The sequence below is a fragment of the Canis lupus genome, chromosome 11 (genome assembly GCF_003254725.2).
Source record: "Canis lupus dingo isolate Sandy chromosome 11, ASM325472v2, whole genome shotgun sequence".
In the NCBI taxonomy this organism is placed as follows: Eukaryota; Metazoa; Chordata; class Mammalia; order Carnivora; family Canidae; genus Canis; species Canis lupus.
In genome coordinates this window covers 54,010,378-54,074,274 of record NC_064253.1, presented here as the reverse complement: position 1 = coordinate 54,074,274, position 63,897 = coordinate 54,010,378, and the positions used below count along the sequence as shown (strand labels likewise).

The window sequence follows — 63,897 nt, the reverse complement described above, 5'->3', positions numbered from 1 at the left end:
AAGATCTCTGTGAGTCAAAACCAGGATGTCCACTTCATCCGACTGTCCATCATGGTAACTGCACCCTGCCATGCCTTTGGCAGTTAAGTGCTACCACTTGGCCTCTGCTCTCCTGCAATCTCACCATCCCCAGAGGACTCAGGGAGCCCCTTTCAATGGTGGCATCTCTCATCATCAAATATGGCCAACAGAGGAGAGCACCCAAAGAGTTTTTCAAAGATAACAGTGCTTCCCTTGCTAATGAATTTCTCAGTGTCACAGGGAATTGGTGGTCCTCTGGATCCCCTTGGGGAATGTAGTAGGTGGTTGTGCGGTTGTCCATAATAAATCTATTTCAACATCTCCCCTAAGCCTTTTAATTTTCTCCTTTGCAACACCCTAAGGAAGTATTGGCATCTCAATTTAATTCAGTGCAGATCATCATTAAGCCTCAGTTTCACTTAAACAAGCTAAGTAAACTATAGAGTCACTACCAGCTACACAAACTGACACATTGAATCCACTGCACCTGTATCAACGCTATAAAAAGTTATATTCTGTTTTCTTTGGTCCCTCACCCTTAAAATCCATTCTTGCACATACTCCTCAAGTTACTGCAATGTAATTTAGCAAAATCTTGGCATTCTTGTATATCTTCTCAGATTTTGTACTTGCCCTGCTCAAGCATATGGAACTCTAATGCCACTTGTGAGTCAGGGGCCACAGGAGGCAAGTGGAGTAGGTCTCGAAGAGAAAAGGTATGCCTGGGCAGCCCGGGTGGCTCAGGGGTTTAGCTCTGCCTTCAGCCCAGGGCGTGATCCCGGAGACCCTGGATCGAGTCCCACGTCAGGCTCCCTGCATGGAGCCTGCTTCTCCCTCTGCCTGTGTCTCTGCCTCTCTCTCTCTCTCTCTCTCTCTCTCTCTGTGTGTGTGTGTGTGTGTGTGTGTGTCTCATGAATGAACAAATAAAATATTTAAATATATATATATATACATATACATAAAATTTAAAAAAGGAAAAAAGAAAAGGTATGCCTTGCAAGGTAACAGCCTTAAATAAGGGAAAGTGAATCTTCTCAGACATAATCTGCAAACTGCTTCCACTGGGGAGGGAGGAGGCAGGGAAGGCTCTGAATAACTCAGAGGCTCAAGATTCTTAACTTCATCTGAGTCCACCCAGATATCCCCATTCCGGGTCCAGCACCTACACTATGTCTGGGTTTTATAGTTATCTACAACAGGAGGGCAAACCCTCTATCATATCTTGGCTGCTTAGCATCTAAGTGTCCATCTTTGCAGAGCTCCACATCTTGCTATGTTCCCTCTGACACAGTATTGAATTGGAATCACAGTATTGAATTGAAATCTGTCCCTCCACAACTCCCACCCTTCATGCATGAAAACCCACCCCTCTCTTTGCTCTGAAACATCCCACCAGAAAACTGGAGACAGAGATTTTGTTTTCCCTCAGCCTTCTATGATTGGCCTGTTAAGCTTGAGATTCAAGACTATGGCCCATTTATGATCCCTGGGTGGCTCAGCGGTTTGGTGCCTGCCTTCCGCCCAAGGCGCAATTCTGGAGTCCCGGGATCGAGTCCCGCGTCGGGCTCCCTGCATGGAGCCTGCTTCTCTCTCTGCCCATGTCTCTGCCTCTCTCTCTCTGTGTGTGTGTCTCTCATGAATGAATAAATAAATAAAATCTTAAAAAAAAAAAAGACTATGGAGAAACTTCTCCTCACCTTAGGTCCTCAGACTGGGACAGTCACACCCACTTCAACAGCTGCTGAGTGTGCATGTATCCATCCTAACCGCAGTATGAGCTAGTCTCCTATGTGTGCCAACTGTGAGCAGAGGAGGTAGAAATTCACACCATGGGAGCTCACTACCTGGCAGACAACAGAGGTACCTCAACCCTCTTCCCTGCCAGGAGAACTCATCTTTTCTTTTACCCATAATCTTATGGGGCCCACAGATGTCACCCTCTGTGTTAACTGGCACTCTGGGAACCAGAGTTCACTGGGCTATGGGCTTGCAGGCAGTTTTAAAGGAAATGGACACCAATCCAAAAGGCTTCTCCATCTCTAAGAGTTCAGAAAAGAAAGAAAACTGCACACGGCAAATCAGGATTAAGGGGTGAGCAGGAAAAGCCACCCACACAGCTGAGTCAACAAGCCTCTCCCTCCACCCCATGTCTTCACTTCACCATACATCCAACTCCAGCAATCGGGACTCCCTAGGGTTTACTGTGCGGGTCCCCTGCCAGGACCGGGCCAGGGAGAGGATCCACAGCCTGGCTGCCAGCAGGGGCCACGTGAATAAATAACTGACCACATGCTACCGTGTCTTTCCAACATGCACTCCCCACTAACCACAGATATACTGACACCTGCGCGCCAGGACATTCATCACAGCATTATTTGTAGTAACAAAGGACTCAAAACTGGCTAAATAATTGCAGTTTTCATGCAATTAAACACTATGCAAAGTTTAAAAGCCTGAGGCTAATCCAAAATAGATCATCAGATCTCATCACAACCAAAGTCACTTTTGACTGTGAAATATATCAGGGTTTTAGTAGCATTCAGGGGGAGAAAACCAAACAACGCTCCATTGTTTGTACGAGCCCCCTTTCAGAGACAATCAGAGGCAGGGACACTACGGGAACTACTATGGCTGGAAAACTCAAGTGCAGAGTAACATGCAGGCCACGCCACTGTGTGTGCGCCCGTGTGTGTTCAGATGGAGGGGCTTTACGACCATACGTGCTTTAACGGGCATACGAAATTTCTGCAAACACGCAAGAACCTGATAACGAGTGGCCTCTCGAGGCTGGGCTGGGACACTGGGTCACAGGGTGGAAGGGAAACTCTTTTCACCATTACGCCCATTCGTAAAAACTCTGACGTGTTACACCGTATAGTCCCTTTTTAAAGACACAAAACTTGAAAACTCCTAAATGCAAACTAAAATTACGAAGCGCATCCTGTTGGGAGCGTCGACGGACCTGCAGCCCGCACGCCCGGTCCTGGCGCTCCCGCGGCGACCTCGGGCCACCTCGGGCCGCCTCGGGCGAGCTCCCGCCGCAGGGCCCGCGGGTCCAGGGGCGCGGGCCTCGGGTCGCCGCTCCGGCCGAGCCCACCCCGCCGCGCGGGTCCCGGCCCGGGAGGCCGGCGGCGGCGCCCCGCGGTGCAGGCCCGGCCAATCAGCGGCCGCGAGGCGGGCGGGGTGGCGGCGCGGCGCGCGCCGAGCGCAGCGCGAGGCAGAGGCGCGGCGGCCGTCCCGGAGCCGACCATGGCTCGCCGCCCCGCGCTCGGCCCGCTGCTGCTCCTGCTGCTGCCGCCGCTGGCCCGGGGCCTGGGGCTCCGCGCGGCCGGCCGGCTCCCCGCGTGCGGCCCGTGCCGGCCGGAGCGCTGCCCCGCGCCCGCCAGCTGCCCGGCGCCCGGGATCGCGGCGCGCGACGAGTGCGGCTGCTGCGCGCGCTGCCTGGGCGCCGAGGGCGCGCGCTGCGGAGGGCGGGCGGGCGCGCGCTGCGGCCCCGGCCTGGTGTGCGCCAGCCGCGCCGCGGGGGCGGCGCCCGAGGGCACCGGGCTCTGCGTGTGCGCGCAGCGCGGCGCCGTCTGCGGCTCCGACGGCCGCTCCTACCCCAGCATCTGCGCGCTGCGCCTGCGCGCCCGGCACGCGCCCCGCCCGCACCCCGGCCACCTGCACAAGGCGCGCGACGGCCCCTGCGAATTCGGTGAGTCCTGCGTCCGTACCGCGGTGCCGGGGCAGGGGGAGAAATAGGGACCCCAGCCCCCCCGCCCCCCCCCCCCGGAATGTGGAACAGAGGAGCCCTGCCCGCACCGTGATCGGTAGAGCCTCGGTTTTCCCTTCAGAAGCAGTGTTTCTTACCTGGCCAGGTGCTCCAGGAGACTTGGGACAGGAATCCACATCCTGCCCCCTTCCCTGCCAGGCCCATGGAGACACAAGCCCCTGCGCTGGTCAGAATTTTGGTGAGCCTGCTGTCCCTTTTGGTACTTGCCTACCGGAAGGCCTGCAGTTAGCGCAGCCTGCCTTGGATGCCTCCAGCTGACTGGGAGTGGGGGGAGGAGGTGTCCTACTGGGTGGAAGTTCCCAGAACTGGCACTGGGCCCATCTGCGCAGGGTGGGGTTGATGAATGAAGAGGGAGGGAAGGTGAAGATGCTGGAGGAGGAGGCACTCCAGACAGGGGACTTGGGAATCACTGGGCCAGAACCCCAGGGTTGGGACCCTGGTAGGAGGACCTGAGGGATCTCCCACCCAGGACAGTTAAGACCTTTGAGGACCTAAGCTCTGAAAAGATGATGGTGCCATCAGGGCCAGATCTGGATTTCGCAGGTCCAAGGCTCATATGATTTGAAGGGTAAAGGAATGGAAATGTATATTCATTGCTGGGTACCTAGAAACTTAAGGTTTATTAACATCCCAGTAAAGTCATCTATGGGTGCCGTTGTTGCCCAACTCTATATGGAATTTTTAAAACTCAAACAAAAATAGATCGAAAAACATCAGTATAGGGATGCCCAGTGAAGCACCCTGATGGCCCATTAGGTTTTGGAGAACTGCCCCCATCTACACTGCCTGGAGGGGGCAGTGGAGAGTTGGTGAGTGAGCTGGTAGCCAGGAAGTTCCAAGGAGTCTGGTTGGGGGTTCTGGCCTGGGCCTCCAGACCCAAGTCTAGACCTAAATGCCTAAATCAGTGTAATGACTTTAGCTCCAACAGGAAAGCCTTGGGGGTGGGGGTCCAACTTTTCCAGGCCCTGGGTAATTTTTAGTATTATTTCCCACCCCCTAAGCATTCCAGGTACGTGCACTCAAGTACAGGAGACCCAGAGGGTTGCTGGGGATGGGGCGGGAAGGTTCCTATCTCTGAAACACAAAAACAATGTGCTGCCCATTGAGGGGGCTGCAGCAGCCCCGGAGCACAGGAGAGTCACCGTTGGCTATTCCTGGCCGGGGCTTCCAGGAAAAAGAAGGGAGGAAAGAGCTGGCAGGTGCTTCCCGAGTTGCTGCTGGTTTCCCTGAGCGACCTTGGGCTGGTCCCTGACCCTCTCTGGGCCCCGACAGCCCGGTGGAGCCACTGTTGAGGTCCCTTCCACTTTGAACCTTTGTCTCTGCCCCGTGGCATTTAAACAGTCCTGCCTCCTTCCTTCTTCTAGCTCCCATCACTCCTTTTTACAATCTGCTTTCCTTAGCAGTTAATTCACAGGCAGTTCTCTTTGTCTCCAGACAGGCCACACTTTCACTCCACATGCTGGAGACACAAGAAATGCTGACCAAGTCCCCAGAATCTAGCTGGTGCTGATGGTCTCAGATTATATCTCCCTGGAGTGATATTCTGTTCCTAAGACAGAGCCACCCTGAAGACACATAGACCAAATCTGCTATTGTGCAGAGGAGACTAAGACCTGGGGTGGGGGTGGGGGCGCAGGGGACACAGCCAGGATGACCAGTAAAGCCTGACGGGCATCCGGGACCCCGACACCCTGTGTAGTGCTCTTTCGGGACAGGACTTGATAGTGTTAAGTCAGGCAGGTGGTGGTTGCCATGGTTACCAGAGTGCGGCCAGATGGCAGATGGAAACCCCATACCCCTAATTCACTGAAAATTACCAAATGACAAGTAAATGTGACAGCCCCTCCACTCTGATCTATGGGCTCTGAGGCCCACCCCGGGCACAGGCCCCGAGAGTAAAGATGTTCAAGGGACTAAAAGGAAGGAAAGTCAGAAACTGCTTTTAATGATCTCGTTAGTGACAGGCATCAGGCCTCCCCAGAATTTAGCTCTCCTTCCCCACCAGCAACGATGTCATCTGCCACAGACTCAGGCACTCTTGTTCCATCTCTTTTCGTCCCGAAATGTGCTTGTGGCCCCTGCCTTCGCGTCCTGGTGAAGCATGAAGGTGTGGATAGGGACCTCTTTCCCAGCCAGTGAAGGGGGCATCTCCTTGTGTGCCTCCCTAAAGCCATCCTTTATTCAGACGACACAGCAGGGGTACTTTTTAACAATGCCCCTAGGGACCCGGGTGGAAGGGAAACAGGCTGAGTCATAGTGGCAGCTGTTCTGCTTCAATATTGTTAATAAAAATCACCCCTCCTCGGCGCTCACCTATCGTTCTACAAGCGAGCACCATGAGACCCCCGTAAATATTTATCAGGTTCCGAAAGGTGCGGGAAGGGTTCTTACACATGCCTCTGTGGGGCATCTGGAAACCATTTGCAGGCTTAAATTCTGACCTTTTCCTTTTTCAGTTTCTCTGAAACTCCCCCTGAACACCTAACAATAAGAGCGATCCTTTGATTAACACATTTAAGGAAGACTCACCCTGTTGCTTAGATGAGGAATTCTTGACTGTTGAAAATCGCTCTTGCATCTCTTCTTACGCAGTTTTCAGAACACCAGTCCCTGGGCCAGATCTTACTCCTCTTTTCTTTTTTTAAGGATTTTATTTATTTATTCATGAGAGATACACAGAGAGAGAGAGAGAGGCAGAGACACAGGCAGAGGGAGAAGCAGGCTCCATGCAGGGAGCCCGATGTGGGACTCGATCCCAGGACCCCGGGATCACGACCTGAACCGAAGGCGGATGCTCAACCACTGAGCCACCCAGGTGCCCTCAGTCCTCTTTAATAGAAAGGAGAACGGAGGCACACAGAAGGGAGTTCCATGGAGCTCCTTGGCTAGCTCCTAGCTGAGGTGGGGCCTCAGCCCGGCTTTGCGGCTCTCTTCACACGGAGCCAGGCACGTCTAGCCTACTGGCCTCCTGATCAGGATGGGGCTGCAAACTGGCTACCCTTGAATCTTGAGAGTTTCTGGGTCTGGATCCACCTTCTGCTTTTCCCTCAAGGCTTGTTGCTGGCTCCTCTCTTCAGGGATAGCTTCACGAGGGGAAAATATCTGAGAGGAACCTTGAAGGACTTTTAGAAAATTCTTGGGGGGAGAGGGGGCTGGGGAGGTCCTTAGGTGGGTGCAAACCTTGGCTGCTGGGCAGGTACAGGGGAGGGGGTGTGCCTGGGGCTGGGGGTGAGGCCCAGAGAGGTTTGGGGCAGGGGCATTGCCGGCCTTGAGCACCAGGCTGAGGGATGAAGCTTCGTTCTGTACTGAGTTAGTGGTTTTGTTCCGAGCTGTAAAGTGGCATGGTGTCGTTGCTGCTGTCATTACTTTAAAAGGCTGTGTCGTTCCCTGCGTGCTCCCTGGCCATTTGCTGACACGGGGAGGGGACTGGGATCCTGTGGGCAGCAGGTTGCTAGCCAGTTCTGAATGTTAAATCAGATAGGATCAGGGTCCTGGGCCCCTGAAGCTTCACTGAGCTCTTGAGATCCTGAATCTTAGAAAATCCACCTCCGTTGACATTCCAGCTCCACTTAGAAATCGCAGCCTGAGCGAGACGCGTGTTACCAGGTAACCGGGAGAGGCTGCAAGCGCCACTTTGTGAGAGGGACAAAGACGGGGGCCTCGTGCTCAACTGCCTTTCATGCCGAGGGAGGGGGTGTGCGGCACGGGCTGCGGGGAGCCGGATTAAGCTGTTTCTCCTTCCACATCCTAACATGACTATTAGCATAAATTATCAGGGCTGTTCAATGCGTTGATGATTAAACTCTTTGGTTGTGCACTTCTTTGTACAAGCAGATGGGGTCCTGGAGGACGACTTTTGATATTCTTTCTTTCCTCGGCACCATTGACTTGAAAGGAACCTCAGAGGCTTTTGGGAAGATCTTTCATTCTAGCCATCAAGGACAGATCTAGTTGACCGTGTGGGGGGACAGATCACCACACACTAGAAAAATACTGTCGACCCCTCTCACTCGTATAGACCCACATGGTTAGTAATTCAGTCACATCCATCCTCTCCCTTTACCCCAGAGCAGACTCGAGTAGCAGTGACTGTCTTCATTTGCAGACAAGGAGGAAATGGTTGATGACTTGCCCAAGCTGCCATGGTTGGCACCGGGACCCTGGGGCATTTGAGTTTCCCTCTATGCATGCCCAGCGCTACCTCTGTGGGTGCACATGTGGGTGACTATTCTATTACCTGATGGGTGGATCTGTGCCATCCCAGCTTTTCTAGAGCTGTTGCTGGCATGGACAGAAGGAAGCAAGTATTTAGCCAGAAAGAGCTAGAGAGACAAAGCTGGCACATTCACAGACTGGGCCCACCGGGCACCATCCTTCCTCCTGAAATCCACATCACTTTCGTCAAACGCAGGTAGAAAGGAAAGCGCCGGCTCTTCCAGGAGTGTGGCAGCCCTGGCAATCTCGAGGTGAGAGGCTGTGCCCCAGGCTGGCCAGAAAGAAAGCTGTGGGCGTGGGGTCTGGAACCTCTGGGCAGGGCCCACCTAGAGGCCTGCTCTCCCGGAGGCCAGGAGGCTGTCTGGAGCAGGCTAGACGCTTCTGAGGAAGAGATTCCCCATGGGGCAGCACAGCCTGCCACGTCCAGTTGCCTTTTATGGTTTGCAAGGGTTCTTGGAGCTCTTCCTCCCAATAGCCTAGGGGGAGGGAAGGAGAGGAGAGAGGAAGGAGAGTAGACACCACAGAAGAAATTGAGACCACATCACAGCATTGCAGGTGTAGCAGAGGCAGGATTTGAACCTGGGTCTATCCTGCCTGTAGGAGTCATGATGTTAGGAGCACCCCAGCACCACACTCGAATGAGCCCTTGGCGACAGCAGGATTGGGAATGTCCTGCTAGTGTAAAAGACATATCACCCATTTAATAGTGTCTTCACAAGAGCTATTCTCTGGGGGTGATTTGGAGGGATTTCCCCCCTTCCACCACCACCACCACCATGCAGAAGAGAGTAAACAGAGCAGGCCTGGGACTTATCCTTACCTTAGAAAGGCCTCTGGTCAGGTTGACCATGGCTGGTGTCCGGGAACTTGGATTTCAGGAAGGTTCCTGCCATTTTCACACTGATGCCTAAACCGTACAAACAACCGCTTTATGCTGCACGCCTGCTCTTCTTCTGGGGCCCTGGAATTTTGGTCAAGCAGAGGGTGCCCAGGTGACCTGCCCCCAACAAAATTCCCGGGCATGGAGTCTCTAGGGAGCCTCCCTGGCAGATGGCATTTCACACGTGCTGTCACCATTCACTTTTGGGGGATTAGTTGTGTCCTGTATGATCCACCAGGAGAGGCTCTGGGAAGCTCATGCCGGGTTTTCCCTCTTGACCCTATGAGCTCCTTTTCCCTTTGCTCTTTGCTTTGTCTCCTTTCGCTGTAACAAATCATAGCCGTGTGTAAAACTGCTGAGGCCTGTAAGTCGTCCTAGCAAATCACTGAACCTGGGGATTGTCTTAGGGATCCTCAATGCATCCCTAAGGAGCTCTTTCATATTCTGGAATGGAGTCCATACAGACCACATATGTTTCACTTTAAAACTCAGTGGACAGTTGATGGGATCAGGGTGCCTGGGTTTGAGTCCCTGTTCCTCCAGGCCCTTCACCTTGCTGAGCCTTGGTTTATCTCATCTGTAGAATGGGGATAGAAGCACCTGCTTAGAAGAGTAGGTTTAAGGATGAAAGGAGTAGTGTAGAGGGAAGTGTCATCCAAGTAGAGGACAAGACTCTGTGGGGCAAAGCTCAGAACCAGAGCCCTGGGCTCAAAGTCTCACCCAACCATTTAAGCCTGGGTAGCCCTAGCTAGCTCCACAGCTGATGAAATTTCTGCAAAGATGGAATGAGTTAATCCCTGGGAGCAGACTAGAGTGCCTAGCACGCAGCAAGCTCTCTGAGTTAGATGGTGGCATTATTACCATTATTACTATGATGATGGTGGTGGCTGATTATGAGAAGCTATGATGGATAAAAATATTTTAAATTAAAAATCAGATAGGTTAATATTAAAACCAGATTCCGTGACAAAGAGCAACATGAGGGAATTTTTTGCAGTAACTGGACTCTTCTAAATCTTGGTTGTGGTGGTGGTTACACTACCATAGGCATTTGTCAAAACTCGAGAGTTGCACTTCACAAGGATTAAATGTGCTGTATGTAAATTTTAAAATAAATAAAAATGTGAACCTTACTTTATCATCAAAAGCCGGGGACTCCTTTGTCAAGGAAGTGATATTTTCTGCCACAAGATCAGTAGCAAAGACACTGTTTCCACGACAGTCTTCAAAAGAGGGAGAGGGAAAATTTGAGGCAAGAGAACGTTGAAATGTGATTTACTGGTTTATTCATTTAGGCATGAGAGAGATTGATGAAATCTCATTTAAAATTTATGACTTTACATGAATGAAAGTGAAACATGTTGATTGAGTGTCCCTTTGGAATCCATTGAGGGCTTTGGAATAAGATACGGTTCTGATTGTTCCCCCAGCGAGCTATTTGAGGAGTGTTGGGCTCCAGGGGAGGGGATGTTGGTGGGAGGGTGCGGATAAATTAGACTCTCTTTGTCATGTTGCAGATGGGGCCCCTGCTGGAGAGGAGGGGTGTTGTGGTTCTTTGTGGCAGTTTGCAGGTGGCTGAGATGCTTCTGACAATGTTAGAAGCCTAGGACCTTGGTTCAACAAGGGCACTTTGGCTGCACTCAGCGTTGTGGGTAGAGCCATGGTGCTTGGAAAGCAATCAAATGGGCACAACTGAGGAAGCGGGCTGATGAGGCTGAGGGAGGAGAAAGCAGTGGGGGAGGGGGTAGGGATGTTAGTGTCTGTATTCCACAGAGGCCCATGGGGCACCCAGGAAGCTATAGGGCTCCAGTGAAGCAGCCCTACGATCAACATGTGGGATTTACAAGCAGGTGAGTTTTAGCTCCAGGTGAAGACAAACTTTCTTACCAGCAGGGCTCTCCTAGGATGATGGAAAGGCCTGGCTCTATAGGTAGTGAGCTCTCTGTCACTGGAGGCATGCAAGTGGATGCTAAACTGAACACATCATAGATGGTTAGGCACAGGATCTTGGGGGAGTTGGGGCCCTCCGGTTTGAAACTCTGGTTCTAAGACAATTTTCCGGAGGTTTTTTTTTTTTTTTTTGGTACCAGCTTGACAAGTCTGTGTGCAGGGGCCAGACCAGTCTTATTTCTGTGCCCTTTCACTTCTGGCCCTCCCCCTCCTCCTGCGGCCTTCTTCCCTCCCCTGGCTCTCCTTTTTTATTGCAGCTGCACCCAGACAGGCGAGGGCCCCGTCCCTCTCCAGGAGAACACATGAGTCACAAGGCAAAGCCCCGGGAGCATAAACCCTGCAGTTTGTTTGCTCCTTCTTTGCCATGTGTTTCTTCATCCAGTCCTCTGTTTACCAGACCTGCTCCTGATGCCCACTTATATGTCCTGGTAACTTAAACCACTACTCTCACACTCATCCCAGGGTAAGATCAGCTCAACAGCCCTAGCAGGGAGCATTGTCCTCACTGGGCCTCTGCACTGCATCTTGTCCGAGACGCTGCTGGGCCGGATGCAGGGGTGAGTCCTGCTGCTGTCAAGGCCAGGTGAGGCCAGGGGAAGCACCTGGACTGCCTGCCGGCTGTCATCCAGCAGGTCAGAGGGGTGCAGACACCCTGGTCCTGGACTCAGACACACACCCTCCAGGTCCTGCGGGATGGGGAGCTGTCCCCTATGGACTTGGCGGGTCATGCATGCCAAGCAAAGGGGAGGCAGGCAGTGCGGGCAGGTCCGTCGAGGGCCTGGGTGCAGGGCCTGGAAGCTGAGGTGGCCGGACTTGATTCTTTTAGCGCCATTGCGAGCAGAGCACGTGGAGGGCCCTGAGAGGAGGGCAGTGTGGAGTGCCAGCTAAGTACTTCCGACTCGGATACCCCATGGCCTCGGGCCCAGCCAGCCAGCACTCCCCCCGCCTTTCCTGTAATGTTCTGGCAGCCTAGAGTGGCACTGCCTGGGTAGGGTGGTCCCGGGAGGTCGCCCCTCTCGGGGTGTCCTCAGACCCTGTGCAGGGGCTTCGGTGCCTGAGCTCTGCCCCAGGAGGCCAGGAGGCTGTGGGGAGGGGAGGCCCATGGAGTCTGGAGTCTGTGATATGCAAACGAGCGTCTGGAAGGGCCCGCAGGGGGTCTCAGCTCGGGAGTGCAGCTGTTCCCTCGGCCTAGTCTTTGAACCGCCCTCCACGTGCAAGGAGAGAAGCCCATCTGTTAGAAGGCTTGGCGTCGGTGAGGTGACAGCAGCCCCTCCGTGAGCAGATGGCAGCCGGGTCCCGGAAGGGGCCCTGGGCACGGGGGTGGCGAGCCCCAAGCTCTGGTGGCGGATTTGGAAAGTCGCCTTTCCTCTCCAGATCCCTGTGTTGCTGTTGGTAGAACAAAGGCGATGGGCGAGGAAGCACGGAGGCGGCCCTCCAGGTCTGAGGGAACCGGGATTCGCCTGCGAGCGAGCTCTTGGTGGCAGCTCCTTGCTGCCGCTCCCCTTGCGTGGGGCTGCGGGCAGGGTAAAGGTCGTGACCCCTTGTCATCCCTTGTCTTCTTCCTCCAGCTCCTGTGGTCATCATTCCACCCCGGAGTGTTCACAACGTCACCGGGGCACAGGTGTACCTGTCCTGTGAGGTGAGGGCTGTGCCCACCCCTGTCATCACGTGGAGGAAGGTATTTATGTCCAAGAATTCTGTGTGTGTGTGTGTGTGTGTGTGTGCATGTGTGTGTGTGTGTGTATGAGAGAGAGAGAGAGAGAGATCTGTGTACTTGTATGTCTGAATCTGTGGAATGGATGGTTTAAAAAAAGATACCGTACATGTCACTCTTCTACCTCCAAGTGTATATGCCTCAGAACTTTTACCCCGGAGCTCTCCCCAGAGAGGGGGAGTAGCCAGCTTTTCCTTGTGCCATTTGCTCCCTCGGCCCCTCAGCTATCCAGAAAGTTCGCCTTTTATCTAGCCTAGATGCACTGGAATGAAGTTAGAGCCTACTTCACGGGATCTGGGTTTTAGAAAGACTCTCCAAATCCTATTCCAAAACTAGATCTTCCTGCAGATCAATTTTTGAGAGACTGGCGTGGGTCATAGCATAGCTTGTGCACCCAGCTCAACAGCCCCGGAAGGGTCACGAAACTCGGAACCACTTCTGTGGGGTAACGGTGGTGTCGGCGTCGTTACTGTCCAGCAGGGGGCGCTGTCTGCACAGGCACTTAGGTTTATAAAGCCACTGACGTATTTTTACTAGGAATAAGAGGTGCTAGGATATGGCCTTTGAGTCAGACAGTAAGGATGCTTTTTCTAAACCACCCGTGGTTTTTCTGTCCTCTGCAGGTCACACAGTCTCCTGAGGGTACCCGGGTGCTGGAGGACCTGCCTGGGGACCATGTCAATATAGCTGTGCAGGTGCGAGGGGGCCCTTCTGACCACGAGGCCACAGCCTGGATTTTGGTGAGTATCTCATTTGTTTAGGATTACTGGCTATTATTGACTGGCCCTTATAAAGTACTGCTTATATTTCTATAGCACATTACACATTTCAAAGCTGTTTTTTTTTAAAGATTTTTATTCATTTATTCATGAGAGATACAGAAACATAGGCAGAGAGATAGCAGGGAGCCGGTTGTGGAACCCGATCCCAGGACCCCAGGATCATGACCTGAGCCAAAGGCAGATGTTCAACCACTGAGCCACCCAGGCGTCCCCTCAGAGCTGTTCTTATCATTTTCTCGTTGGAACTTGCGATAACTGTGAGGGAAGTTTAACCCCTGAGAACATAAGTGACCTTCAGTGGTATTCAGAATTATGGCCCCGGAAAGCTGTCCACGTCCCAGTCCCCAGAATCTGAGGATCTGTTATATGCAAGAGGGGCTTAAGGTTGCAGATGGAATTAAGGGTGTTCATGACCCAACTTTAATAAGGGAGTTATCCTGGATGATCTGGGTGGGCCCAGTATAATCACAAGAGCCCTTTAAATGCTGAAGAGGGGGATGCCTGGGCAGCTCAGTGGTTGAACGTCTGCCTTTGGCTTAGAGCGTGATCCCAGAATGCTGGGATCGAGTCCCACATCAGGCTCCCAGCATGGAGGCTGCTTCTCCCTCTGCCTATGTCTCTGCCTCTGTGTGTCTCTCATGAATAAATAAATAAAATTGTAAAAAATAATAATAATAAAAATAAATGCTGAAGAGGGAGGCAGGAGGGAAGGAGCCAGAGTGATGCCAGCATAGGGGAGATGTGAGCCACCATCTCCTGCTTCAGAGATGGAAGAGGAGAGCCATAAGCCAAGGAATGCCGGCAACCTCTAGGATGGGAAAGGCAAGAAATGGATTTTCCCCTAGAACTCCTTGGAAGAAGGCAGCTCTGGTGATACCTTCTATCCTCAAGAACTAAATATAGGAGCGCCTGGCTGGCTCAGTTGGTGGAGTGTGTGACTCTCCATCTCTTGGGGTTGCGAGCTCAAGCCTCACATTGAGCAAAGAGATTGCTTAAAAATAAAATCTTGAGGGGCGCCTGGGTTGTTCAGAGGGTTGAGCATCTGCCTTTGGCTCAGGTCACGATCCCAAGGTCCTGCTTAGCGGGGAATCTGCCTCTCCCTCTCCCCTCCCCACCGCTTATGTGTGCTCTCTCTAATAAATGAATAAAATCTTTTAAAAAAAACAAATAAATAAAATCTGTAATAAGATTTTTTTAAAAAAACAACTAAATATAATAAATTTGTGTTGTTTTAAGCCATGAAGTATGTGGTGATTAGTTACAGCAGCCACAGGAGGCTAATAACACTCGCCCAAGACCATGTGGCTGATAAAGAGGGAAGTCAGCACACTGGTGCCCCACGCCCACCCCCGCCGGGCTCTCCTGTGCCACTTGCAAGCAGTTTCGCTAAGTCACAGGAACACACTGTATTTGAAAGAGTGAGGGAGTGACGGGACAGGGATGCGTGTAGGGCTAGTCACTCTACCCTTGAGCTTCAGGTTCACAATTGTACGAGGAGGGCTTTGGACTACACACGATCCAGGGGCCCTGTGACCCAGTAGTCTGTGACTTACCTGCCAGTCTCCTGCAATATCAGGATGATGATGCCCCCCCTTCCCCCACGATAGGCGTGAGTTCAAAACGAAGTGCTGTGCGTAACACCTGCCCAGTCTGCAGAGTGACCCGTGGTGGACAGAGGTGTTTCTACCAAGAGAAAGCAAGAGAGTAGAGAGCCGGTGTGGGCCTGCTCTTCCGGGGCTCGAGGACAGGCTGCTCCCGGACAGTGTCCACCTCATTTCACTCCCATCTCTGCAAGGTTTGGTGACTCCTCCACCCGGCCCAGACACTTAGACTGCCATCGGGTCCATGGCTTTTTCAAATCAAGCACATTCCTGTTTATCACATGAAAGGGTAGAGGAAAATGTTATCCCTCGTGTTATTTTGTAAGGCTGTCTCCACTGAAAGCACTTACGAGTCATTCTTTGGTCAGTAGAGTTTTCTTTTAACTTGCAATATTTTCCTTGTGATGTATACCTATCACCTTCAATAAAAGGGCCGGGTAGCCCACAGTTAATGGTGGGAATGCAAAGGAACCATTAAAATGAGAGCCCCAAGAGAGAAGGTACAGAGAATAAAATTTAACTCTTTAGGGTTAGGGTTAGGGTTACCCAAGCCAAGAAGAGGAATAACGAGCTCTAGCTGATTTTGAAAAATCAGTGTTCAGACATATCATTAGGAACTAAATAAGCCATACGTAACTACAGAAACTTCCCTGTTTTGTTTCTAGATCAACCCACTGAGAAAGGAAGACGAGGGTGTGTACCTGTGCCATTCAGCCAACGCAGTTGGGGAGGCCCAGTCCCAGGGCACGGTGACAGTTATAGATCTGAGTAAATACAACGCGCCCCGCCTCCCAGCTCCAGACGACCGCATGTGATGGAGTAATGTACGTGGTCTAAGTCATTTCTGGTATTTATACACCTGTGTCACAAGAGATCGAGGTGGCATACAGCAACGAGGCACCTGGGTGGCTCAGGGGTTGAGCATCCGCCTTCAGCTCAGAGCGTGACCCCTGAGTCCTGGGATCAAGTTCCGCATCGGGCTCCTGCAGGGAGCCTGCTTCTCCCTCTATCTGTGTCTCTGCCTCTCTCTGTGTGTCTCTCATGAATACGCTTTTTAAAAATAATAAACTCTTCTATAAAATAAGATGTCTAATAACAAAGAGGAAAAAATATATAAATCAAGGAAACCAGAGGAATACCAAACGGAAGTAGGAACATATTGCAATTAGCAGATAGACTCTAGTTCAACACATGTACCACTCTGGGCTTCTCACACAGTGTGCAAACTCAAGAGCTGTGAACTCTGTGGGTGTCCATAGGTGAGGAAGACCAGGGTTGGGTTTTTTTTTTCCTGTTTCTGAAGCAGAAGAGAATATTTCCTTCAAGTCCTGCACAGAGAGCAGTGTGACGATGTGCCCACAGCAGAGACAGTCTGAGCGTCATTTGTCTGTCCCCAGGTTCTTGCTGGCGGGCAACTCTGCTGTCTCCAGGCTGTACCTGCTGTCCTCAAAACCGTACGTGCTCAGTAGTGCGTCCGGGAGAATCTGCATCTCCCCTGGCCCCAGGGCTCTCAGTCCTTATTGCCCCCCCCCCCCCCGGGTGAGAGCTGGGGTTGCATCTGTCTGTCCCCTGCCGACAGGTGGGCCATGAACCTAGGAAATCAGCCCCTTAATTAGCCGGCTTTTGCTGCATAACAACCCCAGAGCCCGCTGGTGCACAGCCACCAACGTGTATGTCTTGCTCACGTTCCTTGTCATGGCTGCCACTCGGCTGGCTGTGGCTCTGCGCCATGTGTCTTGTCATCCTGGCACCCAGCGGGAGGAGCAGCCCCAGCGTGGACTATGTCCATTCTTGTGGCGGAGGGAGTGTGCGAGACACTGAGCCAGGTACACAATCTCATTTAAAGATTCTGCTCAGGGCAGCCTGGGTGGCTCTGCGGTTTAGCACCGCCTCCAACCCAGGGCGCGATCCTGGAGACCCGGGATCGAGTCCCACGTCGGGCTCCCTGCAAGGAGCCTGCTTCTCCCTCTGCCTGTGTCTCTGCCTCTCTCTCTCTCTCTCTCTCTCTCTCTCTCTCTCTCTGTCTCTGTCTCTCATGAATAAATATAAAATTAAAAAATAAATAAATAAAGATTCTGCTCGGATGTGGCATATGTCACGTCTGCTTACGTCCAGCCACGCCCAGCATCGGTGGGGTAGAGGACCCTGCTCCTGTCAACAGGAGCCCCGGGGCCAGGCACGCAGGACTTTGCTGTGCTTGTCATCCATATTCTTTCATATTTAGCCACTGTCGGGTTGTACCTTCTGTGCACAGGCAGTACATCGGGTCTGCAGGGTTGCACAGAAAAGCAAAACAGTGAACGTCACTAAGATACAAGAAGTGCAGTGTTAAGGAAGCGAGGGGCGTGCACGAGTTTGAGGCGAGAGAATCGGCTTAGAACCAGGTAGAACAAAATCACAAGGGGATCCCTGGGTGGGTCAGTGGTTTAACGCCTGCCTTCGGCCCAGGGTATAATCCTGGAGACCCACGATCGAGTCCCGCATCGGGCTCCCTGCATGGAGCCTGCTTCTCCCTCTGCCCATGTCTCTGCCTCTCTCTCTCTCTTTCTCTCTGTCTCTCATAAATAAGTAAAATCTTAAAAAAAAAAAAAAGAACCCGGGAGAGCAGGGGTGAGTGGCATCAAGGAAGTGGTGGTGGATGAAGTAGTTAGAGCTGCTGGAAACGGGAGGGAAATAGAAGGTGGGAAATCGTCAAGTAGGAATTCAGGCAGGAGATGGATCTTTGTTTTCTATGGATGCCTGTTGTTATATGTTATTATGTCGCATGTCAGGACTCGTATGCATATATATGTGTGTACATCTGTGTGTGTGCCTCTCTATATATTTCATGTTTTAAATATATATACAATTTTTAATGTATATATTTTTCAAAAACACACACACACCATGGTACCAGGCTATGAATGTAGTCTATTACAGATGAGTTTTCAAAAGGGAGCTACAAAGCACCATGAAACTTTAAGACCATCGCCACGCAGTTCTTCATTTTCCCCTGCAACATGCAGTACTGGCCAGCTCTTGCTTACATACCTCCAGTAATCTGGAGCTCACTACCACTGACATCCATCTTTGGATTTTCCAGTAGTTGAAAGTTCTTCCTTGTGTTCAGCTGGATCCTGCCTCCCTGCAATGTCCACCCAGTGGTCCACGTGCACTTTTGCATGCCCCCAGTGCCCCTCTGGTCCTCACCAGCACTACCCCTTGCCAGGATGATTTAGAGTTCAGGATCATTTCCCCCACTTCCATTTACCACGTAGTTGATTATGACAAAGCAGCTTCTTTCATCTCATGCTTTTCTCTCTTTCCTTCCAGGGTCTTAGAAACATTGATGACAGGATATTGGAAAAGTCGTCATGGATCGTTTTCTTTGTGAAGATTTGGAGAAACCTGTGTTTGTAGATGACCCTTTTATATGTTTTTACAAACTAGATGCCAACTAGATTCGTATGCAGATGTAGTTTTTAGCAGGACAGGCATTGGGAAACCAGACTGCATGTGGCTTTTTTATACTTTTGAAATGAATTGCTCTGTGAGAATTCTTTTGTAACTAATCCCTCCCAGGGAAGGTCACCTGGTGGTATATTCGTAATTCTAAAGGGCTGGGACCAGGCCTGTGTCATCCATGAGTCTTTACTTCATTTGTCCGTGACTGATTAGCGTGAGTTGTAGGAGGAGGGGGTAGGGTACTGTCCTCTGCCTTTCTCTGACATGCTGTGTGGCCTGGACAGGCCCTTCCCCTCTCTGGGCCTTTTCTTCTTCACCTGGGAACCTGGTGTTTGGACTAAATGTTCCTGGGTCCCTTCGAGCCGTGTCATTCTAGTGAAATGGTCCTGTGGAAAAATACAAGAGGCAGAGTCTTAGCATTCCTTTTATGTGGCAGTCCCTCAAAAAACAGCTGCAAGGCTGTGGAGCTGGCCTCGGCGCTCCCTTTCCTGCCATTTCCCGCCTTAAAGAGATGGAGCCCTGGGTAGGACACGTTCCCTAACTCGGGAGCCCCTTGGCTGGATGTTTGGGGACCAAGATGTCCCCTTGTCAACAAGCCCAGCACTTTCTAACCAGGTGGCAGTGGCTTCTGGACATCAAATGGAGGAAACAGGGTCAGATGCTTCTTTCTCTGGGATTATAGTGTAACAAAATAATTTTACTTGGAGATGTTTTCACCTTACCTAGGAATAAGGCGGGCTGGCTTGCTTTCTTACTTTTCCTTTATTTTCTTTTCCTTTCTTTTCTTTCTTTCTTTTTTTAATGGGAAGAGTATTTAATATGTGGGTAAAAAAATAGATCCCTTAGGTGATCAAAATTTTTTTAAGTCAGGACTGGGATCTCCCTTGTGTCTAGTCCTTCAAGCTCCTGAGCGCTTCTCTGTCTGTGGTCCCTCCATCTCCAGGACGGCAGGCAGGGCCCCCGCCCCCTCTTTGCAGATGAAGGAACCAGGCTCAGAGAGGGAGGTACCGACCTAAGGACTGAAGGCCTCAGAGAAGGACCAGAACTCTGGGCACTTGGCCCTCCTGGGCCCCCTCCCCTGCCATGGTGCTGCTTCTCATAGCTACATAATGGAAGGTTCTGGGGGTTCCAGGGATTCTTAGCACCGTCCCGCTCAGCTTTTATAGCACACTCCCATGCCACTCCCGCTGGGCATTACATTCTGGAATCCTTTTTGGAATTGGAATTAAGTTTTTTGTCTTTGAGCCTGGCCATTCCATCTCTGAAACACTGGGGTGGCATCACCCTGATGTACTACATGGCAGGAGCATGGCCTGGGAATCCAGAAACATGAGGTCCATTTGGGAATTCATCCCTGGCTTGCTGCCCAACTGCAAGCAAGTCCCCTTCACCTTCTGGACCCGGGTTTCCTCATTTCAATAAGAAGGAAATGACACTAGATGGGTGGTTTGCAAACTTTAAAACATCAGAACCCCTTTCTTTGAATAAGATCAGAGCTGAAACAGATTAACTGGAAGCTGTGCGTGTCTGTTGGAGGTCGGGGCTGCAGGGGAACCCGCTCACATCCCCCCTACTCTGCACCCCCTCCTCTCTCCCCACCCCACCTTGGGGGTTTCTTATCCAAGGTCTGCAGCTAAGTCTTCTGTGATTTGAATAGTGAGAAGAATTGGTAAGGCACTTAGCGAAACTGTCAGGAGAAGTATGGATGCTTTGGCCCTGGAGAAGGTACTAGAACAATCGCACATCTGCTGATAAATGCATTCAGTGAGATCGCTTGACTCCCCTCCCATTTGCCCAGTCACAGTTGGATAGCTGGGTCTAGATGCCAAGAGCAGGGGGGCAGACGGAACGCTTGGTTGGCAGAGCTAAACATCAAAACCGCAGGAGGCTGGGTGAATGTTGTAATGATGTGCAAAATAATAGTGATCATCTAGCACTCTCTGAAATTTTCACCAAAACCAAAAAGACAGATTAACAGGATGGTTCCAACCTAATGACTTTTCAACTAGGAGAGTCCAGAGACATTCCCCCCTCCGTCCCCAAGGCCGAGAGGACTGTCGTATGGCTGTTGCCCTTCAGAAACATGATGCCCCCAGAGCCTGTGTCTTCTGCTCTGTTTTTATAAATGGTATGATGTCACATGACCCCTGCACCTGAAAATAAATGTTTTTAAGGACAGTCTTGGTGGTCTCTCTGTTCTTAGAATACTACTGTGGGTGGGAGCAGGTCCCTCAGATACGTCTCCAACGCCCCTGACACCCCTTGCCCTTTTCTTGCCCACATCAGCTTTGATCCGAATCCTCCTCTCCCCTCACACCTGGGCTCTGGTCACAGCCCCACCTGGAAGCCTTGCTCACAGTGTTTAACTAGTGCTAATTGCCTCCTGCCGACCTGATCCTTCTAACTCCCTCAGAACTTGTATCTCCCACTGGATACTCATCCTAGTATTTCAGTCACTCAGAGACCTGTGCCCTCTTTCATCTCCCACTTGCACACAGGGTGGTGTTTTCAAGAGGCCAGAAGGATGCAGACACTGGCAATATGAAGATGGGTGGCGGGACGCCTGGGTGGCTCAGTGGTTGAGCGTCTGCCTTTGGCTCAGAGAGTGATACCGGAGTCCTGGGATCGAGTCCCACATCGGGCTCCCGGCATGGAGCCTGCTTCTCCCACTGCCTAGGTCTCTGCCTCTCTCTCTGTCTCTGTGTGTGTTTCTCACGAATAAATAAATAAAATGTTGTTGTTTAAAAAAAAAAAAAAAAACGGTGGGTGGGAACTGGGCCCTCAGATGAGACTCAAGTGGGGAGGGGTGGGATGAGGTTACAGTCCTGCCAGGCAGCACAAAGTGTCTGCTTTGTGATCAGCTCAGAGGGAAGTTAGAGAAGACTTCCTGGAAGAGGAGGCATCTGAGCTGGGGATTGGAGTAGGTATGGGGAACTCTGAGCTAGGGCAAGAGCATGTGAAAGGAGCAGGGGTGGAGAAGTGAAGGGTAGCTTGTGAAGGGGAGTGTTGACCTGCGGTAGATGCCTGGAGCTGTAGTGGCAGGTGGGGGACAGTGGTTTTCAGCCACACCCCTCACTGCCATCCAAGGAGGTTGGACCTGAAGCTGCAGGAGGTGGGCAGCCTGAATCTCAGTCTCCTATTGCTAAATGAGTTATAACTGGGCTTAAGGGAGATCATTCGAAAGACAATGTTCAATCCCAAATGTACCCACTTCCCACCTTATACAAAAAGCCTGATTTTTAGTCAAAATGGATTTTTTTTCCTTCGAATTTTATGGTAAAATTAATTCTATGTCTTTAAAAAACATTGCCCTCCCTTCTCCCCCAGGGATGGATGACACAGGAAAATTTAATAAGAACGAGCAAATCAATCGACAGTGAACAGTCCCCTCTAATGAATTTCCTCGTTCCCAGCCTTTGCCAGGGTCTCCTGAACATTAAATCAGAGAATTTTTATTATGTGATATTTTAATTAATTGAGGGAGGCTAAAGTGGCCTGGCGTCTGGAGCTGAATAATGACTTTGAGACTTGGAGCCTGTCACCCAGGGCAGGACCGGAGAGCGTGGTTACCCAGCCTTGGCAGGGTGGGACTGGCCTCTGTCCTCTGGAGTGTGGACTTTATGAGTCCGGGCTACCTCTGAGTTCAGGCGCGACTGCGTCCAGAGGCTGAGGACAGTGTGCCTGGTGGCAGGGGCACAGGAACACAGAGCAGACATGCTGGGGGTCTGTGGAAGACACAGTCCAGTAGGACCAAAACATCAGACCCAGGGGCGCCAGAGTGGCTCAGTCAATTGAGCGTCTGCCTTCAGCTCAGGTCATGGTCCCAGGGTCTTGGGATCGAGCCCTGTGTCCAGTTCTCCTGAGTGGGGAGCCTGTTTGTCTCCCTCTCTCTGCCTCTCCCCCTGCTTGTGCTCTCTCTCTCTCTCTCAAATAAATAAATATCTTTAAAAAAAAATCAGACCTTTTTCATTATATGCTAACAAAAAAGAGCCATCACAGAACAACACTAAATGAAAGGTGGGCATTATGAGCCCCAAGGGGCCAGAGATGGCAGATTAAAACAGCCAGAGAAAGCATCCGGGGGAGCCAGGCCTTCAGCAGGGCTCTCAGAAATTGGGCTGACTTTAGAGGGCAAAGAAGTAAGGAGGAAGGAAGAGCAGGAGCGAGGCTGGAAGGGAGTGAGCGAATGGTCCATGAAAGGACTAAAGTCTAAAACTATGTATGTGAGGAACACCGTAATCCTCGTGCAGACCCGCCTGACGGCGCGATGTGTCAGGGCGAGCTGCCCGCTGCACGTCGTGGCCCTCTCCACGGTGCCAGCGGGTCCCTGTAACTACAGCTCCCTGCCTCCCCCAGCACCTCAGTTGGGTCAGGTCACTTTGGCCAGCGGACTGAATGGAAGCCAGGGCTTTAAACAGTAAGTGAGGGGCATCTCGGTGGCTCAGTTAAACATCCAACCCTTGATTTGGGCTCAGGCCATGATCTCAGGGTCATGAGATCGAGCCCCAAGACAGGCCCTGCCCTCCATGGGGAGTCCACTTGAGAGTCTCTCTCTCCCTCTTTGCTCTCTCTTCTTTGCTCACACACATTCTCTCTTTCTCAAAAAACTAAAATTTAAAAAAAAAAAGAAGTAGGTGGACCTCTTTCACACTTTCGTCCCCATTACCACCTGACAGGGAGGTCTCTGAGGCCCCACACAAGGGTTTTCACTTGGGTCTGTGGACCCCTAGGGATTCTATAGATGGTTTCATGGGGTCTATGAGCCCCTTGAAAGTGTGCAAAATTTTGTGTGGATGCGCATAGGTGCAGTTTTTTCTAGTAGCTTTCATTAGCTTCCCAAAGGAATATAGGACATAAAAATGGTTAAGAACCATTGTTGACGGGAGCCACCAGCTGCAAGGAACCTGTGCTTCTGAATCTCCATGTGGAAGACAAGTGCCAATTAACTAGGCACCTGCACTAGATTAGTGTAAGAAATTAACCAATTGGCCATGATTAATCATTAACCCTGATTGACCATTGGTTAATTGCTTAACCAAGATTAAGCAAGAAATAAACAGTTGTTGCTTTGACCCCCTCGACTTGGGGGCTTGTTTGTTGTGGCACTCGTGTCACACTGGGACACGTGGGAAGAGTACATGGCTGGGGGCCAGGAGACCTGTATCCAGGCCACACTCAGGCACCGCAGAGCCCTGTGGTCTAGCACTGGTTACTCGGTCCACCCCTCTGCTTAAGTGAGTGGGAAGACCAGAGGCTCTCCGAGGCCCTCATAATGTGCCTTCTTGCTTTCCTTCCAAGGTCTTCCAACTCTGGGATCAATGTACAGACCTTTGGGGCTTAGGGGCATTTAGTGGTGCTCTCAACCTACAGTGGTCTGGCTTCTGTCCCTACCCTTCCACACGAACTGCCCTTTCCAAGTCTCCAGGGACCCAGGGCTTCAGCCAGGGGACGCTTCCCAGTCCTCTTACCTGACTTCTCGGAACCACTTGACTCTGCCTATGGCTCCCTCCTTTTGCAAACTCCTGCCATCCTAGGCTTCTTGACTTCGCTCTCTCAGGTCTTCCTTCTTGGCTTCTCAGCTGCTTCTCCTTGGCATCCTTTATGGAGTTCTCATTCTCCATGCACTCTCATCAGAATGGAGCTATGTTGTCATCCCTGCAATTTGCTGTCAACAAGGCAGCTCCAGTGATCCTTTTAAAATGTGTCAGATCATGTCACTGCTCTGTTCACAACCCTCCGGTGGCTCCTTCATCATTCAGAGTAAAGGCCCCAATTGGCACAGTGACCTTCAAAGCTCCATGTGCCCCTACCCCAGACCCTCTACCTCTCTACCTCCATCTCTAGCCCTTTCTTACTCCACTCTGGCTCCTTGGCTTTGTGTTCCCAGAATCCCCAGAGGTGCTCCAGTCTCAGGCCCTTTGCACCTGCCACTTCCATACCTCTTCAGTTCTTTGTCATCTCTTCAGTAAAACCATCTCTGAGCACTTTATTGAAAACTACAGCTCCTGCCCCACCCATGTTCCATATTCTCCTTCCCAGTAGGACTTTTCTCCACAAGAACCTTATCCACCCGATGGACTAAATGTTTCACTTATCTTACTTGTGGTCAGCGTGCCCCATCAGGGAGAGTGCACAGGACTCATGTTTTGTTCCCTGCCGTGTCCCAGCACCTGGAATAGCTCACCTCTGGGGTGGAGGATCTACTGCCCATCCTCACACCAGGCTCAGGTCAGCATCACTTTGGCATTGGCCGTAGCAACCAGCTCCAGGTCGACCCCTCAACCCATCCTCCCACTGAAGCATAACCAGCTTTAAAAACCAAAATACAATCCTATCACTTTCCTTGGGAAGCCCTCCTGGCTTCCCATTACTGGACAGCCCGAGACTTCCTTGCAGGGCCTCTAGCCCCTTTACAATGCAGCATCTGCCTCCTCCCAGGTTTCTGCTTTCCTCACACCATTCCTACACCCCCCCACACACACACACACTTCCTCTCTCTCTGCTTGCTTACCTCCTTCTCCTCCAGCAGATCCCACGTCCCTCCCTCTGGGCCTGTCCCTTGGGCCGAGCCAGGTGCAGGAGAGAGTCAGGAGCCCTGAGCTGGAACCCTGGCTCCACTCACTGGCTGAACACCTCTGGGCCTCCACATTTACTTAGCAAGTGGAATGCCAATAACAAGTACCTTGAAGGTAGTTAGAAGCACTACATGAGATCATAGATATTGGAGGTGCCTTATAAATATAGTGTGGGCTTCGCATTATTCCTTTCTTTCTGTGATCTCATGGTCTCTGTGCTTCTACTTATCACAGACTTTTCTCCTCTTCTAAGAATGGCCTCCCTGCCAGGCTGTGAGCTCCTGCAGGGCAGGGACTGTTTCATTCAATTCTCTTTTTCTCTTTTCCCACAATCTGCCCAGAACCGGCACCTGAGCCTTTTTTTTTTTTTTTAAATCAATGACTAACCTGAGCAAATTGACTAACAGAGTGGCCACCAGAGGTCAACCTCACACCCAGAATAGAACCAACCCAAACTAGATTTCTTAAAAGGCCCAGGATCTGGGATCTGGGATCTGATCTAGAGAAGCCCTGGTGGATCCAGCAGAGAAGTAGGGTGTTTGCACTTGTTCAGCAGCTGCTGAACTGCTCTGGGCTCCTGAGGCTTCCTGAGGTGTGATTAGATGCTCTGTCAGTTTGGCCCCCTTTCTGGGCCCTAGTGTATGCACAGAAGAACCTGAGTCCAAACGAGCCTCGTGCTAAACCCCTCAGCTTCCACTTCCTCATCTAAAAAGAGGGTCACCCCACGGCCTCCTTTATGGGATTGTGAGGCTTCGGTGGCACGTAAAGACGACTGGCAGAGATCGTGCTGGACAGAGTAAGCACTTGGTGTAAGCTTGTGGAATAGGTGCTGGCCCAGAGTCGCATTTATGACCAGGTGCAATCGTGTACTTAATGAGACCTGGTTCAACCTCCTGCTCACACCTCCTGCAGTGACAGCAACGAAGAAGGACAGAGGGGCCTTGGGGCTCAGCTGACTAGGAATCTGACCTGACTGGTCAAGCTCAGAATTTCAGAGATGAAGTGAAGGACCTAGAAGGAACCCCCACACACTGGGACACCCTCTAACAGTTCCTCTTGGTTTGGAAGTACCAAGAAGCAGATGACGATGTTGCTTGTTAGTGGTGGGAAACCCCTGTTTCCTTCTTCCTCCCATCTTCCCAGGCTGTTGCTCACTACGCAAATGTGCCAACAGCCTCCAGAGAAAAAGATAAAAGGTGCGCTTTGGGGGACAGTCAGGGTCACCCCAGGCTTAGACAAATGGTGCAGAAAGGAGGCCCTAGGAAGGGGAGACTAGGGACCTGAACAGACCCTGAGTTCACAGGAAGCAGGGTCGGGCCCACTCCTAAAGACACAGAACAAAGTCATCCCGATGCCTCAGTGAGATAACTGGACATTAAAGAGATGACCAGGGCTGCGCATTCCCATGACTGGGTCTACTCGAGGGAACCAAGAAGTATAATGAGCAACGTGGTCTAGAAAGATGGAAGACAAGGAGAGAGAGGATCGACATTGTTGTGGACCGTGGTCTGGCTGGCTTGGATTCACTCCCTTCCGATAGGGAATGAAGTTGGAAGACTAACAACAAATACACTCAACTCTGAAGTTTAAAATTCTGGAAACCAGGGCTCCTGGGTGCCTCAGTCAGTTGACCATCCAACTCTTGATTTTGGCTCAGGTCGTGATCTCAGGGTCCTGGGATCAACAGGTGTCAGGCTCTGTGCTCCAGAGGGAGACTACTTCTCTCTCTCCCTCTGCCCACCTCCCCCCCTCCCTCACATGCACAAGTACTCATGCATGCTCTCTCTCTCTCTCTCTCTCTCTCTCAAATCTTTAAAAAATAAAAATAAATAAAATTCTGGAAACCCCTAGCATGTCAGAATGGCTGTGATGCAGGGCTCTGCTTGAGGGGTAGTGTGCTTGGGTAGGGGCTGGGGGAGAGTGTGCAACCCTAAAATGGGGACCCAAATGGACTTGTTCTAGGCAGGAACCAGGAACCAGGAACCAGTGGGCCTTCAGACTGCACTTTGTCACCCAGCCAAGGGAAAACGAAAATGCAACTAGAAATATTGGGGAGGGAACTTTTGCACCTGGCTGGGGGTTGACTACATGACTACTTGTGTCCCTTCTATTACCTCAACTCTAAAATTTTCAGTTAGAAGAGAATATTGGCACCCAATGGACTAGATTGGCAAACAACATATGAATATCTTTTATTTGATTTTTAATTGAAATTAATTCACATATCATAAAAATCATCCTTTTATGTGAATCACTGTGCAATTCAGTACTTTTTAGTATATTCACAAAGTTGTGCGACCATCACTACTATCCATTTTCAGAACCCTTCGAAACTTCCCAAAAAGAAATCCTATACCCATTAGCAATTACTCCCCATTCCCTCCTCCCGCAACACCTGGCAATCACTCATATACTTTTTTGTCTCTGGATTTGTCTATCCTGGACATTTCATGTAAATGGAATCATACAATATGTGGCCTTGTATGTATGTCTGGCTTCTTTCATTCCGCCTAATGGTTTCAAGGTTCATCCATTCTATAATGAATGTCAGTACTTCATTCCTTTTTTTATGGCTGAATGGCACAAGGAATATTCCATGGAAACATTTTATTTATCCACTCACTAGCTGATGGACACTTGGGTTATTTATTTTAAAGGAATGGTTTATATAAATGCATTCTTTGCTCACTTCTCCCTCAAATTAAAGAAAATCAGCAGCAAAATGAAGGGTAAGCAAGCAAAATAGCCAGCAACTGGTACTTACGAAAAAGGAAAAGCATTCTTGATTTTTTAGGTTAAGTCATTGAAAAATGGGGCCAAGATTTGGCACCCACCTAGTTTGACACTCCTAATGCTTTCAAATCCTACATCTGAACTGAGTCCATCTACTAAGCCATTAGGTTAATCCATTGGGAAGTCCTCGGATCAGAAGCAAGAACTAAAAGCCACTGCCCAGGTCAGTAGTTTTACATCTATTTTCCAGACACTCCCAAGATTTCATGGAAATAACTCCGGGCCACCAAGGTGGCTGGGGCTGAGGAGCTATTGGATAGGACTCCAGGTCTGGTCCCCGGCCCTGCTTTACCAAGAGCAATTCTCATTTTAATTGTTTTATTTGTTGAGCTTCCCTATTAGAGTTCATATGGAGCAAATAAAGTGGGGCCTGAGGCAAAAAAAACTATTTGGCAGCCATGGTCTAGGTGATCATGGAACCTGTGGACTGGAGGGGGTGGTCCCTGTGGTAGCCTCTCTTACGAGTTCTTTTGCGGAATCTTGATAGTAACTGTCTTCACCTCCGTGTAAGCCTTAAGCCCATCCTCCCCCAGCTCCCGCCCATTGCCAGATTCCTTAAACCCTCCGAAGGGCGTGTGGCAGGTGACAATGTTGTAGGTGTTTACCCACACAGTGCCAGCCTGGAGCGCCTGCGTGAAGTACATGGCCTTGTCCAGGTCCTGGGTGAACACGGCAGCAGCCAAGCCGTACCTGGTGTTGTTGGCCCTCTCGATCACCTCCTCTATCTTCTTGAATTTAAATAAGGGCTGCACGGGCCCGAAGATCTCCTCTCTGGCGATCTTCATGTCATCCTGCACATCACCAAAGACCGTGGGCTTGATGAAAAAACCGCGATCCCCAAAACGCTCCCCGCCGCACAGCAGTTTGGCCCCCTCCTTCTGGCCGAGCCGGATGTAGTTCAGGATTCGTTCAAACTGCTCCTTGTCCACCTGGGGCCCCTGCTGGGTGTCCAGCTCAAAGGGGTTCCCGACTCTTCTCTGCTTAGCCTTCTCCACGGTTCGCTCCAGAAATTCATCATAGATGGATTCTTGGACGAAGGTCCGGGAGCCGGCACAGCAGCACTGGCCCATGTTGAAGAACAGGGCTTCGTGGCACTGCGCCACGGCGTGCTCCATGTCAGCGTCGGCCAACACGACGCTGGGGCTCTTCCCACCCAGCTCCAGGGTGACCCTCTTCAGGTTGGAGTCGCCGGCCGCCTTCTGGATCAGGTGGCCCACCTCCGTAGAGCCGGTGAAGGCAACTTTGTCGATATCCATGTGCCGGGCGATGGCTGCACCCGCCGTGGGGCCGTAGCCGGTGACGACGTTGACCACCCCCGGGGGAAAGCCCGCCTCTTTGATGAGGGAGGCCAGGTACAGGGCGGAAAGGGGGGTCTGCTCTGCCACTTTCATGACCACGGTGTTGCCGGTGGCGAGCGCCGGGGCGAGCTTCCAGCCCTGCATGACCAAGGGGAAGTTCCAGGGGATTATCTGGCCACAGACACCAACCGGCTCATGCCGGGTGAAGCAGAAGTGCTCGCCATCCATGGGGATGGTCTTGCCGTGCCACTTGTCGGCCCAGCCAGCAAAGTACCGGTACACCTTGATGACCTCATCCAGGTCCAAGGCGTAGGACTCCTGGAAAGGCTTCCCGTTGTCCAAAGTCTCCAGTGAGGCCAGGTAGACGCGATCCCGCTCCACGAGGTCGGCCAGGCGGTTCAGCAGGCGGCCCCGCTCTGAGGCATCCATCCGGCGCCACGGAGACCCCAGGCGGAAGGCCTCGCGGGCTGCTTTCACTGCCCGGTCCACGTCAGCCCGGTCCCCTTCAGCCACATGGCCAATGACCTCTCCCGTGGTGGGGTTGACTGTCGGGAAGGTCTTCTTGCTGGCTGCGTCTTGCCACTCATTGTTGATGAACAGCTGGTTGTAGCGGATGTCCGGGTTCAGGATGGGGCTTGGAAGGGCTGCTGCGGAAGAGTAGGGGGCGGTCCTGCCACGGAGGCAAAGCAACCGGGGCGCCAGGGGCGCCAGGAAGCGCAGCATGCTCTCGACTCTGCAGGGGGACGGGACGAAGCAGAGGGAACAGGTGAGAGATGGCCAGGTGGTCACGCAAAGGCCCACCAGCTCAGACGTTCCAAGATGCCAGCATAAAGGGTGCCACCTCTAAAAACATGGATTGTCAAGGGTATAAAGGCCCTACGGAACCCTCTGGTCCAACGCCCTCATGTCCCATCTATCCTCCAGCTCACTCTCTCACCTCTTCTGGGTCTTGGATCAAATGTCACCTGCTCAGCAAGGCCTTCCCTGATTGCCCTTTATAAAATTTATAAAACTGCCACCTTTCTCACTGTCAGCGCCCTGTCTCCCCCAGGCTTTATCTCTCCCCACCTGCGACACCAAATAGTATATTTACACACTTATGTGTACTTATGTGTTTATTGTCTGCCTCACCCCAGTAACACATCAACTCTGAGAGGTCAGGCATTTTTTTTTCCTGGTTCATTCACTGCTGTGTCCCTGATGCCTCAAAGTAAGCCTGCCACAGAGCAGCTGCTCCACAGCTAGTTGCTCAGTGATACGCATCAACATTTCCACAAACACTGTTCATAATTTGACCTAACAATGGGGAAGAAACCAAAGGGGCTGAGAGACAGAGTTGTTCTCTGAGACAAGGGCTTGCTTCACTTCATCCCCGTGCCTCAGTTTCCTCTTATGTGAAAGGCCTCATGGGGCTACATTGAATGGGGCTGTGCACTTAAAAAGCTTGGCAGCCCTCCGCCCCGGCACATCAGAGCCAGAAGCACCCTCAGGAACCAGCCTAGCCTGGCCCCCCGGGGCACAGGTCTCAGCTTCTCAGGAGGGTAGCAAGTCTCGGAGCCGCTGGAAAGAAAGGCCTGTTTATTCTTGACTAAAACTCTGAAACATGCAGACTTTATTAAAAACAACAGCTATAACATTTAAACAGTATATAAAATGTATTCAATGAAATGCATTTCATACATATGTATAAATACAAATTCATGTATGAATTTCATACATAGGTGTATGAAATTCCTAGATTCATTGAAACAGTTACTCTTCAGCCATATCAAGCCCTCCACCTTCTCTGTCTCACTTGAGTCTTGACCCATCCAGCAGCCAAGAGGAATTGCACCTGGCTTCTCCACCCCAACCCTCTGCCACGGGGCATCCTGGAAAGCAAAGCCCAGCCAGGTGCCTCAGCTTCATACAGAGCAGTGCTGCCCCAAGAAAGCCCTCCCTTGGAGGATAGTTGAGCCAGCAGACCTGTCAGGGGTGCATGCAAGTTCCATTCTGCTCAGTGCTCTGTCCCATGCTGGGACAGAAGCAGCTTTGTCTGAAGTCTGGGTCTGAGGCCGGGAAGGGTTCCAGGGGAGGCTAAGTGGAGGTAACCAATCCATGGGGAGGTGGGGGTGGAGGGGCTAAACAGAGACACAGTCATAGACCAAGGCTGGCAAATCTTTCATGCTAAAAGCAAAGGCTGTTCCTCTTCTAGGGGCTTAAATGGGGTCCATGGTTGGAGCCTTCACTTGCATTTGGAAGATCACTGCTTGCAGCATACCTCGCTTGACAGTTTGCAGGCCATTTTCTTAGCACCTAAGTCCAGGAGACTCCCAGTAAACCCTGGGGTGATCTGGACAGATGATCATGACCCCCATTCTGGAAGAAGAGTGGGATCAGAGAGAGAGGTCAGGGACTCACCGAGAACACACAGCAAGTAAGAACAGGAGCCTCAGCCTGGATTCCCACAGTCCTAGTTTTGTTTCCTCCTGACTGTGGGCGATTTCTTCCGGTTCCCAGCACTAGTGCCCACCACGGCCAAGCACCAGAGCTCTGGACCACCCTGTACGAGTGGCACCAACGGCAAGAGCGGCCCCTCCAATGAGGTGAATTAATAAGTGACCTGCAGTAACACTGGCTGTTAGCAAGGTTACACCCTTTCTGCGGGGAGGGGACGCGTGCCTCGGCCTCCAGCTACAGTGGGGTGGGGGTGGGGGGCGGCTCTCGCCAGATCGGGCTGGATGCGCGGGAGCCAGTGAGGTTGAGCTAAGGGGGGAAGGTTTGCCCGGATCTGCGTCCTGCGAGCCCCACAGCAACCCCCCGGCGACCCGGGTGCAGGCGCAGGGGTGGTAGCGTCCAGGGGGTCCCACAGTGCGCGCCTTGGGGTCCCCCCTCCACGGCGGGCGGGGCGCGGCGTGGGGCCCGAGGGGAGCGCGCTGGCTACCTGCGGCCGCTGGCTGGTTGGCCCCGGTGCGCTCCGCTCCGCCGCTGCTCGCTGCTCGCCCGAGGCCGCTCCTCCCGCTGGCGGTGGGGACAGGGCCCCCCTCCTCGCTCCCGGCCCCCCCCCCCCCCGCGGAGACTCCCCGCGCGGGCTGCGGCCCCCAGGCGCTCGGGGGGAGCGGAGAGACCCCGGGGCAGGCCCTCGCCGCCACAGGTAGGCTGCAGCCCGTCGGGACCCCTCGGTGCCGCCCCTCTCTCGGTCCCCCGCCCCCCGCCGCTCTACCCCCTGCCCTGCCCCGTACCTCTGAGATGTTCTTTGTGTGCTTTTTAAAAATGTATTTTCTGGGGCCTAGGACAAAAAGAATATATGCACGACCTAGAAAACTTGGAAAACACGGAAAAGATTGCAAGATTTTTTTTTTTTTTGATTGCAAGAATTTTAAGGAATACCTTCCATTGACAGTTTTTCTGTCAATTTCTGAGAAGACTGTTAAAATCCGTAAGGATTGTGCAGAGCTACTTCTTTGCATTCCGTCATTCCTTGCTTCATGTATTAGGTACATAATATGTTTATGATCATTAGGACTTACATATTGACCTTATATCATTACGAAATTACATTTTTGACCTCTGGGGGGAAAAAACAGTTTCAATCCTTTCACCCAAAAGTTGCCATTTATCTTGCAGGTATTTTTAACTTTTTTTTTTTTTTTTCAAAAATTCATTTAATACAAAAGAAATTATATGGTGACCTCTGTTCTGCTGCCTGCTTTTTTTCCTTTTCTATCATTCTTCCTGTCTTTTTACTTATTATGACTTATTGTGAACCTTTTCTCATGTCATGTTAACTAAAAGGCAACACTGGCCTCTCCCAAGTGGCACAGAATTCTGTGGTAGGGTAGACAGTCCATGGACACTTGTGACCATCTTGTTGCCATAAAGCCTGAATGCACATCTCTGACTCGCTCGGCCTCCACTGCGCCTTCCCTCTGGTTGGAGAGGGTGGTGGGAACCTAAGAGCTGTTTCCCACCCTTGTTTGCAGCTAGAGTTCTGTGGTAACTAGGTGCTTCTGATTTAGCGACACCCCTGCCAAATGTGGAAGGGGGAGGGTACTGTCCTGCCCCTTCGAGGGCATCGCTGACATGATGGCAGGTTTGAGGATTTTCTGCATTAGCCTTCCTGGTCCCTTCTCCAGCTTCCTGGATACGGGGTGGCAGCTGTGGGTGCCACCCCTAGACTCGGACCACCTGCTCTTTGAATCATGGCTGCAGGGCTGTGTCTGCAGCTAACCAGCTCCAGAGGTGGCCTCACACAGTAATGACACTGGTGGGCCACATCCATCTGGTGCTGGGACTCTGTCCTGGAGGTCTGGCTCTCCTTCCAGCCCTTCCAGCCAGCCATTCGGTCATCATCTGAATCAGTAGTTTCAAATCCCTGCTTCTGCACATATTGAGTATTCCTGTCTTCCTGCTTGAACCTGACTGATTCACATTATTGTTTCCTTAAGCTACATCTCTTTGGAATCTTTTGTTCCCATGTCCCCCTTAGGATGTTTACATCCTTGGACGCAAAATGTAGTTCTTCGCTCAAAGCAGCATATCTCGCGTCTTGCCACGGCTATGTTCATGGCTTCCTCCGGCTCCCCCAGCAATGGTGTAATCCCTTGCAGAGCCCTTCCGCCTCCCCCCACAGCACATGGCCAACCCCGTACCCTTTGGGCACTTGGCACTCCATGATGGACTGACTTAATAATAATTCAGTCAATTATTAACAGCCTCATTGACAGAAGCAGTGAGTCCACAACAAGAGGAGTATCAATTTTCATGCTGCTAAGAAAGCTGTGGCAGGTGAGAGGAGGCCAGTGGCAGACAGGAAGTGGCCCCATAGGGAGAGGTTGAAGGCTGTGTCCTGCGAAGAACAGCCGAGAAAGAACTGGTGTGTCCATTCCTTAGAACCCACGGGACAAGTTTGCACCCTCCAGATCTCCAAAGGACAAAAACAGGCATCTGTGGAGTGAGGGGCAGTTACAGGGAGCAGAGGAAGAACTTCCTGACGGGCGCCTGGGTGGTTTGTGGTTGAGCATCTGCCTTTGGCTCAGGTTGTGATCCCGGGGTCCTGGGATCAAGTCCCACATCAGGCTCCTTGCAGGGAACCTGCTTCTCCCTCAGTCTGTGTCTGTCTCTGCTTCTCTGTCTGTGTCTCTCATTAATAAATAATAAATAAAATCTTTTTTTAAAAAAAACTTCTTGACAAAGTAGAACCAGCTAAGGAAGGATAGGAGGGGCTGCTTTGAAAGGCAGTGAACCAAAAAGAAAAAAAAAAAAGAAAGGCAGTGAACCGCACCCCCCCCCCCCATCACCAGAGGAATACAAGAGGAGATAGACAACCATTTGGCAAAACCCTGTACAAGGGAGCACTAAATAAGGACTGAAGAAGACAGGTTGCTTCCAGACTTAGATGTGCATCAGAATTGCCTAAAAAGTATCCCCCCAAAAATCCTAAAACCAAAAAAAAAAACCAACCTCACAATCTCTCTAGGTCTTACCTTCAGAGATTTTAAGTTTTTAGGTGTTGGTTGAGACCCAGGAATTTTTTTTTAAGTTCTCCACATGCTCTTGGTATACAACTATATTTGGGGAGGACCGACCTATCTGCTCTTTGGGGATTCTATGACTACCATGGATGGTTTTCAGAAAGGCACTAATCCAGCGAATGCTTTGTCTCTATCTATAGAGTCCATTCAGCATGCCCACCCTTGACATTTCATAAGCTGTGGCTGTCATCAGAACTCACCAAAGTCGTCCCATTGAAAGGCATTTGTAAAAGCATCCAAAAAATTAAAAAGCAAAAACCTTCCACAATGCTTGACATTTATAGTTTGGAGACAAGGACACATGTGCCATGGTTCAGGGTAAAAGGCATAAATTATCTTTGCGGAGAGTTGACTATTGTTCAGGAATGTTTTTGATTCAGCTTCCTAATTGGCAAAAAAAGATCCAGGCCTCTATAACGGATGTTGGGCCTGGAGCCACTGTGAGTGTTTGGACTAAAAGGATTGGAGGGGAAATAGTGAGATAACACAAGCCACAGCCAGGTCATTGTCAGCAAGGAATGTCACCCAGGGATGTGTTTACACTGGCCTGGTGGGAGAAGAGAAGCTATTTCTATCCTTCAGCATTTTGGGGCCTTATATGTCTAGGAAGTTACTAGAGAAGATTCCTGGCTCTGAGACAATGAACAGATGAGACAGATTCCGAACAAAAAGACATGCAAGCTGCACTGGGCATTTATTCTCCACAAGCCCGACAGGTGCCCCTGCTCTCTGCCTTTGAACTGGAGATGGAAACTGGGTCAAGATAGTGAGGGAGCTGCAGGGAATGAAAACTTAAAAATAAAAGTGCATCTAAAAGCAAACGAGAACAAACCCTTTGCCTCCCTGTCCTTTTCTCCTGAGTGAACCTCTATACTCTGTGAAGTTCACATTGTGTGAACACGACCAAAGTCTGAATGTTGTCAAACCAAACAACCAGCCCTGAGTACTGACCACTAATTCCATTTCCCTTCCACCTGCCTGCCTTCCTTCCTCCTACCCTCCCTCTGCACCTCAGGTTATAGTTGAGTAAACTGAGAGCCAAAAAGGGAGAGGGACTTCCCCAAGGACCCACAGGAGGTGTGTGGCCAGAGTTCAAGCTAAATCCCGGCTCTCGCACAAGCACACAAATCACAGGGACGTGGAAGTAGAACATGGGGCAGCGCAGGGCATCTGTCGTTAAGGATCATGAGGTAGGGAGATTATCCCGGATGAGAGGGGTGGGTGCAATGGAATCACAAGGATCCCTATCGAAGAGGGATGGGGATGTTAGCATCAGAGGAGATGTGATAGAGGCAGAGGGTGGAGTCATGCAGCCGTGAGCCAAAGCATGCAAGCAGCTGGAAAAGGCAAGGGAACAATATTCCCACAGTGTCTCCAGAGGGAACACAGCTCTGCCAACATCTCCATTTTAGTCCAGTGACACACATTTCAGAGCCCACAGAACTGTAAGATAAGCTAGTATTGTTTTAAGCCATTAAGTTTGTGATAATTTATAATAGCTAACAAATGGAAAACAAATACATTGGCTCACTCATTTATAGCCCTTGTAGTCATTCGAGTTCATGGGCTCTGGTCTAGCTGGAGCAGGCCTAGTGGTCAACAGCCTTCCACTGTACAGATGCCACAATTACAGCGGACGTTGTTTCTTTTGCTCACCCAGCATTCCTCTGTTCTGAAAAGGGACCTTCTTCTGCCTCCACCCCGATCATATTTTTGAGTCAGAACTGCCCGTCATAGCATAGTCCATATCCTGGGGAGCTCATTAATCCCTGTTAACTATAAATGCCTTATATTCTGCATTTCTAACAAGTTACTCAGTGATGCCAGTGCTGCTAGTGCCAAGACCAGGCTTCATACAGCAAGGGTAGAGTGTGAAGGACAAGCAAGGGGTAATGAAGAAGCAGGTGAAAGTTGCAGGTAACAAGGACAGGCATAGGCATAGCATAGGCCTTGAGATGGGAGAGAGGTCAAGTGCATTCAAGGAACTGAGAGAAGACAGACAAGAGAGGTGAAGGGGCAAATAGCTCTGGAAGAGGCTGGAGGTGTGGGGAAGGGGCCAGACTGTTCTGGAGGCCCAAGTAAGATCTCTGACCCCTGGGCCAGGCCCTGGGGATAAACCTAACGTGGTCCTACCCTGGAGTTCCTCTGAGCTTGACCCGACCACACTGCTGGCATAAACTACCATACACCTCTGGTAGAGAGTAGCTCCAAGCTCTGTGGAAGAACAGAGGAGGGACCCTGAGTTCCTCCCACCTGGGACCTCTCGGGAGATTACTTTTCAGCTGAAGTCTGTGTCAGTTAGAACTAGTTCAGACACAGGGGCACCTGGGTGGCTCAGTGGTTGAGCGTCTGCCTTTGTCTCAGGTCATGATCCCGGGATCCTGGGATCCTGCATCGGGTTCCCCACAGAGAGCCTGCTTCTCCCTCTGCCTGTGTCTCTGCCTCTCTCTGTGTGTCTCTCATGAATAAATAAATAAAATCTGTTTTTTAAAGATTTTATTTATTTATTCATGATAGACATAGAGAGAGAGAGAGAGGCCAAGACACAGGCAGAGGGAGAAGCAGGCTCCATGTCAGGAGCCCGATGTGAGACTCGATTCCGAGACTCCAGGATCACGCCCTGGGCCAAAGGCAGGTGCTGAACCACTGAGTCACCCAGGGATCCCAAATAAATAAAATCTTAAAAAAAAAAAAAAAAAGAAAGAAATAGTTCAGACACAGATCATTAAACAGTGGTTCTCAACTGTGACTACATGGTAGTAGCATCACCTGGACAGCTCTTTACAGCATCAATGCCTGAGCAACACTTCTGATCCCCAGTCAGAATCCTTTGGTGTTGTACAAGGTTGTCTAATTTTCCTCATTGTCATTTGGGTTTTTTTAAAGATTTTATTTATTTATTCATGAGAGACACACACACACACACAGAGGCAGAGACACAGGCAGAGGGAGAAGCAGGCTCCATGTAGGGAGCCGGAAATGGGACTCAATCCCAGGTCTCCAGGATCATGCCCTGGGCTGAAGGTGGTGCTAAACCGCTGGGCCTCCAGAGCTGCTCTTGATTTTGTTTTTAAGCTCCTCTACTGACTCCAGTATGTAGCTTTTTATGGACTCCTGAAATTAGAGAGAACCCAAAATAAAAGTGGCTTAAACAAGAGAGAAGCAAACTTTTCCTCTCACTTCAAAGTGCAGAGATGGGCTGTCTGGGGCGAATGGAGCTCTGCTTTGCCTTCCTTCCTACGGCACAGAATCCCACTAGAGTTTTGAGGAAGAAGGACGCAAGTTGAAAGGATCCAGTTTGCAATTTAAAGACTATTCTGGTTGTAGTGTGTGTCTCTTCTAGATTCCTAGGGGGTAGAGATGATTCCAAGTTATACTACCCAAAACAGCAGGTGTCAAGAACTACTTAAGCTGGCTGCTGATGGGCACAGAGAGGTCGTTATATTTATTTCTGTGTATACTTAAACTGGTTCATAATAATAAGTCAAAAAATGTGATAGGATTATGTCACCAGATCATTAGAATCTGTCCTCCTGGATCAAAGGCTCTGCAATGGATCTGTCCCTTCCTGCCCCTCATGGGTGGGCCTGAGGGGTCTATGTCTTTATCCAAACGCACAGTTAATTATTGGACAGCAATCACAGAACAGGGCCAGGGTGGCACCAGGGGCAAGGGGCTGGGTGTGTGTGACCTTGGGTAGCTTCCTTCTCCCGGCCCCAGTCCTCCCCACTGTCAAAGGAGGGGCTACAAGCTATGAGATGCACAGAAGGGCCATTGGAGGATCAGGGCCCAGGAGGTTATGGTTTGGCTGATAAATTGTTAGCAGAGTCCTTGGACCACAAACTTCGGCCCCACACATGTGCTAGTTGTAAAACCGTCAGTTGACTTTCCCATCCTGTTATCACCACTGGTTCTAGGCTGTAATGAGGCAATGACTGAAGTACAAAGTGTTGGCAGAGGCTAAGTGTATCTTTACACACTTGCTGACTGAGCGAGCCTGAGATGCTGCCCCGTCGTTAGTGACACTTGGGGCAGATTTGCCAATGAATGTGCAAGGAAGGGCTTCTTAGCTCCAGGAACACCAGACCAGAGCAGGGGAGTGGGGACGAGCCACTGCTCAGGATACCCTTGCCTTTCTCCTCCTGCTTCCAAGACTGTTTCCACACTAACAAGCATCTGCTCCCATCTTTCCTCTCTTCACTCGGCATCTATTAGGGATGACCCTGGTGCAGAGGCCCTGGCAGTGCAGAGATGAACCAGGCACTATCCCCGTCCTCAGGCCTTTGAGACAGATTGGGAGGCACACAGATGTGGAAACTGGTGCATTTCTCTTACACAGTGTCTCTGTGAGAAAGCCCCAAGGTGCCAAGAGAGCAAAAAGAAACAAGAAATGGAACACGATAAAGCCTGGGAAGGTCTTGGGAGACTTCCTGGAGGAGGTAATACTTGATCTGAATATTGAAAGCTGAGGAGGGCCAGGGGAGAGACGGCATTTCTGGAAAGCTGAGTTATAGGTGCAAAAGACCAGAAACGAGGGGTGGCCTGGGTGGCATGGGGAGCTGTGAGTAGCTCCTGCTCGCTGGTACTTAGGATGGGATGGGCAAGGTGGGGTGCAGTAAGAGAGCCAAGGCTGGACTGGGGAAGGTGACATACCAGGAGGGGCCTGAAGTATCATATCATGCTAAGAAGTTTCAATGTTATCCCGAGGAGATACAGGAGGACTTGTGACTTGGTTAGTTGAGAACCATTTCATTTCATTGGATCCTGTGATAGTGAGTGAGGATTAGGGGGAGTAGAGAAATGCCAGTAGCAGTGACTTGTAAAAAATGGGAGTTTATTTCTCTAAATAAGAAAAATAAGCCCAGGGTGAAGCCCGGGTGGCTCAGCGGTTTAGCACTGCCTGCAGCCCAGGATGTGATCCTGGAGACCGGGGATCAAGTCCCACGTCGGGCTCCCTGCATGGAGCCTGCTTCTCCCTCTGCCTGTGTCTCTGCCTCTCTCTCTCTCTCTCTCTGAATAAATAAATAAATAAAAATATTAAAAAAAAAAAAGAAAAGAAAAAGAAGCCCAGAGGTAAGCAGTGCAGAGAGGCGATAAATGATCCTCAAGTATATGCATCCCCCCAACTCACCAATTGGTCATCCTTAGCAGTAAGCATTGCCTTTGTGGTTTGAAATAGCAGCTACTACATCCACATTTCAGGTGGCAGGAGGGAAGGATGAGGACATTTTAAAAGGCACTGCTTTTGAGGAAAGGTCCCCAAAGCTGCCACCATTTGCATTCCTTTGGCCAGAACTTCATCACATGGTACAGCTAATTTTAACGGAGGCTGGGACGTGCAGGCTTAATCCTGGGTGGTCATTTGGAGAGATCCCATTTCTGTGGTTCGATGGGAAGACAGATACTGGGGCATAACCAGGAAGCTCTGCAACAGACCCTCCTCACTCTGCTTCAAAAACAAGCGTTATCAGCTCCGGTGGACAGATAAGGACACTGAAGCTCAGGGAGTGAAAATGATTCACTCCTTAGTGGTGCACCTGAATTGCAAAACTTGGCTTTGATTGCCACATTCTTAAGCAATAGGCAAGCTACTGGAGGTGACTGACCTGGGCTTAGCCTCCCCTCTCTGAATCTGGTTTCAAAGATCCTGCCATGCCTGCCTGAGTGGGTCATCCGGGAGGAGCAGCCCCTACCTGGGAGGACTACCATGATGGCTGATACCACGCTTCACCTTACAGAATCAGGGACAGAGCAGGGAGCAAGGGGGCCCTTGAGTTTCTGGTCCAATGTTGCCATTTTACATATGGGGAGACTGTGGCCCAGGGAAGGACTTCTCCAGGTCCTTCAGGAAGTCCATGGTAGGGAAGGAAGCTTGGACTAGCATTCATAGCAAGTCTTATTTATTATTCACCTGGTATCTAGTGTGGTGTTTACACAACCTTTTCATATAGGCTGCATCCTGGTTAAGGCCACAGATGCAAGTTGGGGAAATTGCCGTAGGGGTGGAATAAAAAAGGTGTTTCCCATTGCACATCTGTTCATAAGGATTATGGGGCATGGAATATTCCTTCCCCAGAACAGAGCAGTATATCTGCAACAATGAGGAGGATGGAACCACAGATGAGAAAGGACACAAGATGTAGTGGGCAGAGACCTGGGCTGGGGGCCAGAGGCCTGGGTTCCATACTACCTGCCTCACTGTGTGCCCTCTGGGTCTAAATGTCCATATAGTGAGGGGACTGGGCTAGAACACAGACCCAAATGAAATCTTAAACAGAAGGTCAATGTCAGGGTACATGGGTGGCTCACACAGTTAAGAGTCTGCCTTTGGATCTATACCCTAAAAACTACAGAACACTTCTGAAAGAAATTGAGGAAGACGTAAAGAGATGGAAAAATATTCCATGTTCATGGATTGGAAGAATTAACATTGTGAAAATGTCTATGCTACCCAGGGCAATTTACACATTCAGTGCAATCCCTATCAAAATACCATGGACTGGGGCACCCCCGGTGGTGCAGCGGTTTAGCGCTGCCTGCAGCCCAGGGCATGATCCTGGAGTCTCGGGATCGAGTCCCACGTCAGGCTCTCTGCATGGAGCCTGCTTCTCCCTCTGCCTGTGTCTCTGCGCCTCTCTGTCTCTCTCTCTGTCTCTCTCTCTGTCTCTCTCTCTCTCTCTGCATCTCTATGAATAAATAAAATCTTTAAAAGAAATTTAAAAAATAACTATATATATATATATTTAAAAAAAAATACCATGGACTTTCTTCAGAGAGTTGGAACAAATCATCTTAAGATTTGTGTGGATCAGAAAGACCCTGAATAGCCAAGGGAATATTGAAAAAGAAAACCAGAACCGGGGGCATCACAATGCCGGATTTCAGGTTTTCCTACTAAAAGCTGTGATCATCAAGACAGTGTGGTACTGGCAAAAAACAGACACATATATCAATGGAACAGAACAGAGAACCCAGAAATGGGCCCTCAACTCTATGGTCAACTAATATTCGACAAAGCAGGAAAGACTATCCACTGGAAAAAGGACAGTTTCTTTAATAAATGGTGCTGGCAAAATTGGACAGCCATGTGCAGAAGAATGAAACTAGACCACTCTCTTGCACCACACACAAAGATAAACTCAAAATGGATGAAAGATCTAAATGTGAGACAAGAATCCATCAAAATCCTAGAGGAGAACACAGGCAACTCCCTTTTGGAACTTGGCCACAGCAACTTCTGGCAAGATACATCCATGAAGGCAAGGGACACAAAAACAAAAATGAACCACTGGGACTTAATCAAGATAAAAATCTTCTGCACAGCAAAAGAAACAGTCAACAAAACTCAAAGACAACCTACAGAATGGGAGAAGATATTTGCAAGTGACCCATTAGATAAAGGGCTAGTACCCAAGATGTATAAAGAACTTATGAAACTCAACAGCAAAGAAACAAACACTCCAATCATGAAATGGGCAAAAGATGTGAACAGAAATTTCACCAAAGAAGACATAGACAAGGCCAACAAGCACATGAGAAAATGCTCTGCATCACTTGCCATCAGGAAAATACAAATCAAAACCACAATGAGATACCACCTCACACCAGTGAGAATGGGGAAAATTAACAAGACAGGAAACCACAAATGTTGGAGAGGATGCGGAGAAAGGGGAACCCTCCTGCACTGTTGGTGGGAATGTGAACTGGTGCAGCCACTCTGGAAAACTGTGTGGAGGTTCCTCAAAGAGTTAAAAATAGACCTGCCCTACGACCCAGCAATTGCACTGCTGGAGATTTACTCCAAAGATACAGAGGCAGTGAAACAATGGGACACCTGCACCCCGATGTTTTTTTTTTTTAATTTTTATTTATTTATGATAGTCACACAGAGAGAGAGAGAGAGAGAGGCAGAGACACAGGCAGAGGGAGAAGCAGGCTCCATGCACCGGGAGCCCGATGTGGGATTCGATCCCGGGTCTCCAGGATCGCGCCCTGGGCCAAAGGCAGGTGCCAAACCGCTGCGCCACCCAGGGATCCCTGCACCCCGATGTTTATAGCAGCAATGTCCACAATAGTCCAGCTGTGGAAAGAGCCTCGGTGTCCATCGAAAGATGAATGGATAGAGAAGTTGTGGTTTATGTATACAATGGAATATTCCTCAGCCATTAGGCACGACAAGTACCCACCATTTGCTTCAACGTGGATGGAACTGGAGGGTATTATGCTGAGTGAAGTAAGTCACTCAATCGGTGTCCTTCAATCGGAGAAGGACAAACATTATATGGTTTCGTTCATTCGGAGAATATAAAAAATAGTGAAAGGGATTATAGGGGAAAGGAGAGAAAATGAGTGGAAAATATCAGAGAGGGTGACAAACTATGAGAGACTCCTAACTCTGGGAAACGAACAAGGGGTAGTAGAAGGGGAGGTGGGAGGGGGGAGGGGGTAACTGGGTGAGGGGCATTTAGCGGGGGCACTTGGCAGGATGAGCACTGGGTGTTATACTATATGTTGGCAAATTGAACTCCAATAAAAAAAATATACAAAAAAAAGAGTCTGCCTTTGGCTCGGGCCATGATCCCAGGGTCCTGGGACTGAGCCCCAGGTTGGGCTCCCTGCTCAGTGGAGAGTCTGCTCCTCCCTCTCCCTCTAACCCTCCTCCCTACTTGTGTTCTCTCTCTCTCTCTCTCTCTCTCTCCCTCCCTTCCTCCCTCCCTCATAGATAAATAAAATCTTAAAGAAAAAAAAAGGTCATTGTCAATCCAGGTGAAAAGGAGCTCCTCCCTGGACCTCCCCACCCCCAGAGGACCCCTGAGGCAGCTCCAGGGGTCTCTGTGGCTCCATCATCCCTCCCAGCTCTGCTCCTGGGCTGAGGTGTCTAGGAATGTTCAGGAGGAGGGACAGCATAAAGCGACTCAGGGGCAGGAACCAGGGCGTGTGGCCTCCACCTGGCCTGGTGAGAATCCTTCACAGGGTCTAGAGGACAGCTGGCCAGGTCTGTCCTCCCAGGACCAACTTTTTGGACCAAATGACCTGCTAGAAAGGAGGGTGGGTGGACAGATCAGGGGTCCCTTTCTGGGCAGTGACTTCCCAGGGCTGTGAGTTTGTCCCTTGCCCCACTCTGGTGTGTAAAGCGTGGGAGAGGCTCCTCAGACAGACAGTACCGTACCAGGTGGTGCTTGAGCCTATGGAGGAGCTAGGTGTGCCATTCAAAACCTGAACACCAAGGGGATCCCTGGGTGGCTCAGCAATTTGGTGCCTGCCTTTGGCCCAGGGCATGATCCTGGAGACCCGGGATCGAGTCCCACGACAGGCTCCCGGCATGGAGCCTGCTTCTCCCTCTGCCTGTGTCTCTGCCTCTCTCTCTCTTTCTGTGTCTATCATAAATAAATAAATAAATCTTTTAAAAAAAAAAAACAAAAAACCTGAACACCAGAAGTCCACACGGACTAGGAACATAGAGCCTGCTGGGCCAGGCAGGACTCTTTCGGATGCTGAGTCATGAGGAGGTTTGGGGGGTCTCAGGGCAGTGGTTAGGAGGCCAGAGTAGATATAGGTGGGCTCTTGGGGGCTCAGACACTGGCTGCTTACAAATCGGTTGGTGATCATTTCATATGAAAGCACCCATATGGCAGTACTAGCGCTTTTCATCTGGCAAAATGAGTCCTGCACAGTCATTTATGACTTGAGCCAAAGGGGTTATCACTGTGACGGGAAGAATATGAACTAGGAGCGTTGTTACCCTGATTGTACAGGACAGGAGACTGAATCCCAAGCAGGGACAGAGACTTGCCCCAGGCCAGGCAGAGAGACCCTGGCAGTCAGGGCAGGGCATGGTGGAGGAGAACCCCAAGTCTCTGTCTCTGCATCCTGAAGCCACCACACTACGCTGGTGGCCTTGGAGGTGTAATTACTGCCTGCTGGGGACAGATCAGTGCCTTTAATAGGCATGTTTATTTATTTAAAGGGCTTCCAGACTCTCAACACCTAGAAGGAAAGAAGAGATAATTCAATCTTGTTTTCAAGCAAAAAGAAAAGCAAAGAGGAGGGGTATGAGGGCGCCGAATCATCCCCCAGTTGAGGAGGCCAGAGTCTCAGACTGCATTCCACCAAAGCCATCTCTGCCGGGGACAAAGGAGCTGCTGTACTGAGCGGGGCTGTTTCTTCTCCAAACCACATTTGCAAGCCTGTTTAATCATTCTCTTCTAATCAGCGCCACCATTCTGCGCTTCACAGAGCAGGGGGGGCTGGCAGAGAGGGCCCTCCTGCTCCAGATGTACAGGCTTCAGGCCCCACCAACAGGGGTCTGCCCCTGCTTCTTGTCTCCACTCCTGCTCCCGGGGCTTGCAGTCCCTGGGCTCCATTCCAAAGTGATCTCGAGCTGGGAAACTGTTCCTGCCTCCAGCTGAAGAGCATTGAGGAGCATAGAAGAGGAAAAGCAATTATTTTTGAAAACTCGAGGTCACCCCCTCAGGGAGCCCTCAAGTCCATAGTAAACCGAACTCCTGGTTTTAAAACCTGAAGGATTTTTAAAATCCTCCTCTGCCTGCCAAACAGGCTCTACCCTTTCTGAGTATGTGTAAATGGGTAATTTCTTACAACCTTAAGGCATGCTGGGAGCAAGATACTCACCCAGGTGACACTGAACCAGGTGCTTGGCCTGTGCTTTGAGTGGCATGGGAATCCCATGAAGCCAGAGAGATGTCTGATTAGATCCTGTCTTATGTCTCCCTGGAGTTTGAAATGCTTGATTTAGGGACGCCTGGGTGGTTCAGTGGTTGAGCGTCTGCCTTCGGCTCAGGGTATGATCCCGGGGTCCTGGGATCAAGTCCTGCATAGGCTCCCTGCAGAGAGCCTGCTTCTCCCTCTGCCTATGTCTCTGCCTCTCTGTGTCTCTCATGAATAAATAAATACAATATTTTAAAAAATGAAATGTTTGATTTAAGTATACCTGAAAATGTCACCATATTAGTGATCTAATGAACCTTTCTATTTATCCTGAAAATTTTAGAAGTGGATAAGGTAGAGGGTGCTGAAAGATGATCTGTCAGATTATTGAAGTATAATACTACTTAACATTTGTTGAGGGCTTATCCTGTGCCAGGCACTTTACACGTGTTGCCTGTTCAAGGCTCATCACACCCACATATAGGTAACCGATCTCTGATTTCTATCTCCAAGGAGGAACAGATTTAGAGGGGTGTTGCCTGACTACACGTTAGAATCACCAGGGGGTTTATAAAAACACCGATGCCCAAGCTCCACCCCAGACCACCTGAGTCAATCTTCAGGGATGGAGCCTGGTCACTGGTATGATTTGAAGTGTTCTGGGTGATTCTAATGTGTAGGCAGAGTTGAGAAGATGGTGTTGTATAATCTGCTCAAGGTCGCCCAGCTAACGAGTGGTGGACTCTAACCCAGCATGTCTAACTCCCCAGGCCTCATTTGAATATACCACTAATCAGTGTCATCCTTACCTTCTCAGAGGAACTAGGGATTCAGTTTCTTTTCCCCTTAACAACAAAGGCATATGTGAGCCTGAAACCTCTAGCAGCAATGGAAGCAGATGTGTTTATTTCCTGCTCTAAATCTTCCTGATTGTACCAAATGAACATGACACAGTGTATTAGTTTGCTATTGTCCCCCGATACAAATGGCCACAAACTTATGGTTTGAAACAATGCACATTTATTCCCTTACAGTTCTGGAAGTCAGAAGTCTGAAATCAGTTTCACTGACCAAGTCAAGGTGTCAGGGCCAAACTCCCTCTGTTCTCCCTCTAAGGGAGAATCCATCTCCTTGCTATTTTCAGGGTTGTTTTGTTTTGTTTTGTTTTAAAGATTTTATTTATTTATTCATGAGAGACAGAGAGAGAGAGAGAGAGAGGCAGAGGCACAGGCAGAAAGAGAAGCAGGCTCCATGCAAGCAGCCCGATGCGGGACTCGATCCCAGGACCCCAGAATCATGACCTAAGCCAAAGGCAGATGCTCAACCACTGAGCCACCCAGGCGCCCCATTTTCAGTTTCAAAACTTTTTTTTTTTTTTAAGCTCCTTGGCTCATGGCCTCTTCCTTGATCTTCAAAGTGAGCAGCACAGTATCTGCCTCTTTCTCTCTCTCTTTTTAAAATATTTTATTTACTTATTTGAGACAGAGGGAGAGAGAGAGACAGAGACAGAGCAGGAGCAGAGGAGAGGGGGAAAGGGGGAGGGAGAAGCAGACTTCCTGCAGAGCAGGGAGCCTGACAGGGAGCTCGATCCCAGGACCCCGGGATCATGACCTAAGCTGAAAGCTTGACCGACTGAGCCACTCAGGTGCCCCCTTTTATAAGGATCTGCCTTTTATAAGGACCTTGTGACTGCTTTTAGGGTCCACTTAGATAATCCAAAAAGTCTCCCCATTTTAAGATCTTTGGCTTACTCACATCTGCAAAGACCCTCTTCCATTTTACAGTCAGCCCCAGGGGCATGGTATGCGACTTTATAATATGTCCTTGCCCCTGCATTAATCAGCCCACGGCTACTAGGCAGCTGACTTAAGTGAAACCAGAAAAAATCCATCATAAAGGAAAGAGACAAGACGGGTCAAAAATCAGGGAAAAACAAAGCATTCCGCTGACAATAAAATGATGGAAAGGGGGCCCATCAAGGTCTCTCACAAACAACTGTGGTAAGATCTAATATTATCGGGGCACCTGGGTGGCTCAGTCGGCTAAGTGTCTGCCTTTGGCTCAAGTCCTGGTCCTGGGATTGAGCCCCATGTGGGCCTCCCTGCTCGGTGGGGAGTCTGTTTCCCCCTCTACCCTTCCCCCCCGACCCCCCCCCCCGCCACTTATGCTCTGTCTCTGTCTCTCTCAAATAAACAAATAAAATCTTTTTTTTTTTTTAAAGGATCTAATATTATCTGGGACCTCTAGAGAAAATAGAGACAAGCTCCTCAATTTGTTTTTTTAATTTGTTTTTATTGCAGTTTAATTTGCCAACATACAGTATAACACCCAGTGCTCATCCCGTCAAGTGCCCCCTTCAGTGCCCGTCACCCAGTCACCCCATCCCCCCACCCACCTCCCCTTCCGCAACCCTTTGTTCGTTTCCCAGAGTTAGGAGTCTCTCATGGTTTATCTCCCTCATTTTTCCCATTCAGTTCCCCTCCTTTCCCTTATAACCTCTTTCACTATTTCTCATATTCCCCGTATGAATGAGACCATATAATGTTTGTCCTTTTCTGATTGACTTACTTCACTCAGCACAATACCCTCCAGGTCCCTCCACATTGAAGCAAATGGTGGGTATTTGTCGTGTCTAATGGCTGAGTAATATTCCATCGTATACATAGACCACATCTTCTTTTCCATTCATCTTTCGATGGACGCTGAGGCTCCTTCCACAGTTTGGCTATTGTGGACATTGCTGCTAGAAACATCGGGGTGCAGGTGTCCCGGGGTTTCACTGCCTCTGTATCTTTGGGGTAAATCCCCAACAGTGTAATTGCTGGGTCGTAGGGCAGCTCTGTTTTTAACTCTTTGAGGAACCTCCACACAGTTTTCCAGAGTGGCTGCACCAGTTCACATTCCCACCAACAGTGCAGGAGGGTTCCCCTTTCTCCGCATCCTCTCCAACATTTGTGGTTTCCGGTCTTGTTAATTTTCCCCATTCTCACTGGTGTGAGGTGGTATCTCATTGTGGTTTTGATTTGTAGTTCCCTGATGGCAAGTGATGCGGAGCATTTTCTCCTGTCAAGCTCCCCAGTTTGGTCTTCTTAGCCTAGTGAAGGTGTTGCCTCAGGGAAAGCTGTTATTCCTTTGAAGGAAGGCTCAGAAAAGCCAGGTGTGGGGGCAGCCTGGGTGGCTCAGTGGTTTAGCGCCGCCTTTGGCCCAGGGCATGATCCTGGAGACCCGGGATTGAGTCCCAGGTCGGGCTTCCTGCATGGAGCCTGCTTCTCCATCTGCCTGTGTCTCTGCCTCTCTCTCTCTCTCTCTATCTCTCTCTCTCTCTCATGAATAAATAATAATAAAATCTTAAAAAAAAAAAAAAAGCCAGGTGTGTTGTCAAGTGCCCTTCTGCTAACAGAGGAATTTGAGGGGTGGATCCCCTCACCTCCAGAGATTAGGGGTTAGGCTAATGTTGCCCTCTAGTGTCTACAATAGGGGGCGACCAGAGGTCCCATGTTGAACTAACCGATCATTGGTCCTACACTAACAAATACGCTGTCTAGCTCTAACAGCTTCTGGAGCTGCATGCACACTTATCTATGGAAACCTCTTGAAATCTGGTGGAGAAATAAAAAACAAATAATAAATTGGTGGTAAATTTCAAGCAAAGACCCTCACGGGGAGATACCCTCATTCATACTTCTATTCGGGTTCAAAGCCATCTGTGATTCAGCTGACAGCAACAGGAGTGAAATCATGTTGGTTGATATTAGTTTGGTCTGAATGAAAATTTGGTTAAGAAAAAAAATGCTGTAGCAAGTACCCAAGAGAGCCCCCGAAGAGCCCTGGCTCATGGCACACACACCCTGCCCACCTTGCGTAGCCCCCTCCCGCACACATGAGGGATGGTGAGTGATGGTGCTGTGTCACACCCGAGATTAGATCATGGAAGACTGAGGTGTCCGTCTTGGGCTTTTTCTCTCTGATCTCTTCCTCCAGGGAAGCACGCTGCCATGTGAGCTTTGGGGACATGCACCTCTGACAAGCTGTGGCGTCCTTTCAGGCTGTCAACATCCCATAAGCGCACTTGGAAGTGGATCCACCAGCGCAGGCAAGTCGTCAGGGGGCTGCCAATGGCTTGGTCACAACCCCATGAGAGACTTGGAGCCAGAACCAGCCAGCTAAATCATTCCTGGATTCCTGCCCCTCAGTAACTTGTTTAAAAGTGCTAAGTCTGGGTATGCCTGGGTGGCTCAGCAGTTGAACGTCTGCTTTTGGCTCAGGTCACGATCCCACGCAGGATCGAGTCCCTCATTGGGCTTTCTGCTGGTGCCTGCTTCTCCCTCTGCCTATGTCTCTGCCTCTCTCTGTGTGTCTCTTATGAATAAATAAATCTTTTTAAGTGCTGAGTTTATTTTATTTTTTTAAAGATTTTATTTATCCATGAGAGACACAGAGAGAGCAAGGCAGAGACACAGGCAGGGGGAGAAGCAGGCTCCATGCAGGGACCCTGATGTGGGACTCGATCCCAAGACTCCAGGATCACACCCTGGGCTGAAGGCAGGCGCTTAACCGCTGAGTCACCCAGGGATTCTCAAGTGCTAAGTTTAGGGGCAATCTGTTATGCAACAATAGAGAATGAATACAGCTGACTGTTCTGTCTCTGTTCTAGAACTGGCAATTTTTAGTTCCTCCAATGGGACATTTTGCAAACTTCCAGGAAACTTGAAGCATTTTGTCTATCTTTCAGAAGTGTGCAGTGACTGATTTTTCTCTTTTATAAATGTTCAGTCATTGACCTCTGTGTTCCCATATTTTAATATGATAAAAAGGCAAAGAGAAGATGACTTGGAATGATCTAATACCAAAAAATGGGGATTGGCTGGTCAAGGCACACAGCTTATCATCACTGGTGCTTCCCTGACACAGGGGCAGTGGAAAGTGGCTGGGACCTCCTTTATCAGGACAGACCATTATATCCCAGGTGACCCTCTCTTTCTGAAAACCTGCATCTTCCCCTCCACTCCTCACCCCCCACCTCACCTTTGCCTTGACCTTCACCAGGAGCCTTCAGTTTGAAGAACTTACTGTAGTGTTGAGAATCATCTTTTCTATTCCTGAACTGGGGTCTCGCTCTATCTGCTCTCCTAACTTGGCTTCTGGGTACCTCTCTTCCTTGCTCCTGACCTCCTTTTCTCAACTGCACACTGACTGCAGTGAAGTGACCCTGACTCTCTTTCCTTAAGAACATTTCCACCTCTTCCAAGTCAAGGGAGCCTCAGCTGGAGGTCAGAATCAGAAGGAAAGCAAAGGGATTGGAGTAATTCACACCAGGGCAGAAAGCCCAATGCAGGACTGATAGCTCCATAACTGTAACTGTAGCCCACCCCCAGGACTTAGCCTTAAAAACAAAAACAAATAAGAGTGAATCATGCTGGTGGCATTTTACATGAACTGAAGAAGAAAAAAAAGGAATTACTCTGGTACTGAGAAAGATAAAGGGACCAAAAACCTTCCCCATAGCCTGAGATAGACTTAAAGCTCTGGGACCAGAGCTGAGGCCGAATCAGCTCTGCCACTGACAGGCTTTGTGGCCTTAGCAACTTAGCAATCACTCTGAGCTTCAGTTTCTACACCTGTAAAAGGCTGTGATGACCTCTGTATCTCATTTGTAATAAGCTACAAGCAAGCCAGCACAGGTGATGTGCCCAGCCAAGTGGGTGACCAGGTGCTAGATTTCCTTACTTCTTTTCCTCTTTCCACCACCGAATGTGGACTTCTTCCACCGCCGACCCCAGCCCTAGGATCTGGTGTGTGGGCCACGAGTGAAGTGGACTGCAGGAGGAAAGCCAGATCTGTGCTGGCCCCCAGGATGGGGAGGGTAGCAGATGACCTTCTTCCCAGAAGCCTCTGGCCCCACATGCCCTGACTGGGTACAGATGGTGGAAGCTGAGGGTTGGCTGCAGGACAGGGCTGGCGGCTCCCAAGTACCACGCAGGGTGGAGGGGGAAACAGCTTTCCTTTAAGGCAAGTTGGCTCAGCCCACTGCTTTGTTTAGCTTCAAACATTCAACTTCTCACTTCTATTTGAAAATCTGCATCTGATGTGACGTCCTGGCAGCTGGCGAGAAATGTGGGGAGCTGCATCTGTGCGTACGTGACAGCCTAGTCTTCTCTGTGCCTGGGATCACATTCAATCACTCATTCATCAAATATCCAGTAGGTGCTTACTATCTGTGCTAAATGCTGGGATCCAGTTGATGAACAAGACAGACATGGTCCCTGCCCTCAGACTGTAGGTTCATGGAGGGGAGGGGCCGCCAGTAGCTCATTACCCAAACAAAGCACACAGGTTGGTGTATGGTTGGGGCTGATGGATGTTCTCAAGGACTGGAATATGCTACCATCAAGGTGGGTAATGGCCTTTAACCAGGTAGAATGGGCTGGTGAAGTTAAGTGTTTCTGTTAATCCATTCATCCAACAATTATTTACATCTACTCTGCCCTAGGCATGTGTCAAAGCCCTCAAGGGAATGGTCGCCTTGCCTACCAGGAGCTCCTTGAGGGATATGCAGAGGTGTGATCATTCTCCTCTGTACCCTCCATGCTAGACTCAGGCTTGGTGATGCAATAGGGACTCAGATACTGAGCCTGGAATGGAAAGCTATGCAGAAAAGCAGAGAATCCTTCCTGGCTGAACAGAGATTTGAGGAAGGGGGAGGGCCCAGATTATCACTAGTATTACTGTGAACTTGAGGACCTGAGAGATTCAGGTTCAGCTCTGGTTGTCTTACTCAAGAGCTGTGTGACTTCAGCCAAGCCCTCTCTCTTGCTGGTCTTCAGTTTCCCCTACTGTACAAGAAAGGGGTTGGAACAGGTCAACATCTGGGTCAAAGCCACAGAGCCCAGGACAATATCTGGGACAGAGCAAGAACGATTATGTCATTTGTCAGAGGGGCCAGATGCAACCAGAGTTGGAGACGTGAGTACTGCTCATGACAAACAGTACTAAGCAGTGCTGTGACACTCTCATCCTACCTGTTCATAATCAGGGTGATTTTGTAATCGGAGGAACACAGCATAGTTCAGTTTATAGTGATTCTTGGATCATTGAGTCTGACAGGCAAATTTCCCCTTAAAGCTTGAGGTTAAGAATATTTTCAAGTGATCATAGTTCATTGGTTTGTTTTAAAGAACAATTACAGTAGGGTGATCGGTACTATGGGACCTATCAAATAAGATTCTAGACTCTATCCTTGCTTCCAAAGACTAGAATGTAGAAAGGAAAAAGTAGTTAACTTTCCATCAGAGACACCTGGCAAATACCACCTCGAATGAGTGATCAAGGAGAACCACACCAGTGATGGCAGATGTCACCTGGTATGTCGTGATAAGAAGAGCACTTCACCTCTGTTATATTCTTCCCATAAATCTATAACCTCAGTCTAAGCATGAGAATAACATTAGCCAGGGACACCTGGGTGGCTCAGCAGTTGGGCAGCTGCCTTCATCTCAGGTCATGATCCCAGGATCTGGGATCGAGTCCCTCATCGGGCTCCCTGCATGGAGCCTGCTTCTCCTTCTGCCTATGTCTCTGCTTCTCTCTCTCTCTCTCTCTCTCTCTGTCTCTTATGAATAAATAAATAAATCTTTAAAAAAAAGAGAATAACATTAGCTAAGCCCAGATTAGAGAACATTCTCTACTGAGCCAGAACTTCTTGAAACTGTCAGGCTCATGAAAAAATAAAGAAAGATTGAGAAACTATCATAGCCTAGAGGCGACCACGAGGAGACAGGACAGCTAAGTGTAACACAGTGCCCCGCATTGGGTCATGTCGCAGTAAGAGGACATTAGTGGAAAAACCGGTGAAATCCAAGTAAAGTCTGGGACTTACTTACTGTAAGTCTGTACCAATGCCAAATGTCCTTGTTTTGACATATGTACCATGGCAACATGAGAGGGTCACAAAGGGGAAAACCGGACAAGGGCTATTTGTGAGCTCTTTGTACTATCTACACAATTTATTTTTTTCTGTAAAACTAAATTTATTCCAAAATTAAAACTTTATTTTTAAAAAAGGAAATAGAAACATTTTAAGACTAAAATAAAAGCATTTGGTAAAATGGAGGGAAGGATGATTAATAGACAAAATACTTTCCTTCTTAGAAAATACCATACTGGGGTGCCTGGGTGCCTCCATCAATTAAGTGTCTGCCTTTGGCTCAGGTCATGATCTCAGGGTCCTGGGATGGAGTCCCTTCTCGGGTTCTCCACTCAGTGGGGAGTCTGCTTTCTCTCTCCACCTGCCCATCCCTCCCCTTCCTTGTGCTCTCTCTTTCTCTCTCAAATAAATAAAAAATCTTTTAAAAAAGAAAATGTCATAGAATAATTTGTTTCGTCCTAGTTGATGGGGTTAGGGTTTTTGATAGTTAACAAAATTCCTAAGGGAATGAAACCAAACTACAAGGATTTATGTAAGGTGCTGCCTTATAACCTCATGCTTCATCTTGGTGCTGATATAGAGGGTTGCACAAGATGAACTAAAAGCATAGGAGGAATCACTAACTCTGGAAGGGTCGCAGAAGACTTCCTGGAGGAAGGGGCATTTTGATTAGAATCTTAAAGGATGTATAGGGGCTATCAAGCTAATGAGAAGGAGTAAGGATAAGAATCTCTATAACTATATTTAATAAATATTTATTGGTTACCTACTAAGTGCCAGCCACTAGGCTAAGCTCTGGGGGTATAGCTTAAACAAAACCAAGAAATGTTCTCTGTCCTCATGGTGTTTTGTTTCCTGTTACCCTCTGCAACCTAGGTAATTACATGGCTGTAATTACGGAGTGGATGTGGATAGTTAGGTATGTGTGTTCTAGAAATATCAGCTACTGGGGCCTGCCCTGTCACCATCCTGGTTTCTAAGGGACACCACTCCATGTTAGGCTTCTGCTGTGCACAGCACCATGTTTTTACCACACTGGTTTGCCAGGTATGTGATCTGTGCAATTACACAGGACACTTGGGGTTTTTTCTGCTGTCATCATCTGGAAATGCTGAGTAATTTTACCTTTGAACTTGCGTTTTGTAAGTGAAGTCTAATGAGATAATGGAGCATGCATGTGAGTGGGAAGAGATATACCAGGTAGCAAGGCTTGCACGTGTGGGCTTGGCCCCACGGGGACGGCGAGCAGTGCACACAGCAAGCAGATGGCCTGGCCACTGTGTGTGCATATGCAGTACACCTGGGGTGGTCTCGGGTAACAGTAGGACCCCGAGGGGGCAGCCAGGGCTGGGACATGAGTTCAGATTGCTGACAGTGAGGGTAGTAGCAACAGCAGAAGCAGCAGTGCTGGCAACAGCTGAGCCTCAGCAGAAAGGAGCCTTCAAATCTGAGATATCAACCTTTACTTGATTGGTCCTTGCATTTATTGAGAGGCTACTGAGTGTTAGTTTCCGTGTTTGATAGGAACTCTAGTTATGCCCCACAAGAGGTAGAAGGAATAACGGGTTTTTTTCCTTTAGTTTTTTTGTCTCAATAAAAAATATTATATAGCAAATTTGGAAGAAATAAAAAAGGGGAAAAAAAAGACTCCATAGACTCAAAACCTCAACAATAACTACTACCATTTCGGTGTGCTTTTTTCTAGACTTAGCTATGCACATTTTTACAGTGTTTAAACAATATATAATATATATTTTAGCAAGTGAATATACCACATTAACTTTCTTTGACATTTATGTGGTTTCCAATTTTTGATAAGACTTTGCTTTACATCTTTGTGTATAATTGTACTTTTTAATAAACTCACTCATTTCAAAAGAGCATGAAGTTCTTCATGAATATCAGATTATTTCCTAACCCAGAATTTCTGTTCTTTGTTGGCTGTGGTTGCTTTAGGCGAGTCATTCACTCATATGTTTGGTTATTTCAGCACTGACTTGTCCCTAGCTTTATAACAATACATTTAATAATTCTGATGAGATGGACAAATCCCTTGGAAGACATGACTACCAAAGCTTCACTCAGGAAGGAATAGATAACAAGAATGGCCCTGTGTCTGTTAAACAAATTGAATTCATAATTGAAAATCTTCCAACAAAGGAAACTCCAGACCCAGATGGCTTCACTCGTGAATTCGAATACCACCTTATTCGAGCAATGAAGAATACCAACTCTGCACAAATTCTTACAGAAACTAGAAGAGGAGGAAACACTTCCCAGTAATTTTATAAGGCCAACATTTCCCCAACACCCAAAGCAGACAAAGACATTTCCCTCCCCTGCGCCCATGAAAAAAAAAAAAAAAGAAAAACTATAGCCCAATATTCCTTATGAATATAAATGCAAACAGCTTCAACAAAATGTTATCAAAGCAAATCCAGCAGAACATACGAAGAATAATTCATAATGCCACATGGGGAAATAACCTGCATGTCTTTCAACTGATGAGTGGATAAACACGCTTAGGTGCATTCGTACGATGGAATACTGCTCAGCAAGCAAAGAAATGAACTACGGATACACGCAACATGGATAAATGTCAAATGCATTACAGTTAGAGAAGGTGCACGCAGAAGCTATATACATTACGTTTCTATTAATATGGCTTTCTGGAAAAGACAAAATTATAGGAACAAAAAACAGATCACTGACTGCCAGTATGAGGACAAAGGGTGACCAAAGAAGGTCAGCACAGGGGAATATCTGGGGTGAGAGAATAGCTCTTGATTATGGTGGTGATTATAGCACCATGTGTTTTTTGTCAAAACTTGGAATTCTCCACGAAAAAGCATACATTTTACTCCATGTAAATAATATCCCGAATAAAAAAAATAAGAAGGCTAATATCTGCTTCCATTTATGACATTCTGGAAAAAGCAAAAAAACAAAAAACAACAACAACAACCATAGGGACAGAGGCACTTGGGTGGCTTTTGTTCAGGTCATGATCCTCAGATCCTAGGATTGAGTTCTGCATCAGGCTGTCTGCAGGGAGCCTGCCTCTCCCTCTGCCTTGCTAGGCCTCAATAATAGTTATAATAATAGCACTTACTTCATAGGAATGTTGAAGAATCAAATGAGATGGTCCATAAAGAGTGTAGCACAATGTCAGACACACAGCAAACATTCCACAAATGGCACCTGTACACTCAAGTCCTATCTGTCCTGACCTATGCAGAACTGTACAGGGAGATGAAGGGTTTTGGGGCGGGCATCTGTGACAGGACAAATAATGGATCCCCAAAGATGTCCATGTCTATGGCCAGAGACCTTGCAAATGTGACAAAGATCTTGACATGGGAATATTATCCTGGAATATCTGGGTGGGCCCAATGTAATCACAAGAGTCTAGAAAAGAAGGAGGCAGGAGAGTCAAAGTAAGAGACAGAGATGTGACAACAGATGCAGACGTTGGACTGATGTGGGGCCATGAGCCAAGAAAAGCAGACAGCCTCTAGTCTCTGGAAAATGTAAGCCAACAGATTCTCCCCTAGAGCCTCCAGAAGAAATGTAGTCCCGCCTACTATTTAGATGTCTGACTTCCAAAACTCTAAGAATACATTTTTGGCTTTTTAAGCCACTAAGTTTGAAGTAATTTGTTATAATAGCGAGAGGAAACAGCATCTCAGGTAAAAGGATCCTGTTTCCCAGATCACTGGGACTGAGGGTGATACACTGAACAAGTTCTTACAATTAGGCCTGGCTAGGGCCATAGAGAATGCAAAGCCCCAGCAAATGAGGAAGCTTAGAGTAAGGTTTCTCCCCATCATGATCTGATCGATCATGGGCAGGCTGCCTCCCTCCTGGCCCATGGAGCCACGGAGTGGAAGCTCAGTGACCTTGCCTCCGTACTAGAGGATGAGTCTCTCACCCCGCACTATGAAACTACTTACTGCCTAGGGGGTGGCCCCTGAACAGAGTTCCTGGCTGGGTAGATGCCTGACCTCTCCTGCTCTCTCAAAGTCCATCCTGGAAACTTTGCCCTGTCTGTCGTCATAGGACCAATCTGGAATTGGAGATGATCCAGATTCTGCTTTCTTTGAGGGAGCTTTGGGGTGCTTTCTTTTGATGTCCACTAGAGGGTACTGTGTACATGTATATAGAAGACTCTGAACACAAATTTGGGCATCCTCTCCTGCAAACACTCTAGTAGAGAAACATGGACAAAGACATCCCCACACATGTCCCTACAGTCACACCAATGGACACATATAAACCCACAAATCATCACACACATAGCACTCACTCACACAGAGGGATAGATGTGTATATATACACCAGCACATGTGCATGAAAATATATACTCATGAACACAGTTACATGGCCATAAAACACAGAGACACACAATGTACGTGACCACATATATTCAGAATCATACGGATTCTTCTATGCATACACACACACACACACACACACACAGGATCAATCTGGACATCCATGTAGCCAATTTTATATTGGCAGACGACACACAGTCATGTATACAGCATCATAAATACATATTCAGACACACAGACGTAAGCATGATCACAGACAGGCACACACATTTAAATACCAACACATATGCACATACATGCACACCTAGTCTGGGCCTTTGTTATCTTACTTTTGTGGAAAATTAAGTCCCCAGAGGGATGATTACCGTTGTGATGTTTTCTAAGGAAAACAGTGAAAATGCCAACTTCACGATCCCAATGGAACTGTTTTATTCGTTAAATGTTAATGAAAGGCAGTTCAGATAACAATCAGTTTTTACACCGAGACACCCTAAAACAGACACTGGTTAAAAAAATACTAGAGAAATTTCAATAGAAAAATCAGGATAAACCAAAATATCATGTTAAGGTAAATAAGTCCAAACAAGTCCTTCCTTCTCAGAGCAATAAAGAAGCATGGAGCCTTTGCAAATGATTATCAGATGGCCAGGCCTGGAAATTTGCCTTCCATAAAACAAAGGCATTAAAATAAAGGAAAAGATAAAAGAAGGAGAAAGGGGGGGAAAGCCTATAAAAGGAGCTGATTTGCTAACAACGTTGTATAGCTCAGAGAAGTCAGCTGTCAGAAATGCACACCACTCTGGCAGCCAAGCCCTGGCACAAAACAGGTGAATGCTCTCTGGGCAATGGGCAGAGGATCAAGCGGAGGCGTGAATGGCTTTGCACAGACATACACTGTCCATCTCTGTGTCTCTTTCCACAGAAGCCTTGTAGGCAGGGGAGACAGACTCAGCTTCCAGGTCAGGACACCCAGGCCAAGTCCTCTTCTGCTGTCCCCTTGTTGTATGATACTGGCAGGTCCAGCCCATCCCTTAGCCTCAGCCTCCCTAGGTGCACAGTGAAGAAACTGGCTTCTCTGATCTCTGCAGGTCCTTCCTCTTCGGACACCTTACCATTGCAAGTCCCCAGTGCTATCTTTCTGAGACCCCTAATCTTTCTGATTCCCTCGGCCAGAATCTTTGCAAGTAGCTTGATTTGTGCATTTAACAAAGTGCCCGTTCCAGCCCATCAGTGCGATCCCAGTGAACAATAGCTCAGGAATAGATAAAAGGCATTCATCAGGCAGCCAGGCCCAATTATCATGTCACACTGAATGAATGTATTTTAAAATCTTTTCTGACAAGAAAATGTTCCAAGTAGATACCTTCAAATTAGCTGGAAAATCCAGAAAATTCGCTATTAGACCTTCTTTGAAGAGTCTTTATTCCCCCCTACTGTTCCAGAGGAATTCCTTGGATATTATTAATTCCCTCTAAGAGTATGACCTTGTGCCCCCTGCTGGGACTGGAACACTTTGTCTGCCTGACTTCCCTAGAGCCACGGCAGAGATGATACACACCACAGCCCTAACAGGGGATCACCTGTCCATCAATTTCAAGTGTCAGATGGGCTCTCTGGTAGAAATTCAGTTACATTCAATTCCACCAACATTTACAGAGCATTTTTTTTTTTTCTGTGTCTGTGAGCCCCGTGGTAAGAGCTGAGTTCCATCCAGCTCTTGTCCTTGCAGGGACACTCCACGAACAGAGATGTGCTTATAAACAGACACATGTCAGGGGGAGGTCGTGTGGCACAGTGGAAAGCCAGACAGACTACACTTTGAGGCTTGATTCGGCTACTGGCTGTGTGACCTTGGGCAGGTGACCTTATCTCTCTGAGCTTTGCTTTCCTTACCTCGAAAAATGGGAGAAATGATACCTAACTCCTGTTAGGCTGTTGCTCCATGTCATGGGACATAGACTGTCCCTCCCTCTGACCTAACTATGGTCAAGACCCGGTGTTCCAATGTCATCTCTACCTCCCAGGGTCGAGGGGTCCCCTGACCCCCTCTCCATTCACACACAGCAGTATTCCTGCTGCTTTATTTTCCATTTCATGTTGCAGATGGCTCCATTTGGCTGTGGTCTGGGAGAAGAGATTGCTCTAGCCTAATGAGAAATTGCATCAAATGCAGCAATACCTGGAACTTATGGCTCTGATGTGGAGCTCTGGAAAGGCAAAAACAGCATTTGGAGGAGAAGAGATTGCTTCAGGGAATTCACTTCCAAATGAATATAGAACAACCTGCTTTGGTTTCTTCATATCACAGGTTTGTGCAGGAGCAGACTGCTAATGAGGAGAGATTTTTTTTTTGACCCTCAAAATTTCAGGACTAGAGGGGACTCAAGATGACCTACTTCTTATTTTATAAGTGAGGAAACTGAGGCCTAGAGATGGGAAGGCACTTTCCCAAAAGCACACAGTGAACCTGCAGCAAAATTAGGCCTGGATCCCAGAGGCCCTGAGCCCTCCCCCTCTATTCCCCCTTTCATTTGTGTCACAGACCACCACCCAGGGGACTGGAGATGGGCATCTCTCTCTAGCTTCCCTTCCCTGCTTCTAGAGCCCCTGGCCCGGGACCCCCCTGGCTCTGCCCTGTCTTGACCCTACAGGCCCTTCCTGTTCTCAGCTGGGGTCATCCATGTCTCCTGAGGGTGTTAGATCCTGCCTCCAGCAGCTCTGTGGACCTCCCGACTGTGGGAAGAGTTCAGCCACCATTCCCGCAGTAAGATGACACCCAACGAATATGAGTAAGGCCTGGTGGGGTGAGAAGACACACTGGGGAAGGCTATACAGGTGACAGCTTTTGTCCAGGGGAAGAGAACTCATTTGCCACCAGGTATCTGGGAACTTCTACCGGGCTTAATTTACTTCACAGTCTACAAAACACGTCCACATCCATGAATGGATGGGCTCATCCATCCCATTTTATAGACGAGGCTCTGAGAGTGTGAGAGTGTCACCTAAGGGCCCCAATGTCAGAACCATGGAGTTGAAATTTGACCAAGTAAGCCTTCCAGGGAAGAGAGGAGCTTGACATTAACAAAGGGGTCATTTGCATTTATTTTCGCATTCACCCTGGTCAGAGGGTTGATGCAGGGGCTGTGCCTGGGGAAGAGCAAGACACCTACCTGCATTCTCGGTAGTTACTTAACTGGTAGCATGTTGCCTGGTACTTTTCCCCAACACCTCTTGTTCATTTTACTTTGACCAGAGATATGCAGAAGAAACACTCAAACACGCTGCCTCCAGGACTTCCTCAATACCCAGGGAAGTGGAGAATGCTCTAAGAGGGGATGCCCAGCTTCTCCTCCAGCAGGAAGGAAGAGGAAACAAAGGACAGGCAGCAAGGGCATGCCAGCCAGAGGGGGCACCTTGGAAAAGGCCTGGAGGAAAGAAGGCATGTGTTCAGGAATAAGAGCTTTGATCTGGGTTCAGCATGGAAAGTGCGAGTGCCCGAGGGGGAGAGATGAGGTTGGCACAGGGGATTGTAGTGAGTGGTCTTGACCATGAGGATGAGGGATGTAATAATATCTAAGAGATGGGGAGCAGAAGGATTAAGAAATGTTCTGATCTGTAGGTGAGCTGATGGTTGGATGGACAAGGGCAGAGATGAGATGAAATCCATCCACCAAACAACCACTCAGTGGGCAAGTCCGGACCAGGTCTGGTGCCAGGGTCTGCCTGCCCTGCAGAGATGGGATGCCTTAAGGAAGACACCCACACCCACAGCTCTGGGCCAGGCTCAGGCTGCCTGCCTTTGGATGTCTCTACCTCAGACTGTATCTTCTGAGGCAACACCTTCATAAGGCAGCCTCAGAGGCCCACAGCTGCCAGATTTCTCCTTATCTGTCTTGTAAACACAGATGTTTTACTACCTTGTCAAAGGACCGCTCTTACAGCTTGCCTTGGGGAAAACAGAAATTTCAACCCCTTCAGCCTCCTGAAAAAGTGCCATTGTGAGGTCTCTGGCTCGCATGCAAAATTGTGCAAATCTCTCCTTTGAAAGCAGTGGAGGGCCCCCCTCGGGGCCTCCCCTCCTTCCTGTGGTAAAGGCCCATCTGGGAGCTGGCGTGGAAAGCCTCCTCCTTTTGTTTTCTGGTCCATCTCCCCACTAGCTTGACCCCCCCAAGGGTGAGGACCACCACGGCTCACCAGTTCACCCACAGGGGAGTGCCCTGCACCAACCTACCAGTGGGTGTGGCGGCTCAAGGAATGTTTGTGGAATGAATGAATGAATGAATGAATGAGTAAATAAGTGAGGGGGCCCCCTTGACCTGTCTTCCTGGGATTTCCAAGTGGTCTGAGAAACACAACCCGGAGGCTGTAGTCTTCTGCTTTCGGCAAACCCTTGACTCCACTAGAGCAAGAATTTGCTGGTGGCTCCAGGGTTTACAGCTCATCTCTTTGCCACCAGGCTCAGGGGTGGACAGGGATTTCCCATTCATCACTTCAGATCAGAAGACAGAAAGGGCTGAGAGTCACTCCCAGAGGACACACATTTCTCAAGGACAATTGAGTCACTTGATTCACATGACAGCTGTTGTCTGGTTAAATGCCCACCTCCTATCACATTCCAGATAATGATCCAGAAGACCCAGTTCCTGGGACTGACGATGAATGACTGCCAAGGTCAGAGGGTAACTTCCACTTGGCTTCTTCATGGCCGCCTCGGAAAGGCAGTGGGGGTGTGGGAGAGAGAGAATTAGATATTGTGCCAGATGGACTTGAGTCTCTCCAGCCCCACCACTCGGTAGCTCTGTGATATAGACAGGTTCCTTGACACCCCTGTGCCTCAGCTTCCTTTTATGTAAGAGGGGAGAAATAATACCTGGGATCTTGGGGACTATTGTTGGCGCAGTTGGCAAGACATGCTCAGGGTAGTTGGTTCCTCTCCTGGGTTCCAGCTTTGCCTCCAGCTTCTGAGCCACTTCAGCTGGGTCTCCCACTCATCACCTGTAGAAGAGGAGTCTGGTGAGGGTTAAATGAAATACTTTACAGGCTTCTAAACTGAGAATGGGTAGGTACTGCAACAGGACTAGTATTCTATTTTTTCAAATTGCTCAAACCAGATGCTCTGCCAAATGTGAAGCACATCAGCCTCAGGACTACGGTTCGAGCTCAGCCTATGGGTCACATCACCTCTCTGAGCAGGTCAATGGCTAGAGCTTAGGGTGTGTGACAGTAATGGAAATCTGGGGTGGTGATGATCAGGGGTGTGGTACAGGAGCTGCTGCCAGGAAAATGATGAACGAATGACTGATTTCAGGCTTTATCCAGGAGGTGATGGGAAGCACATAAGGTCTTTAAGCAGGAATAAGGCAGGATCAGATCTATAAATTAGAAAGAACATTCTGATGGCCTGTGTGGTTTGGGGAGAGTGAACTTGGAGCAGGGAAACTTGCTAGGCCTCAGCTAGCAATGCACATTGGTCCCGAGACCCAAGTGAGGGATGGCCAGGCTAGCACAAGGACTGTTTGACTCCAAGGTCTAGGTCCATGGCCACAGCACTTTGATGCCTCACTCATTAATTAGAAATATGAGGAAAGACCTCTTGCTAAGAGCAAGGCTGAAGGTAAGAGCATTAACCTTTTAGAGGAGGGGTTAAACATCATAAGCAGGAGGCAAGAAGTGGTTGAACACAGCTTTACCCCTGAGCCTCTCAAATGGCCAATCTTCGGCTTGGTAACGATTTCTCTGAAATCATTAAACAGGTGAGAGGGAAAAAATGAGTCCTATGAACAGATTTGTACTTTGCTATACTTGAGTGCATGTTTTTACAGAGGCCTTTCTTTTTAAGGCCACTTTCTTCCATTTAAGAGGGACAATTATCCAGGTAATGGAGTGGTACTTGCCCGCATGAAAATCCTGCAGCCCCTGTTGTCCGTCGAGTCTCAGAGTCTCAGCCTGGGATGCTTTGGGTAAGGGAGCAGCAGGATGACGTCCATGGAGGCCAAGATTGACCCCAGCCTCACTCTGTCAATATATTCCCCCTGGCATCCTCAGCCTTGGCGCTACAATGACTGGAGTCGATATCTGCTGTAATGTGTTTTGGTCTCATTAACATGGACTGGATTAAGCAGCCGCATGGGCTTTTCAATTAGGAAGACAAGTTTCTGACAGTGTTTACAAAGGGATTAGATCCCTGCTTAGCATGTGGCAATCCTTGCTTCTCTTTCCTTCTTCTTCCTTCCTTCCTTCCTTCCTTCCTTCCTTCCTTCCTTCCTTCCTTCCTTCCTTCCTTCCTTCCTTCCTTCCTTTTCTCCCTTGCTCATTCCCTCCCTCCCTCCTCCTCCTGCTTTCTCTCCCCATTTCTTTCCCTGTGTTCCATGAACAAATGGGTTTGCTCTGTTTTTCTTTTGGGGATATTTAGC

General features: G+C 49.3%; 2 protein-coding genes and 1 long non-coding RNA gene across 5 annotated transcripts; 1 reads left to right on the top strand and 2 right to left on the bottom strand.

The window, feature by feature from the left end:
- The first annotated feature begins 3,270 nt into the window (after positions 1–3,270).
- Positions 3,271–20,557, top strand: IGFBPL1 (insulin like growth factor binding protein like 1). Its single transcript, XM_025432639.2, has 5 exons — positions 3,271–3,715; positions 12,407–12,516; positions 13,176–13,292; positions 15,601–15,759; positions 18,248–20,557. Exons 1-4 carry the CDS (start codon positions 3,271–3,273, stop codon positions 15,748–15,750), a joined length of 822 nt encoding a protein of 273 aa, XP_025288424.1. The 3' UTR covers positions 15,751–15,759; positions 18,248–20,557.
- On the bottom strand, positions 17,826–25,262 carry LOC118350267 (uncharacterized). Its single transcript, XR_004803728.2, has 3 exons — positions 24,891–25,262; positions 23,848–24,070; positions 17,826–18,765 (listed from the first exon to the last, which is right to left on the bottom strand). It is a non-coding gene; the product is annotated as an uncharacterized LOC118350267 (long non-coding RNA).
- Positions 25,263–27,121: 1,859 nt separating this feature from the next.
- Positions 27,122–32,064, bottom strand: ALDH1B1 (aldehyde dehydrogenase 1 family member B1). 3 transcript variants are annotated; one of them, XM_025432765.3, is made up of 3 exons: positions 31,969–32,027; positions 31,306–31,403; positions 27,122–29,778 (listed from the first exon to the last, which is right to left on the bottom strand). In XM_025432765.3, the coding sequence occupies exon 3, from the start codon at positions 29,766–29,768 to the stop codon at positions 28,206–28,208; it is 1,563 nt and encodes a 520-aa protein (XP_025288550.1). In that variant the 5' UTR covers positions 29,769–29,778; positions 31,306–31,403; positions 31,969–32,027; the 3' UTR covers positions 27,122–28,205. The 3 variants fall into 3 exon arrangements, with proteins under 3 accessions (XP_025288550.1, XP_025288551.1, XP_025288549.1); XM_025432766.3 differs by lacking the exon at positions 31,306–31,403 and having other exon boundaries at positions 31,969–32,064; XM_025432764.3 differs by lacking the exons at positions 31,306–31,403; positions 31,969–32,027 and adding an exon at positions 31,446–31,715.
- Between the last annotated feature and the right edge of the window lie 31,833 nt (positions 32,065–63,897).

Bases quoted from the DNA above. Each gene is read 5' to 3' on its own strand.
- IGFBPL1 (XM_025432639.2), top strand. From the start codon at position 3,271: ATGGCTCGCCGCCCCGCGCTCGGCCCGCTGCTGCTCCTGCTGCTGCCG. The intron at 3,716-12,406 runs GTGAGTCCTGCG...TTCTTCCTCCAG, and splicing joins CGACGGCCCCTGCGAATTCG to CTCCTGTGGTCATCATTCCA. The intron at 13,293-15,600 runs GTGAGTATCTCA...TTTTGTTTCTAG, and splicing joins AGGCCACAGCCTGGATTTTG to ATCAACCCACTGAGAAAGGA.
- ALDH1B1 (XM_025432766.3), bottom strand. From the start codon at position 29,768: ATGCTGCGCTTCCTGGCGCCCCTGGCGCCCCGGTTGCTTTGCCTCCGT.